General features: G+C 43.3%; 1 protein-coding gene across 1 annotated transcript; it reads left to right on the top strand.

Annotated features, from left to right (window-relative positions):
• The first annotated feature begins 28,601 nt into the window (after positions 1 to 28,601).
• On the top strand, positions 28,602 to 71,214 carry LOC126195638 (uncharacterized). Its single transcript, XM_049934263.1, has 6 exons — positions 28,602 to 28,928; positions 32,891 to 33,486; positions 43,404 to 43,503; positions 46,816 to 46,920; positions 54,023 to 54,184; positions 71,077 to 71,214. The coding sequence occupies exons 1-6, from the start codon at positions 28,602 to 28,604 to the stop codon at positions 71,212 to 71,214; spliced, it is 1,428 nt and encodes a 475-aa protein (XP_049790220.1).
• Positions 71,215 to 72,089: the final 875 nt, after the last annotated feature.

The following is a 72,089-nucleotide window of genomic DNA, read 5'->3' as shown; positions in this document are numbered from 1 at the left end:
GACATTCTGCGCAACAGATTAATCTGAGATGTACCCTTTACCCTGTGGCTCCTGCAAGATGCAATTTCCACCCCAACACTACTACAGAAGTCAGACAGACGCTCCTAACGTTCTAAAGAGAAATGCCTGAAAAACTTTCAGCAATAAATATCTTCTGGAGTCGTCCAGTGTAAGGGAATGACACAAAAATTCACAAAATTTCTTACGTAACTAGTTGGATACTTCGGTACTGGAGTAGTGCTAGTTAGTGTAAGAAAAACACGAAACTAATAAAAATTATTATTTATTTTGCAAAAATTCTGAGAAATCACAATGGCACTTTTAGTTATGAACTGAACAAGTTATTTCCAGGTTCTTTTCGGAATGTGAAGTTACCTCTTAAGGATAGGACTCGCTAATGAAATTTCTATACAAAGTTTAAGATTGTTATTGAGTTGGCAGAATGGCTGAGAGCCGCGCCTACTCAACTTGAATAACTATCCGTTAGAATGGTGCTATGTACGGTCGAGGCTGTCGCGTGTGAAATGCAGTGAAGTGTACTGTTGTGGTGGAAATATGGGGCTCGCAACAGCTGTAGCGCACAATACCGTAAATTGTGATGACTGCTGTCTGCGCCGCTCGCTGCTGACAAATAAGATAACTCTAGTTCTATCTGGATTGACCTTTGCCAATGAAAGTCTCCTTATGCCTTGATGAGGTCAAGGACACCAATTCGCCCCTAGTCTAACTATTGGCGTGGTACAACGCTCAGATAACCAGTCGACCGCGATGCCACTCAAAAATTAGCTCACAGCCGTTTAACTATAACTCTGTCCGTTCACACCGAACAATAAGTGTGGCGGCCAACACAGTGAACAATTCTTAATCGCAAAGGCTCAATACAGAGTTGCACTCCGATTCGCTCTCGACAGAGGTGCTCTCCCAGTGAAGTACTGAGGAGATACTTATTCCTCGCTCTTTGAGTACACGTACGAGCGCACACGCTCTCGTTACGTGTTCTCGCTCCAAGAGCTACAACGGAACGGCCCCTCTCCACGCCAGACGTGAAGGGGTATATCTTTCGGTCTTTTTCATTACTCCTTCAGCTCAAGACGTCAGGAATATCGACTGCCAATCAGCATTGCTCTTCTGAAACGGGAGAATGACGTTTCGTTTAAGATGACCAATCCGGAAATCTGTAGCATCGGCGTTTGGTGTTTGCTGTCTCCCTGTGAAAACCTCTGAAACTGCATGCTGTGTTTGTAAAGAATGTGTAGGCTGAGCGCTCTCATACAATCTAGCGTAATTTGCTTTTAAGCTGAACACGGAGTCGTTCTCCCCTTTCACTCGGGCAAAAGCTCTCCGCTCCATGGGCAGTCACCATCCGACGTAGATAGGCTGAATCGTCCTGAGGGACTGTCCTCTCGGCATGTGGTCCGTCTCTCCCGAACTAAAAGCTCTTGTGACCGTCGTGTCTTGAATGTGTGTGTGTACGCCAGCCTCGAGTATCTCAACCCCAGTGCGCACTTGTTATTTGCGTATTGTTTACATGAATTCATGCAACATTGACTTTATCTTATTGAGTTTGGGTTCGAATGAAGCGTCTTGATGTGCGGAATATGATTGTGAGGGCGGAATATGTAAGCAATGAAGGTCAGGAGACCACAACGTCTTGCAACAATGAACCTCAGACATAAGATATACACTTTCTACATAGAAAGCACGTAAAATCTAAAGCTGCAGAAAGATTATAATTCTAAGTACATTATAAGGCTACTCAGGCCCATTAGTGCTGCTGTGTTGTGATGAAGCTGTATAGAGTCCATGTTCCCTTAGCCAGGTGGCAGGGCCATTCGGAGATGCACACCTCGAGAAACCGAGTGCGTAAACGTCTGGCTGCATGCTTCCCAACCTGTGCGAGAAGAACAATTAGCAGTGATCACTTCTCACTCGGTTACACCACTGCCACCAATGAAAAATTAAAACTGTTGCACAGAGCTCCCTCTTACGCCTCTTGTGCTTGATAATGACGAGGAGTTCACCTGCCAAAATCCTTGAAGGCGTCACCCGCCAGCATTCCCCTACGTTGTCTGAAGAATTTTGTTAATAGGAAGCCCTCAATTGTCTAAAGAATCGAAATGCCATGTATAAAACAGTTTTAAATCTTCTGATTACTCTACAAACGAGCTAATGGATTAATATTTGACACTCAGTATGTAGTTGAGAAAATGTAATGATATTTTGCTGAAGGTCCACTCAGTGCTATATGTGGTTACTGTCTGCAGAATGTATAGCGGTAAAGAAGAAATAACTTAAAAATGTCATGCCTGATGCGCTAATTTTACTGAATGAACATCGAAAATATAGTGATTGATGAACTTTCTTCCTTTCGTCATTTTGAGAGTGGTGTTTGCAGCAAAAAGTTTCATGAAAGTTTGAAAATGTGTTATGTTTGTTGGAAGTGTTCTCATTCTCAAATACTGCATGAATGTAGTCTAGGTTTGCCTCAAACACCAACAAAAGCAAAACGAGGATAATGGTATGTAGTCTAATTAAATCAGGTGATGCTGAGGGAATTAGATTAGGAAACAAGACACTTAAAGTAGATGAGTTTTGTTATTTTGAGAGCAAAGTAACTGATGATGTTTGAAGTAGAGCGGATATAAAATGCAGATTGGCAATGACAGGAAACGCGTTTCTGGAAAAGAGGAATTTGTCAACATCGGGTATACATTTAAGTGCCAGAAAGACTTTTCTGAAAGTATTTGTGTCGAGTGTTGCGAAGTATGGATATGAAACATGGGCGATAAATAGCTTAGACAAGAAGAGCGTAGAAGATTCCGAAATGTGGTGCTACAGAAGAATGCTGAAGATTAGATATGGAGATCATATAACTAATGAGGAGGTACTGAATAGGATTGGGGAGAAGAGGAATTTGTGGCACAACTTGACTAAAAGAAGGGATCGGTTGGTAGGACGTGTTCTGAGGCACCAAGGGATCACCAATTTAGTATTGGAAGGCAGCGTGGAAGGTGAAAATAGTAGAGCTTGACCAAGAGATGAATACCCTAAGCAGATTCAGAAGGATTTAGAGTGCAATAGTTACTTGGAGATGAAGAAGCTTGCAGAGGATAGAGTTGCATTGCGAGCTGCATCAAACCAGTCTCAGAACTGAAGAGCACAACAACAACAACAACAACAACAACAACATTTGCCTCAAGACACATACACCGATTCCAATTGGAAAATCTAGTTATCTCGGTTTTGATGACGTCAGTCTGGTAAAGCAGATATACTAGTAAATGTTGAGAGTGTCTGAAAAATGTGTTGCGAATACACTTAGCAGTAAATAAGAAATAAATAAAAATCATCGTGCCCCATGTGGTCGTTTTGCTGTAGAAATACTGAAAATGTAATGCCAAATTCCATTTTATCATATGAGAAGTAGGGAACGTGTCTAGACCTGAATTTCGTGTACTAGGCACTGAAAATTTTTAAAAAAGTGTTTTTTACGTTCGTGAGATGACCACTATGAGGAAATGAGAGAAATCGCGAATGGAAGAGAGAGAGAGAGAGAGAGAGAGAGAGAGAGAGAGACAGGGATGGAGGGAGGGATTGAGTGAGGGAAGAGGGTGGGTTAGGTTGGGTTTTGCCAAATGGTTGTGGTACCAGAAATACTCTCTGCTGATCAGCGTAAGGTGACATATAGAGGACATGTTCAAAAATTCATTTAACTTCTTTATTAAAATATTCTACAATTAAAACCTTCCGTGAACCGCATTAGCTACTGATATTCCTTTATTCCGGAAAGATACACGAGCGGTTTCGCGATACTGCAATCGCACCTTCAGATAAAAACCAGCTACACAACATTTTTTAAAGAAATTTGCTTACTTGTGTGAACTAAAATGTGGATGTTCGCACAGTAACCCTATGTTCTACAGATTTTAGAATAAATATGGACGTTGATATTAGAATTACATTGCTGTATTATTTGAAAACGTAAATTTATTATCGACACAAAACCTTTTCTGCAAAAAGAATGTTACGGAATTGTAAGAAAAATGAGCTGTGGGGTATAATTAACAGTTAGAAATATTTTTTGCTTTGTTGAATATTTACCTGTCAGTCGATACGATGTTTTAAAATGAGGTCGTCGGAATACATATTGGATAGCAGAGCAGTTACGAAAGTCAGTCGATTGTTCACAGCTGCAGATAATAACGGGTCAATACTTTCATTAGCTTATCCATCGTCAAGAAAGCAGCTGAAGACGTTAAACATTTGTGAGAACTTTAATTGCAGCTTAAGTATCAGCCATGTGCAAAGATAAGTTGTGGCGTGCGTATGACTAAGAAGAAACCGACAAAGAAGTGAAAGGTGCAATTGAAAAGTAATTACTGCTCAGGCAGCAATTCGGTAATGATTAAACACTGTCCTATGATGAAATTAAATGAAAACATTCTGACGTAAGAGTGGTTTCAAATAGCTCTGAGCGACGGAGAGGCGCCCTGTTAAATAGGGGCTGTCGTCCAGGGCGGAAGCTCTCCAGTGCCACAATTCCGGTAAGCTCCTGCCACGTTTACTGTACGCACTGCACACTCTGGACAAGTTGTCACGCCGTATCACATTAGAAGGAAAGACTTAGTATCAAATACTCTAAATCGCTCTCCCTAGGTCTAACGCATTTACGCAAACATGGTTAAAGAGTGTATTTCCTTATTAACTCCGATAATTATCTTTGAGTTTTCGCAGTACTCAGAATTGTTGTAGCATAAACGTTTAGCTTATGTGACTTAGGGCAATACATCTACATACAAACTCCGAAAGCCACCGTACGGTGCATAGCGGAGTGTACGTTGCATCGCATAGTCATTTCCTTTCCTGTTACACTTGCAGATAGAGCGTGGGAAAAAACGGCTATCTATATGAATCCGTATTCTCTCCTCCTCCTGCCGCACAGGCCATGAAGGCCCAAATTCACCGACTGGCCGCCACGTCATCCTCAGCCCAGAGCCGTCACTGGATGCGGATATGAAGGGGCATGTGGTCAGTACACCGCTCTCCCGGACGTTTGTCAGTTTCCCAGACCGGAGCCGCTACTTTTCAATCAAGTAGCTCCTCAGTTTGCCTCACAAGGGCTGAGTGCACCCCGCTTGCCAACAGCGCTCGGCAGACCGGATGGTCACCTATCCAAGTGCTAGCCCAGCCCGACAGCGCTTAACTTCGGTGATATGACGGGTACCGATATTACCACTTCGGCAAGGCCATTGGCATATGAATCCGTATAAAACCTAATTTCTCGTATCTTACCTTCGTGGCCCCTATGAGAAACGTATGTTGGCAGCAGTAGAATTGTTCTGCAGTCAGTTTCAAAAGCCTTTTCTCTAAAGTTTCTCACTAGTATTGTTCGAAATAAATGTCTTCTTCCCTCCATCAACGACACATTATCCCGCAATTAATGCACCAGCGCATCGAAGTTGGTTCACTACACACCGTGTATATAATACCAAGTACATAAGTAAGGCGAGGGTAGCACATGTTCCCTTCAGTGTGGGTGCACACCGAACTCTAACTCTTACGGGAATCGAGGAATAGCCGTAATTAATGAGTCTAACGGGCAAGGAACACTAAATCAGTAGTTTGTGAATAAGTTTGGATTTTGGGACAGACGGGAGGCGTTGTGGCATAATCCAGGCAGTTGCGATGATTACATTGTGCGGATAGCGTAGTGGTCAGGGTATCAGTCTAGTAAGCAGGAGATATATGTTCGAATCCGAGTCCAGCACAAATTTTCAACTTTTTACATTGATTTAAATCAACGTCCACTGACAGATGATGTCTGTAAGTCCTTCGTGTGTCGAAATTACATTATGCCAGACTTTCTCTCGGGAATGGAGTGTGCACTGGTTTGAAACTTCATGACACATTAAAACGACGTGTCGTCCCGGGATTCGAACAGTGATGTTTCCATTTCGTGGGCAACGCAATTGCCCTCTGACTCATCTACCGTCTCTTTAAGAAAGTGTATTTCACAATAAAGAACGTAACGTCAGTTTAATAAGAAGAGTAAGTCATAACACACTTGTTAGTATTGGCCCCACTTGTATCACAGCAAAAATATTTTATTCTTCAGCGACAATATATGTGCAATTCAGATTTATCATCCTAGGAGGTCATCATGCAATTCCTTCAAGTCTATGGCGCAACACTGCATTTTTCCTTCACTGCCTCTCTGACCACATTTCCTACAACACGGATAAATTCATCAGCTGGTGAACATGTTTCTAAATCTGTACTTCCAGCTGCCATTAATCCTAAATTTCGTTACCCATTCTTGACTATCAGTTTCATTATCACTTGTCCCTTCACTTCTTAAAATATATTCTTTTTAACCAAACCTGTCATAATTAGCACTGAAAAAATTTTTTATTCTGTCTGGTGTACAACACCTAATGAGGAAAGTAAGTTTTGCATTATGCATCACTGCCAAGAGACATAGCTTGGTGAAACTTGGACCATACGTAACAAGCACTATTACACTACAATGCAGAAGTACCTAAAAGAAAAAGAAAAGAAGAAACGCGCAATGAGACGAACAAAATTGACACTTTTATTCAAGTACACTGAAGCCACCGCGATCTATAATGGTCGCCTGGGACATTGCAGAAGGTGGGACATGGTTCTTAATAGGGTGTGCGAGCACCACGGACGACACTGCGTGTTCATCAATACATCGCGACGCTGCCCGCAAGATTCATAAGGAGACCTTGAGATACTGTGTTTCTTTCTCTAGCAACGCAGGGGACAGCCACTGCATGGTCGCTGGTGCGTGTGGAGGTGCCGAAACTGCCGAGTGGTTCTAGGCGATTTAATGCGGAGCCGCGCTGCTGCTACGGTCGCAGGTTCGACTCCTGCCGCGGGCATGGATGTGTATGATGCCCTTAGGTTAGTTACGTTAAAGTAGTTCTAAGTCTAGGGGACTGTTGACCTCAGATGTTAAGTCCAACCGTGCTTCGAGCCATTTGAACCATTTTGTGCCGCAACACGTCTCTCCAACGCATCCTATACGTGATCTATCTGATTTAAGTCGTTGGAACAAGAAGACCATTCCATTGGTCCAATGTCCACCCTTTCAAAGAGGCCCTCCACTTGCCGATGTAGAAGCTCACTGGCATCCTTAAAAGTTAGCGCCGAATATATGCTGCAGAATATGCAGACGAAAAGAGTGCAGAGTCGCAATAACGTTCACTGTCGAGTTTAGAGTGTTGTAAGATCTGGTGTTCAATTAGCCCACACAACTTTAAGTCCCCCCCACACCATAACACCCGGAAGGTAAAACGATATTGTTCGACATTGTTCCTGGGCGCATTACGTGTTCCATCACTCGCCATACGAGAGCTGGTCCAAAAGCACTTCTCACACCGAATCCGCTCTAATTAGAGAAGAGCACGTGACCAAACTCCGCTGTGGACCAGGTCCTACGCTCTTAGTGCCATTGCTAACTACGCGGCCGACGTGCGGGTGTCTACGGAACTCTACTTTACTAACGGAAGACAATGGATTTGTCGAAGAGCACAGCGGCCTCAGATATGCAGTCACTGTGCCACTGTAGAGCGTGATAACTGCGTGTTTTGCGGTCTTGTTAAATTTGGTTCCCATTCCACTTGGTGTCTGACGTGACTCCCTTCTCGCTTGCTGCATAATGCAGCGATCATTTGCTGCTGTACTTGACCGTGCTCGGTCATCTCCTCTTCTCCGGACAGCAGTGTCTGTGATTTAGAACGCTCCCAATGCACGTGAAACATTGCTGTGAGCAGCAAAAAGCCCTGTGGTACACTCGTCAAAATTCGTCCTTCTTTCAGTTCACCGATGGATTACTTAACTGTGTAAAGTCTTCCAAATGTTGTCCCTGGACCGCGTAATATTGAACCACACCATCGCACGGTGCTACGTAACTATTCACTGGCAAAAACACACGCACGCACACACCCACCCACCCACCCACTCACCCACCCACCCACCCACCCACACACACACACACCCCTCCCTTCCACTGTCTCGTGTTTCGGGGCCCGCCCCATTTGGCTCTATAATCACGCTGAGCTCACACCAAATGTTTTCCAACTCTCTGTGCGTGAGCGGTAGGGCTCTGGCAACATGCTCCAGCACTTTCATTCATTTCCACCGAGCAGTTAACTCGATATGCTATCTACTCTCTCCACTTTATGTACTGTAGAGCAGAGTGTTTGCAAATACATTGTGCGGTGACTTATTTCCTTCCGGCGTGACAGGAGTGACCAAGTCTCTTATTCGTCCAGAGACTAGACAAGCCGGTGTGCTTCCCTGCTGCAGAGCTTCATTTAACTCTTTTATACCTGGTGTCAACGTATGAAGGCCAAGAACTATAAAATCTCTTAACCGGGATATGTGACACCTTATAATGTCAAGAGACCGAGCAAAAGCACCTCGGAAATTCATGTTTCATTTCGTTGCTTCCTCTGTCAATTTTGCTACTTCTTCACCTCGGCTACAGAATGCAGATAGCTCATCTATCGTACCTACCTGTCTCCACCCTACTCACGGAAGACAAGAGCGAGTATATTCTGGGAAACTGGGAAACTGTCAGTCGCAGATCATGGACCAATGAGCCGTTGTTTTCCTATCTCCAGTACTACGATTTCTTCAAGATCCAATTTTTACTACGCTAGTATGAACACAGCGGCTGTAGAAATTCAAATACGAAAAAGCAACAGGATAAAGCAGAACGGAAATTAGAGAAGTTGTGGACCTATGTACTAAATAAAGGAAGCAGCTCTAAGGCCGTGTCCTACGTGAGCGACAGAAGCGAGCGGCAGCGTGCGACAGCTTCAGACGACAAAACACAGCCGCAGGTGTAGTTATGGAACTGTCCTACGTGAGCAACATCTGTGTCGCTGCCTGTCTACCGCTGCAACTGGCGACGTCTGAATTCAAACGTGTTTGAATCTTGTCGCTGCAGCAATCACGACACAGAGCGACAGCCACGTGTCTTCATGTCAAAGCAGTGGAGCGGACGCGACGGCAACTATGAATTACTTAACATCCGATTTTAAGAAAACTATTTGGTGAAAAAATTTGATTCTTCCGCAACCTATAGTTTGATATCCTTAAATGATAAAGGTCAGAATTTATTTTCGTTATTCGTCATAATTACTGTGCTGCACGAAATTGAGTACATGGCTGCACGAAATTTTTAAGAATTGGCAGAGGTAAAATCACATTTTGTAGACTTTCCGTATAGTTCATTTAAGGCCATACATTATTGCATATGAAATGTAACCTATATATCTAAATTGTAAATTATTATATATCTAAATTGTAAATTATATTCATTTTTGAGACATTGATTGTTTTATCCGCGGACGGGTCGCACGCGGCACGTCCGAACCTTTCCTGCGCTTCAGGAATCAAGTGGTCGTAAAAATCGTCGTATCTAATAAAAGGTTCAAGCTATCGAAACTACGAATTTTGGAAATGACAGCACGCAGAAAGGACTATTTTATCATATGATTAACACTCGATACGTTTTTGCAAACGCGTGAGCAGAGCGAAAACAAGACACCCTTTAACTTACACCATGAAGTTTTGTTCAAATTTTCATAGCCAAGCATAGGGAGAGAAACAGGTAAACGGGGTATCAAAGTGAGCAGCATGAGGTCTAGTTTGGCAAGGAAATATTTGACTGCTTGAAAGTAATAAGGGTAATGAACGAAAACATAATTAACAAGGTAAGGAAAAACCGAATATTTCACGAAAAGCTGCTCCAAATGAAGTGTCAAAAATTTCATCTGTTCAAGACATAGCTATTTTGCACATAAAAAGATGCATTGGTGCGGTATTTAAATGTCAAAAAGGCTTCATTCGAATCAAGTACGTTAGGAAGGCAAATGAGAAGTTAGGAAGATCATTCTTTCTGAATAAAACTTAAATTTCAAGAATGGAAGAAATCAGTCAAGTATTTTATTAAATGGTTTGTGTAAGAGAAACAACTACATCAGAGAAACGTTCTACGTGCCTTTGAATGATGCTCGAAATCATGAATAGAAAATAAGGTCCACCAAACGTTTCCCTCATATTTTTTATGTCATACTTTTAGACAAATCATTACACAAAACGTTGGACTTTCTTTTAAAAAATTTTGTAAGCATTACTTTTACAGACTATTTAGAGTAATTGAAACGCTTGGCCTTAAAACTGACTGCTGATGAATTACGTTCGCAACATCAAATATTTGTTAAATCTCATGGTTCATTGTAATTTATTAGGAATTAAATGTGTGTGATATACTGGGATAGGTGTGAAAGTCAAGTTCTTTGGCGACAACTTAAAAATATCTCCATGGAGATTCCTCCCTTTGTAGATATCGTGCACAGCATTCTTTTTAGCTTTATTTTCTTAAGTAAACCTAATTCTGTAGCCTTACTCTCCAACTACAGTATTATACACGTTAAAGGCGCCGTTTTATAGAAACAGCTGGTTGGCTTTAAGCAGCCGTCTTGTAGCGCGATATGGTAGCTCGCACGCAGGACACCCAAGGTTGTCGCCCCATGCTGCTGCTTGTCGCTGGAGCGTCGCGTATCCAGAAGTCGCTTGCTTCTGTCGTTCACGTAGGACATGGCCTAACCCTACCCCCTCTACAACCTCCATACTCACGTCGGTGTGACACGGATAAAGTGATCTCCTTTCTGAGCTCGTTTATTCTCTAGGATGCTGTCTAATAAGGGACTGTGCCAACTTGTCATTAACGATTTCGTCCAAAGTTATGTTATATTCAGGCTCCGGCCATAAATAAAAGTGGCAGCAGTGAGAGTTCCAGATTTCCTAGCTTTTCTTCTTCTTTTTTTTTTTTTTTTTTTTTTTTTTTTTAGAAAAGGCACTTTTTGAGGGGGTTGGATGAGGCATGGCCATATTTGCTGTCCGTTGTTGCTAGGCAGAAATCGGCGCACAGAACACTAATCTGAGGGTGAGCGGATCGAATCTTTACGTGGAGATACTTCTTTATTTTGAATTTTTGGGTCACTGACACTGCAAATGAACCGAAATAACGCTCAGTATACTGTAATTTCATAAAAAGCATCAAAACGAAAGGAAAACGAAAATTTCGGATTTCAAATAAATTTCCAATACATACAGGCCACGACGAATCTGCAATTAACATTCCAAGAAGGGATTGTGATTAAGGCGTGTAGCACTTTGTATTCCATCAGTTTCTTATCGACCTTCGAGCAGCCCTTGGTAGCTGCACATGAACAATAGAATCGCGGTGCAGGTGGAACTGGCTGTTCGAGAGAGAAAAGGAAACCATATCCCGGGACATCTGCATCAAAATACATTCTATTTTACATAATCAACTGTCGATGCTAAAATTTGGGAAAATTGTACGTTACGTGTAGTTTGCTGCCATAGTGTGCAACGAGAAAGAATGTTTGATGAATGTAAATCATGTTTGTTTTTCTACGGAAATTTTAAATCAAGCATATAACTGTAAAACTACGGCGCTCATTGCTTGTGGAAGATGCTGAGACATTCACAGTTACCCTGGTTGTACGATGAATATCCCCAGCACGAGTAGACTGACACCTGTAAAATAAAAAGAAAAAAAATCTAATTTTATCAGAATGAGATTTTCACTCTGCAGCGTAGAGCACTTGCCCGCGAAAGGCAAAGGTCCCGAGTTCGAGTCTCGGTCCGGTACACAGTTTTAATCTGCCAGGAAGTTTCAATCTAATTTTATGTATAGAAACTTCTCGTTGCGCTTTACAATCTCTTCCAGGAAATTAGTGTGCAATTTCAATTTTCCCCAGGGCGATTCCTTTTCATGCTTATAATGAGCGTCGGTCGTCCTCGTGGCGAGGCATGTCCCGCAGCCGTTTTGACAGCCTTCTGTAGGCGCCTGCCTCTTCACCCGCAGCGGCCGGCCGGAGTAGCCTACCGGTTCTAGGCGCTACAGTCTGGAACCGCGAGACCGCTACGGTCGCAGGTTCGAATCCTGCCTCGGGCGTGGATGTGTGTGATGTATTTAGGTTAGTTAGGTTTAAGCAGTTCTAAGTTCTAGGGGACTGATGACCTCAGAAGTTAAGTCCCATAGTGCTCAGAGCCATTTGAAACATTTTTTCACCCGCAGCCGGTGGCTCCCACCGCGCCGCTACCAGTACGCCGGTCCCACAAGACCTCTCGAACGCTACGTCTCGGATGCCAGCCGCAACTCCACTTTCGTTTTAACCCGAGTCCACCTGCCAGCTCGTCTTCCTATCTGGGACGGGACGCCATCGGTCCACGCCGTTCCTTCTCCCCCAAGTCTTCCGTTTGGCAAACCCTTCGTTGCTCTGTTGTGCTATGCCGGCGCTAAGCGCCCACGCGACTGTTATCAGCACAAACTTTACATCGAGTCTTTATCTACTGTTTACGGCTAATGTTACACCACCTTCTTTACATTTACATACAAGACATTTACAAATAAAAAATAAATTATAATTCTGAATTGAAGGTAAAATTCGCTGCACAGAGGAGAAACGGCGTGGATTTTGACGTTAATATTGTTTCTGTTTTATCAATTAGAATTAAAAATCCTCTGTAATAATAGACTTTGACGATAAATATTGTTTCTGGCTTGTCGTTGTTGTGGTCTGCAGTCCAGAGACTGTTTTGATGCAGCTCACGATGCTACTATATCCTGTGCAAGCTTCTTCGTCTCCCAGTACCTACTGCAACTTACATCCATCTGAATCTGTTTAGTGTATTCATCTTTGGTCTCCATTTACGATTTTTTCCCTCCATGCTGCCCTCCAATACTAAATTGGTGATCCCTTGATGCCTACCAACCGGTCCCTTCTTCTCGTCAAGTTGTGCCACAAACTCCTCGTCTCCCCAATTCTATTCAATATCTCCTCATTAGTTATGTGATCTACGCATCTAATCTTCAGCATTCTTCTGTAGCACCACATTTCGCAAGCTTCTATTCTCTTCTTGTTAAACTGTTCATCGCCCACCTTTCACTTCCATACACGGCTACACGCCATACAAATACATTCTGAAACGACTTCCTGAGACTTAAATCTATAATCGATGTTAACATAAGCTCTCCTTGCCATTGCCAGTCTACATTTAATATCCTATCTACTTCGACCATCATCATTTATTTTGCTCCCCAAGTAGCAAAACCCATTTACTTCTTTAAGTGTCTCATTTCTTAATCTAATTCCCGCAGCATCACCCGGTTTAATTCGACTACATTCCATTATCTTCGTTTTGCTTTTGTTGATGTTCATCTTATATTCTCCTTTCAAGACACTGTCCATTCCGTTCAGCTGCTCTTCCAGGTCCGTTGCTGTCTCTGTCAGAATTACAATATCATAGGCGAACCCGAAAGTTTTTGTTTCTACTCCATGGATTTTAAATCCTACTCCGAATTTTTCTTTTGTTTCCTTTACTGCTTGCTCAATATGCAGATTGAATAACATCGGGGATAGGCTATATGTTTCTGGCTTATAGATCTGAATTAAAAATACTTTTCAACAATAAATTTGGCCATTAAATAATGTTTCTCATGTGGCGTCAGTTCGTGTTTGATACTCTCACGCATCGTTCGTGAACATTAACGCCTACGGTAAGCGTTTTTGAACCCTTCATACGTCCTGCAAGATGGTGGTGTCTCTCTCATCGTCTCTGAGAACACACCTTCAAAAGATTTATTAAGAATTACTTTGACACTAACCTTTCCTTTTCTTGTTTCTTTGTAATGCTACGCCGGCCTCTTTGGCCTAGCGGTTATAGGCGCTTCAGTCCGTAACCGCGCGAGCGCTACGGTCGCAGGTTCGAATCCTGCCTCGGGGATTGTGTGTGATGTCTTTAGGTTAGTTAGATTTAAGTAGTTATAAGTTCTAGCGGACTGGTGACCTCAGATGTTAAGTCCCATAGTGGTGAGAGCCATTTGAACCATTTTGTAATGCTGCAAATTACTTCTTTCTTATGAACCTATTTTCTTTTCCTGTGGCTAATACGGACGATATTGCCTTGGTAAACTGTTCACTAAGGTTCAGGGATGCCGTGTGTTCCCATCCTCTTCACAACGTTAAAATGTTTTTCATGGTTGAATGCCATTTCCGATTCTCTCCTGTTTTGCTCTACTATTATATTTCTCTCACACGAACGTGTATTTTCTGCTCTTTCCATTTCTGCTGTCTGTTGTGACGCGTTCACTTTAGTGATATGCGATATGCAGTTTGATATTTGTCGCGATACTGCCTGCTGGTATGCTCATGCATTGGTTCTGTTTCTTGTCTGCAGATTCCAATTGGATCTGAGCTCTGCATATTACTCTCTGGCCACTGCTGCACCGCCAACGGCTGCACCGTCCGCGTTTGATGCACACCTCGTATGTTGTTTTCAACATTTCTTGTGTCAATGCTCAGTCGCGATGTGACACTCGTTGTCTCGGTTACCTAACATAGTGCCTCCGTGTGTCCGAACCTGCGTTAGCACACCTGAACCGACAGAATTATTTTCTATAAGTTGGAGTAGCCTCTGCTCTAATACCTTCTCAATGTCCTGGTGCTTTGTTTCATGATCTTCATCCATTAGCGGGTCTCATGATTGCGCTCTTTTCTGTTCCGGTTTCTTTATCTGCTGTGGATCTTGGTGAGAACAGTTTATCTGCCTTCGCTGTCGGCCTGGTTTCTGCTCGAGTATCTTTCATGATACCCTTTGCGTCTCGTGCTGTGATTCTCGCTTCCTTTGCTTGATTTTGTGAGTCTGAAACATCTTGTTTAAATTCTGTTCGTAAAAACAGGATCTGGTTTTCTAGCTGATCTGTTTTTCTTCCTGCCTCCTCTACTGCTTTCTTAATCTTCTCTCGCATTTCTGTGCTGTTTTAAACATTTTTTCATCTAGTTTTTTCCCAAAAATCGTATATATTTGACATATTTGACATATTGTTACCTTGCTTTCTCCCTGGCGTGTCTCTCACCACCCCCCTCCCCCCACCCCGCCGTCCAAACTGATTGGTGTCAGTCTGCCTTCTCATTATGATGATCTTTCTCTGGTAAATGTTTGCCGTCCATATCTGCCCATCGGTCTACTTTGTTCGGATGCACTTGTCGGAGGGCCGCTGTATCACCTTCTCTCCCTATTCGGACTATTCAACTCACTTTCTGAATAGATGTGCAAGATAACTACTGCTTTTGCGCGATTTTGCGTTTCCCTAACTATCCGATGGATAATCCGTTATCTGATAACAATCAAGGTTGTCAAGATCATGCAGATCTCTGTCTGTATCCTCAACTATATCTTTCATTTGCACTCGGTTTCCTATTATTTCTACTCTGTGTCCTGTGCTGCTTTGTTGCCTCTCTTTACGAACTGTACCACGAGTTAACACGAAGACAGTAGTCTATTATTTACACGTACATATGTGAAATTAATTTTTTTTAAAATAAAGAATTTCTGTATGCTAATAGAATCTACTAAATGATCAGACTGTGTCTATGGATCCTATATACATTACACTACATTCACACTGAACAGGGTCCTATCTGAACAGTCATAGTCATACAACACTACGAGAAAACAACGATGAGGAAAAAAAATAAATAAAGTGAAGGCTGAACACACGAAAAATATCTGAAAATGAGGTATTGGTTATGGCAGAGCAGATTACATGTATATTACTTGTTTCACAATTTGAAGTTAAGAATCTACTGCAAAAATGCGCAGAACTAGTGACTGTTTATTAAATTTAATTTTTGTAAGGCTATGCGCGTTGTTTACAAAAACAGTCTCTCCAAACTGGGTTGACAGAATGAAGATCTGAACTTGATCAGAAGATTCCTATTCTTGCGAAATCTTGGCACAGGTTCGCCATTATGTAACACTGGATGGCTCGTAATTTTGTTATGTTGATGTTGCGATCTCACTAGTACTCCTATAGTTGACCCACCACAGACGTTAAAAAATCATTTAACTGATTTTTACTGATTAATGCTTTTAAAAACCTATTCAGGATCAGTGGAGTAAAGACTAATCCTAGTTAACTAAGAACAGCATGACGGTTTCAAGATACTCACTACAAAAAATCAAGTAAATTCCAAAATATATTCTGTACAATTACAACAATCAGTTAATCCTACTCGTTAGCCTGCGTTTAAGATTGGCACGATACCTGACTTCTATGGAAAAATTGCACCCTGACCCCTCCATCCCGCTTACACGACAGTAAGTGTGAATTGATTAGCATTTCAACCATGTCGACCCGTGGGTTCAAAGTCAACATCGATATCGCGGCACAACACCACTCACCGGTAAAATGTACTTGCGGTTCTCATTGTCGCTACAAACCTAAGATCACGGATCAGTGTCGCTTGAGCAGACGTGCACGATACCTCGCAGACGCATGCGCGTACCGTACTGCCAAATCAGTGAGTTTGAAAGAGGGCACATTATTAGCATGAGAGAATCCGATGCATCCATCGGGGAAACTGCCGCTTGTGAGAACCAATTGTTTCGGCAGTGAAAGGGGTGTGTGCAGAATGGCCCACGAAAGGCCGTAGAACACGACGAGATGGGTCTGAAGATCGACGCCTCATTCGAATGGCGTTGCAGGACAGATCTACGTCGTCCTCGGCTATGGCGCAACAGTCAGAGTAACACATCTTACACTATCAAGGGTGACAGTCCGTCGTCGTTTACTACGGCATGGGTTACGTGCGCATCTACCAATTCTCCGTCTACTTTTGCCTAATGTGCAGAATGGTGCTTTGGTGTGTGGAACGACGAGATGAATGGCATCGAGTAAGTTTTCGGACTAATTCAGGTTCTGTTTGCTTGAAACTGATGGCCGCATTTTGGTTCGCCATAGGCAGAGGAAGCGGCGTCATAATGACTGCATTCACGCGATACATACAGCGCCAGCTCAAGACCTTATGGTGTGGGGTGCTACTGGGTACGACCACAAATAACAGTTGGTATGTGACCAGTGTGACCTACGTGAATGCGATTCTGTGATCCGTAGCTGTATCCTTTCCACACGACAGCTTTGACGCAATTTTTAGCAAGACAATGCGCGACACATGTTGATGCGTGAACACATGCCTTCTTGGTGTCAAGAGATGTCAGCCTTTTGCCCTGATCTGCAGGTCACCAGGTTTGCCACCAATCGAAAACGTGTGGGATATAGTGAGACGACGGCTGCGCACTGTCACCCAGTGCTAACCATTGGATGCCAACCACCACAGATGAACTTTGGAACCAGGTAAATGCAGCATGGATGGTTGCACCACACGACGCCATTCGCGCCTTATGAGCGTCGATGCCACCACTCACTCAACAAGTCATCAGGGCACACGGCGGAGCTTGTGCGTGCTACACATCCCTAACCGAGGTGACTGAAATGCTAATCATTTCTGCGGAACATACAGATGCACATGTCCTGTGGGTACGAACGTCCTACCTCGTTCTAAGTGCTGTGTTCTTTTACTGTTTTTTTCTCTGAATACGAGTGTACTTTTTAAAAGGCTTCCTAACTTTTAAATTTATAATCGTAGTAACTACGCTCATGATAATAAATTAAGGATAATGCTGATACATAGTGAAACAACGCTCTGGTGGGCGGTTTGCAGGTTTAAATCACCTTGGGGTATGACCATGCGGTTCATTTGACCTGCGGTCGTCGCAAGGTGGTTCTGGCAGCAGTCCACGTTCGCAGAGGTGTGTTGGTGCATGTCAGTGTACTGCGCAGCGAGTAAGTGTTCAGACGTTTCCAGACGTGCTAATGGTGACTGTGAGTCGAAAATGGCTCAAAGAACACATATTAATGACGTTAGGAGAGGTAGAATACTAGAGCGACTGGAGACTGGTCAAACACAGCAGTTCGTACACGGACCCTCTGTGTGCCACAAAGTGTGATCTCAAGATTATGGCAACGATTCCAGCAGACAGAAAAGGTGTCCAGGGGCTACAGTACGGGACGTTCACAATGTACAACACAACAAGAAGACCGATATCTCACCATCAGTGCCCGCATACGGATACGGAGTAGACTTGCTCAGGACCTTAGGGCAGCCACTGGAACAGTTGTCTCCAGACTCCAGACACACAGTCTACAGACGACTGAACAGACATGGTGTATTCGCCCGGAGACCTGCAAGATGCATTTCACTGACCCCTGCTCACAGGAGGGCTCGTAAAGCCTGGTGTCAAGAACACAGTACATGGTCATTGGAACAGTGGTCCGGTTATGTTCACGGACGAGTCCAGGTATAGTCTGAACAGTGATTCTCGCCGGGATTTTATCTGGCATTAACCAGGAACCAGATACCAACCCCTTAATGTCCTTAAAAGGGACCTGTATGGACGTCGTGGCTCTATGGTGAGATGTGGGATTACGATTGGTGCACGTAAACCCCGGCACGTCTTTGACAAAGGAACTGTGACAGGTCAGGTGTATCGGGACGTCATTTTGCACCAGTATGTCCGTCTTTTCAGGGGTGCAGTGGGTCCCACCTTCCTCCTGATGGATGATAACGCACGGCCCCACCGAACTGCCATCGTGAAGGAGTACCTTGAAACAGAAGATATGAGGCGAATGGAGTGGCATGCCTGTTCTCCAGACCTAAACCCCATCGAGCACGTCTGGGATGCTCTCGGTCGACGTATCGCTGCACGTCTTCTAACCCCTACGCCACTTCAGGAGCTCCGACAGGCACTGGTACAAGAATGGGAGGCTATTACCCAGCCGCTGCTCGACCACCTGATCCAGAGTATGCCAACCCGTTGTGCGGTGTGTGTACGTGTGCATGGTGATCATATCCCATATTGATGTCGGGGAACAGGCGCAGGAAACAGAGGCGTTTTGTAGCTCACGTGTTTCGGGATGGTTTTCTCAGATTATAGCCAATACCGTGGACTTACATATCTGTGTCGTGTGTGTTCCCTATGTGCCTATGCTATTAGCGCCAGTTTTGTGTAGTGCCACGTTGTGTGGCACCACATTCTGCAATTATCCTTAATTTATGAGCATGAGTGTAATTGCCCTTTACCAGGAACGCTTATCTTGTTATTACCAGTTGGCATTTCATATCCTGCCGAATTCGCGTCATCGTCAGTTGCTTTGCTGCGCAAACACACCAGGTCAATTTTAACGTTTCATTCCCTAATCTAATTATATCGGCATCATCTGATTTAATTCGGCTACATTCCATTAAGCTTGTTTCACATTTGTCGATCTTCATGTTACAACCTTTTTTCATGGCAGTATTAACTCCGTTCAATTCCTCTTACCGTCTCTGACACAATTACAATGTAATTAGAAAAGTGGACGGTAGAAGGGGCAGTCAAATGGAAACGAGACAGATGGACGAAATTTTTTTCTTTATTACAGTTCCAGTCTTCTATCACATTGTTTATTTGCACCCAGGTTATTAGTTTCGGTCGGTAACGGCCATCTTCAGACCTGGTTGCAAACAATACGTGTTGTGTGACACGTATCAAGCTTTTACATGTGATTGTGCAGTACAGGTGATGTTGTGGTATGTGTCACGCAACGCGATTTTACTCAGGCCAGAAATCGTCATCACTGACCGAAGTTAATAACATGGTTACAAATAAACATTGTAGTCCTAGAGTGGAATTATAATAAAAGAAAAATTCCCTAGATTCGTGGAAATATTTTCGCGACTATGTCACAACTTGTAGAGATGGAAGAATGATGAGTACACCACTTATTGTTTCAAAAGTGATCCCTATAACTGTCAATACATTTATTCCATTGTGAGACATGACTGACCATGAGTGTACCCAGGTGAGCACTTCTATGCCCGAAGCGGCCTACGGGTTGCCAATGTCGTTTCGACTACACTGCAGAAGTTTCGCTGAGAGGGGCTGAAACATCCTCCATTGACTTCCGATGTCTCCGCACGCGATTTCCATATTATTGTAGTTCTGAAGAAATACGTTCGAGACCAATGATTTGGTTCTGACGAAGAGGTGCACACCTGAGTATAGTCATTGATCCGTAGGCAACAACAAACGTTTTTCCTTGAAGGCAGTGATCTTGTCTCACTGTGAGATAAAGGTAATAGATATGGCGATTACTTTTGAAATAGCAAGTAGTTTTCTTCCTTTTTTGTTGTCTGTCTCGTTTGACTGCCCCTTATATTTATTTCATTTCACTGAACTTTAATTCAATTTCCATATTTCTCCCTGTTTTCATTTCTCACTTGATAACTTAATAACGTCACGGGAGGCTACAGGTCTGTGTCACTCGCATTTCCATTCTTATAACTGCAGTCTGGTTTCTGTACCGATAGCATATAACTTCTTGCTTCGTGTGTTTCATCCCTAGTCCGTCACTCTAAGAATATATTCCAATCATCGTTGCACAAGCTTCCTCAGAATCTACAAAAGCTTTTCTTACATCTGTTTTATAAGTTGCAGGTTCAGTATGGCCTCGTGTGTTTCTGCATTTCTCCGGAACGTAGCGGATCTCTCAGGTCGGCTGCTACTATTTGTTCTGTTCTTCTCTATATAAATCATGAAATTATTTTGCAGCTATGACGAATTAAACTGATCATCCGGTAACATTCAGACACGTCATCACCAGCTTTCAACGGAATACAAATGGAAATGAATTAAAGAGCTCAGTACTTGTCTAACAATGTGCTATCGAATATTATTAATGGAAGTGCGTAGGACTGATGACCATAGATGTTAAGTCCCGTAGTGCTCAGAGCCAATGGAAGTGCATATAAGCCGATTTGTGTTGAAAAAAGTTACCACAATACATAAAAATTATGAATGTTAATGAGACATAAAAATACTTATCTCTTTACAGAGGGCCGGCCGGTGTGGCCGTGCGGTTCTAAGCGCTTCAGTCTGGAACCGCGTGACCGCTACGGTCGCAGGTTCGAATCCTGCCTCGGGCATGGATGTGTGTGATGTCCTTAGGTTAGTTAGGTTTAAGTTGTTCTGTGTTCTAGGGGACTGATGACCACAAATGTTAAGTCCCATATTGCTCAGAGCCATTTGGACCATTTTTCTTTACAGAGGAGATTTGCGAGAATATATTTCAGACGCCACTGAAACATTATGTTGATGTAGTGCACAACCTGCACATTAAAACATTGGTTTTCGGGTGAACAGACGTACTAAAACCAAGTCTTTCGTTGATATTCCGACCTTTAGAGCACCACCAACGATTTCAAGATATTTGATGTAAATACTTTAGAATCATGGTACTGAGTGAAAGTGGCTGCGAGACAGTGCTACGATTTGTCCTTATCAGGCTACACTGTCTGCTAGTCGTATTGTGGGTGTAGAATCTACGTTCTGAATGGCCTTTTACACTTACATTTTACTGTAGATTAAAAAAAAAATTCTTGTATTATTTAGAGAAACAAACATTTTCACGCTGACTTTGTATATATCTATGTCCCCGAATATTTACGACACTAAGATTTCAATTGCTGTAAAAACTCATATAAAAGTCTCTCCCGATAACGTGCAGCAGATTCAAACGTCGCCTTTCTGTCCCAGAGTACCAAAAACGCTCTGGCGTTGATCACTTATAGTTTTTGGAGTTAGACAAAATAGTTAGAACGCCGTTAGTGTTAGAGTGTGCTCCCTGCCGCCGTTGGATAAGCAGCTGCAGCAGCAAGTCGTATACTCCTAGCTCACTCATTTGTTACATAGTTTAATTCTTAATTTCTTTGCGTATTTTTGGTACTTGCATTGTTTAATTCATAAATTTCGGGCGTATTATAGTATTTGAGAGTTGTAACATCGCGTTTTAGTACCTGAATAGTGTAAATTCGCTTAGTCATTTGTCTTCTGTTTTTGTTTTGAACGGCCAGTGTCGGTTGGTCACAGTCAGTGTGCTCCCTGCCGCCGTTGGATAAGCAGCTGCAGCAGCAAGTCGTATACTCCTAGCTCACTCATTTGTTACATAGTTTAATTCTTATCTTTGCGTGTTTTTGGTACTGGCATTGTTTAATTCATAAATTTCGGGCGTATTATAGTATTTGAGAGTTGTAGCATCGCGTTTTAGTACCTGAATAGTGCAAAATCGCGTAGTCTCCTTCCGCCGCCGAGCAGTGTGTCAGCAGTGCGCAAGTAGCAGCATTACTGCATTTACTAGGCAATCTTGTATTTTAATAACGGTTTAAATTTTGTCGATTTGTTTGCGCTCTCTGTAGATTAGTTCAGACGTTCTTTGCAAAACAGTTTTTAGCATGGATAGGGACTGCAACTGCTGTGTTCGGATGCAGGCTGAGTTGGCATCTCTTCGCTCCCAGCTTCGGGCTGTGTTGGCTTCGGTCACACAGATTGAGCCTGTTGCCAATGGGCATCACTGTGGGGGTCCAGATGGGGGTTTGTCGGGGACGGCCAGCTCGTCCCACGCATCCCCCCATCGGACTACGACTGTGGTTGCCCGGGATACTACCCGCATTGAGGCTGATCCCTCACCTGTGGTAGAGTGGGAGGTCGTCTCAAGGTGTGGCAGGGGGCGAAAGACATTCCGGAGGGCTGAACGGAAGGCCTCTCCAGTTTGTCTGACGAACCGGTTTCAGGCTCTGTCTAAGGCTGATACTGATCTTCGGCCTGACATGGCTGCTTGTCCTGTTCCAGAGGTTGCCCCTCAGTCTGCAAGATCCGGGCGGTCGCAGAGGGTGGGCTTACTGGTAGTTGGGAGCTCCAACGTCAGGCGCGTAATGGGGCCCCTTAGGGATATGGCAGAAAGAGAGGGGAAGAAAACCAATGTGCACTCCGTGTGCATACCGGGGGGAGTCATTCCAGATGTGGAAAGGGTCTTCCGGATGCCATGAATGGTACAGGGTGCACCCATCTGCAGGTGGTCGCTCATGTCGGCACCAATGACGTGTGTCGCTATGGATCGGAGGAAATCCTCTCTGGCTTCCGGCGGCTATCTGATTTGGTGAAGACTGCCAGTCTCGCTAGCGGGATGAAAGCAGAGCTCACCATCTACAGCATCGTCGACAGGACTGACTGCGGACCTTTGGTACAGAGCCGAGTGAAGAGTCTGAATCAGAGGCTGAGACGGTTCTGCGACCATGTGGGCTGCAGATTCCTCGACTTGCGCCATAGGGTGGTGGGGTTTCGGGTTCCGCTGGATAGGTCAGGAGTCCACTACACGCAGCAAGCGGCTACACGGGTAGCAGGGGTTGTGTGGCGTGGGCTGGGCGGTTTTTTAGTTTAGATGTCCTTGGGCAAGTACAGAAGGGCAACAGCCTCAACGGGTGCGGGGCAAAGTCAGGACCAAGCAATCGGTATTGTAATTGTCAACTGTCGAAACTGCGTTGGTAAAGTACCGGAACTTCAAGCGCTGATAGAAAGCACCGAAGTTGAAATCGTTATAGGTACAGAAAGCTGGCTGAAGCCAGAGATAAATTCTGCCGAAATTTTTACAAAGGTACAGACGGTGTTTAGAAAGGATAGACTGCATGCAACCGGTGGTGGAGTGTTCGTCGCTGTTAGTAGTAGTTTATCCTGTAGTGAAGTAGAAGTGGATAGTTCCTGTGAATTATTATGGGTGGAGGTTACACTCAACAACCGAGCTAGGTTAATAATTTGCTCCTTTTACCGACCTCCCGACTCAGCAGCATTAGTGGCAGAACAACTGAGAGAAAATTTGGAATACATTTCACATAAATTTTCTCAGCATGTTATAGTCTTAGGTGGAGATTTCAATTTACCAGATATAGACTGGGACACTCAGATATTTAGGACGGGTGGCAGGGACAGAGCATCGAGTGACATTATACTGAGTGCACTATCCGAAAATAACCTCGAGCAATTAAACAGAGGACCGACTCGTGGAGATAACATCTTGGACCTACTGATAACAAACAGACCCGAACTTTTGGACTCTGTAAGCGCAGAACAGGGAATCAGTGATCATAAGGCCGTTGCAGCATCCCTGAATATGGAAGTTAATAGGAATATAAAAAAGGGAGGAAGGTTTATCTGTTTAGCAAGAGTAATAGAAGGCAGATTTCAGACTACCTAACACATCAAAACGAAAATTTCCGTTCCGACACTGACAATGTTGAGGGTTTATGGAAAAAGTTCAAGGGAATCGTAAAATGCGTTTTAGACAGGTATGTGTTGAGTAAAACTGTGAGGGACGGGAAAAACCCACCGTGGTACAGCAACAAAGTTAGGAAACTACTGCGAAAGCAAAGAGAGCTTCACTCCAAGTTTAAACGCAGCCAAAACCTCTCAGACAAACAGAAGCTAAACGATGTCAAAGTTAGCCTAAGGAGGGCTATGCATGAAGCGTTCAGTGAATTCGAAAGTAAAATTCTCTATACCGACTTGACAGAAAATGCTAGGAAGTTCTGGTCTTACGTTAAATCAGTAAGTGGCTCGAAACAGCATATCCAGACACTCCGGGATGATGATGGCATTGAAACAGAGGATGACACGCGTAAAGCTGAAATACTAAACATCTTTTTCCAAAGCTGTTTCACAGAGGAAGACCGCACTGCAGTTCCTTCTCTAAATCCTCGCACAAACGAAAAAATGGCTGACATCGAAATAAGTGTCCATGGTATAGAAAAGCAACTGGAATCACTCAAGAGAGGAAAGTCCACTGGACCTGACGGGATACCAATTCGATTCTACACAGAGTACGCGAAAGAACTTGCCCCCCTTCTAACAGTTGTGTACCGCAAGTCTCTAGAGGAACGGAGGGTTCCAAATGATTGGAAAAGAGGACAGGTAGTCCCAGTCTTTAAGAAGGGTCGTCGAGCAGATGCGCAAAACTATAGACCTATATCTCTGACGTCGATCTGTTGTAGAATTTTAGAACATGTTTTTTGCTCGAGTATCATGTCGTTTTTGGAAACCCAGAATCTACTATGTAGGAATCAACATGGATTCCGGAAACAGCGATCGTGTGAGACCCAACTCGCTTTATTTGTTCATGAGACCCAGAAAATATTAGATACAGGCTCCCAGGTAGATGCTATTTTTCTTGACTTCCGGAAGGCGTTCGATACAGTTCCGCACTGTCGCCTGATAAACAAAGTAAGAGCCTACGGAATATCAGACCAGCTGCGTGGCTGGATTGAAGAGTTTTTAGGAAAAAGAACACAGCCTGTTGTTATCAATGGAGAGACGTCTACAGACGTTAAAGTAACCTCTGGCGTGCCACAGGGGAGTGTTATGGGACCATTGCTTTTCACAATATATATAAATGACCTAGTAGATAGTGTCGGAGGTTCCATGCGTCTTTTCGCGGATGATGCTGTAGTATACAGAGAAGTTGCAGCATTAGAAAATTATAGCAAAATGCAGGAAGATCTGCAGCGGATAGGCACTTGATGCAGGAAGTGGCAACTGTCCTTTAAGATAGACAAATGTAATGTATTGCGAATACATAGAAAGAAGGATCCTTTATTGTACGATTATATGATAGCGGAACAAACACTGGTAGCAGTTACTTCTGTAAAATATCTGGGAGTATGCGTGCGGAACGATTTGAAGGGGAATGATCATATAAAATTAATTGTTGGTAAGGCGGGTACCAGGTTGAGATTCATTGGGAGAGTGCTTAGAAAATGTAGTCCATCAACAAAGGAGGTGGCTTACAAAACACTCGTTCGACCTATACTTGAGTATTGCTCAACAGTGTGGGATCCGTACCAGATCGGGTTGACGGAGGAGATAGAGAAGATCCAAAGAAGAGCGGCGCGTTTCGTCACAGGGTTATTTGGTAACCGTGATAGCGTTACGGAGATGTTTAATAAACTCAAGTGGCAGACTCTGCAAGGGAGGCGCTTTGCATCGCAGTGTAGCTTGCTCGCCAGGTTTAGAGAGGGTGCATTTCTGGATGAGGTATCGAATATATTGCTTCCCGCTACTTATACCTCCCGTGGAGATCACGAATGTAAAATTAGAGAGATTAGAGCGCGCACGGAGGCTTTCAGACAGTCGTTCTTCCCGCGAACCATTCGCGACTGGAACAGGAAAGGGAGGTAATGACAGTGGCACGTAAAGTGCCTTCCGCCACACACCGTTTGGTGGCTTGCGGAGTATAAATGTAGATGTAGATGTAGTTGCAGCGTTCATACACGACTGAGGACAATGCGTCACCAAGACTAATCGATCATCTTTCTTAATTGACAAATGTCAAATGACCAGTACTAAATAATCATTTATGATATCTAACAATGATATTTACTGATATTCTGAAAAGATTTCCCCTACACATTGTCGACACAGTATAGGAAGGAATCGATCTACATAATATTTGTGCGACTACAATAAGCAAGGTTTTCGGACAAAAACTTCCTAGTAACTACTATCCAGTTATCTACATTTGTCAGCATGTCAGGTTACTCTACCGGCCATGAGTGCAATTGTACCTATTACTCGTCTTCAATTAAGGCTTGTACTTGCCTTCCTACTTGCGATTGGGCACTTCCCTGTTTAAATACGCCATACGGAGTTGCTCGAACCAGGGTAGGACACTGAGCAAACAAAAAAAAAAAAAAAAAAATCTCTCTTAGTGTGATGTACTTAATATTACTCTCCACATTGTGTGTTACATCAAACTTCCATTCGAACCATCTCATTCGGTCAGCGGTTATGAGACGGCATCGAGCCCTCGATTAGTCTACAATGAATTGCATAGCTGGTGCTGCTCACAAGAGTCGAGCCAAATTGTGGAAGAAGCTGAACGACCTCTTGCAAACATTGGGATAAGTTGGTCATCTTAAGACCCGTTTGCATTCACTCACATGCTCGTAGGACATGTCTTAAGACACCAAGAAGTAAATGTCATTGAACTAAAGGGAGCTGTAGAGTGTAATATTTAGGGAAAGACGGAGACTGCAATACACCCAATAACTAACTGATGACGTTAGGTGCAAGTGCTACTCCGAGATGGTGCCGCAAGAGAGCTATCATGTTTCGACTTTGGTTGACCGCTCTTCACATGACACAAATGAGTGCACTGGTAGTCCCATATGAGCAACATATCTTTTCGGTTTTTATTAGCGCTTCGGTTTGTATTACATATTTCTGTCATATCATTCAAATTAGAATGGATTTTGGGCCATTCTCTCTTGGTGTTGTACTTTTCTCTAATGTTTGGTTGCATAGGATCACTCCTGAAAGTTGAATTACAGTTTTCAGATACTGAAATACAGGGTGGGGCAAATAAAAGTGGCCTGTAGAATAGAACTCCAGGGTACAAACTAGCACAGCATTGCAGATGTTGAGAAAATGACCACCATTCATCTTCTGGTATTTTTGGGCCATGGTCAGCAAGTTGTTGGAGGCGGATCGAATCTGGACTGCTCGAATTGATGCTCTTTCATCCGAAATGTTCTGCTGCAGTTTTAAAGACTATAAGGGTTGTTGCGATACATCTTAGACTTGAAGGTTCCCCACACAAGGTAATGGCACACTGACAGACCAGGTGACCTTAGTGGCCAGCTAGGGTCGTGACTGTACCGACCTCTGTTAACCACTCAGTCAGGCGTAAAGACTAGGGTCGTGACTATACTGACCTCTGTTAACCACTCTGCCAGGCGTAAAGCTCGTGTAAATGTGCTCCAAGGTTCGCCTGGCTGTATGGGCAGTCGGTAAATCCTGTTGGACGCAACTGTGCGTCTTTTCCTCCTGCGTTAATGCTGCCACAAATGGTTTCAAAATGTTGGGAATGCAACGTGCTGAAGTCAGCGTCTGATGAAATAAGGTGGGACCAATAATGCCGCGAACAGACCCCATCTTTCTGATCATGCAATGGTGTTTCGTTAGAAGTTAAGAGAGTTATGCACTGCCCAGAACTTGTGATCCTTTGAGTCAACGTAACCACTAAGGTGAAACCAGACTTCCTCAGACGTATAGAACAGATCCACGTAAAAGTCATTCATTGTTATCTCAGTGAAATAGCCACTCACAAAACAGGACGTGGTGAGGAGCATCTACTGGTTTTAATGCATGAACAACAGACCATAGGTCGGGATTCATGTGCAGGTCCAGGTGAAGTATTCGTCTGTATGATCGACGTGATCAATCTGTCTCTTGAGACTGGCGTCACTTTGATTGGATAGGACTCTGACGCATTTTCTGATGGAGTGCCCTCACTTTTTCTGGTGTGCGGGCATGTTTTCGAATGTTTTTTGACTTGTTCAGAACATATTTCCCGGCGCCAGTTTACACTAACTGCTGCACGACACTCTTTGCCGGCACTTTGAAACTATTAAGCTTCTCAGCCAACAACTGACTACACCGTTTCCACGACTTCGTGTCATGTAACTATCCACAACGAACAACCGCTGTTCCCCTGTGATTACTATCTACCCCTTTGTACTGCTCCGCTCACAGTGACACAGTGCGCACTACGCTCTGAAACGATATGGTTCGCATGGTGGCGTACATGTGATGTGAACGTCGCGGGGTTTGGTTACATGCACACGTTCACGTTCAGTCGTATCCACTTCCCAGGGCCACTTTTATTTGTCCAACCCTGTGCTATATCTTTTGGGCCAGATATTAGTGATGCAAATGACACTGCCCGTACCTCTTCTGCCTACAGGAGGTCCTGGGTTCCGAGCATCATGGAGCCTACAGAGTCGATAGCCACAGCTGCAGAGCAGGCAACCAGCCTGGACTACCTGCTCTGGCTGATGCACTGGACGGGTGCGATGCGTCATCCCCGGGCCGGGCCGTGGTCCTGCCGCATCTCCAGCCTGCTCAGATTTCTCGCAGTGGCTGCAGTTTCTTATGCCAACGGCTGCGACGTGGTTTCAGTCTGCCGCGAAGGAATAAGTGATTTCGATCGTTTCACTATAACACTGAGTGTGTTTGAAACCGGGAATACGTGGGTATACCGTCGCTGCCATGTCGCATGGCGTGAGCGTAGCTTCCAGAAACTTGCTCGACAGGTAAGTTGTAGCACTAAAGGTGGGGTGCGTTCTGTATGTTGTATTTGGGTGAACATTACTGTCACTAAATTCTGTGCTTGCGCATGTCGCATCACGAATAGTTTTTCCTGGTATTAAGTGCCGGCTCGCCAACGTTGGTGCGTAGACTGAGAATGGTACTTTTCGAACCGTTCGAAATGCCTTTGTGGCCAATCGAATTCTTTTGTTGTGCACTTTATCCAAGCGAATACCTTGTGATATGGAAGAATCGTGCGGAATGTATCCATAGTGACAACTGACAGGCACGAACTGCTTATATACACGGTGGGGAAATTAAAACAGGCTACCCTAAATATATTCAGAATGAGTAAATACATCGAAGGGTGGTTTACCCCATTTTATAGAGGATGATATGGCAAATGTCCCGACTTTCGCAAGTAATTTTTATCGCTTACAGTCGTCCGTCCCCGGTAGCTGAGTGGCGCCGGCACGGTAGGTTCAAATGGCTCTGAGCACTATGGGACTTAACATCTGTGGTCATCAGTCCCCTAGAACTTAGAACTACTTAAACCTAACTAACCTAAGGACATCACACACATCCATGCCCGAGGCAGGATTCGAACCTGCGACCGTAGCAGTCGCGCGGTTCCGAACTGCCGGCACGGTAGCTCAGCGCGTTCGGTCAGAGAGCTAGTTGGCCTCTGTAACGGAAAAAAGTGGTCAGCTCGACAGAATATCAATCTTCAGGGCCCAGGTTTGATTCCAAGCTGGGTCGGAGAATTTCTCCGCTCAGCGACTGGGTGTCGTGTTGTCCTCATCATCATCGTTTCATCCCCATCAACACACAAGTCGCCGAAGTGGCGTCAAATCGAAAGACTTGCACCCGGCCAACGGTCTACCCGACGGGAGGCCTTAGTCAGACGACACACACACACACGAACACACACACACACACACGAACACACACACACACACACACACACATCGTTTATAGTCGCCGAATTACGAAACCAACATTTTTTTCTAATAGAACTATATTTTTTCTGTGGCATCTAAGCCATCGTAAAAGACATAACATGTATGATGAGAAGCATCAAGATAACTGCGCCGCAAACCACTGTCCCATCGTCAGGAGAAGAGGTTCTGCAGCTACATGGCGATGACTTTCAAAACTGGTTACATTTCGCTGGACGTTATCTACGGAAAGCGTGATGTGATGCGACATAGCCATACAGAATTTTGTTTAAGGAAGAAGCATCGCTTACAAACCGCGACCATCTAAATCTTCGCGATTCTCATCTGCATCGTGGGTCCAAGTTTTATTCATGGGAATCTAAATACATATAAGTATCTGGGGGATCCTAAGTGACACTGCTGCAGCACTTACTGGAAGGCATCCAGTTATATATAAGCCAATCAATGTCATACTGACGGGTTTCCCCTCATTCTGCACATGTAATGACAAACCTCCTAAAGAAAACATTTGGAGATCACTGGAACGGTCGTTCAGGAAACGCAAAGTGGTCTGCACGCTTACCATACTTTCATCTTCGGCGAAAAGTAAAACATTAGATCAAATAGCAAAAAGACCGATGACTCCCGATGGCATGAAATGCCTAATAACACGGACCTGTACTGCCATTAAGTATAGATAGAATTCTGCGTGCAGTATTGTTTTCCAGGATCACTTTACGGACCGAGCGAGGTGGCGCAGTGGTCAGATACTGGACTCGCATTCGGGAGGAAGACGGTTCAATCCCGCGTCCGGCCATCCTGATTTAGGTTTTCCGTGATTTCCCTAAATCACTCCAGGCAAATGCCGGGTTGGTTCCTCTGAAAGGGCACGGCCGAATTCCTTCCCCATCCTTCCCTAATCCGATGAGACCGATGACCTCGCACTCTGGTCTCCTTCCCCGAAACCAACCAACCAATCACTTTACGGCGTGTAGCAATCCACTTGATATGACATACGTGATAAACACACGAACCATACTTGAGTTACGTGTTTACTTACATTTGGTGTAATGCAATAGATATTTGTGGAAGCTCTTCTCCTGGTCGTGGTTCATTGTTTTACGGCGTGTTATCTTGATACTGTTTGGTCAAGTCCCATACACGTTATTTCGGTGAAGATCTCTTAGATTCTTCTTTCATATGCCACAAAAAGAGTATTCAGCGTGTTCGGAAAATCCCTTTAGAAACTTCTAGGTTTTTTAGATGGGTGCGTTACATAATAATTTAAGTAGGAAACGGTGTTCGGAAACGTACCGTTTCCCTTCTACGACGGTTTCAATTTAGATGTTTAACTCATCCTCATACGCTTGAGGAATTGAATTAGGCTTTATTGAAGAAAAACCCTGAATTCACTTCCATAATTTTTTATAATGACACTTATTTTTTTAGCCCACAATTTATGACAGCACCATCTTTTCAAAAGTCTGCTTTAAAGATAACAGTGTAAAGAACTTACAGGTAAAAATAAGCCTTCTAATTTGTTCGTATTTTGAGTAATCTGCACCTGTGATGTACATAAATAATTAGCATGGTTTATTTCACTTGCAACAAAAAATAAAATGAAAAAAGTGTGATTGCTAAAGCTGTGGTTCATACATAATACTGTTCCCAAAAGACATCTTAGAAGATAGTAAGCATTATACGAGCTAAAAAATTTTATTCTTTGAGCTACACTGTTTAGAAGAAAATTTTTTTTCAAGATTTCCTCTGGTAGTCATGGACGAGTCCCCTTAAGCACATTTGTTTGCATTGAAACTTGAACATTACCTATTTACATTACTCCAAAGCGAAAAAGAACCCATCATACGGTACGTATAGAACAGTAGTGATGCATTACATCAGTGGCGACCACCTACGGTGCTACAGACATGGTACCTACGAAGCATATTCCGGCACATACATTCCACTTGCTGTTTCTTCAGTTTCTAGTGCAGCGGCCAGAACTAGTACCAGCAGATTTTCCTGTCTCTACAGGAGTCTCGTAAATTAAACTTAAGTGACATCATGTGACCCTCTGACGTGGTACACGTCATCCTGTCTACCCTACTGCACACCAGAGCAAGCAAGCAACTCTGAGATTTTTCTCTTTACCTCAGCAGGCGTTGACGAAGTGACTCTGGTGCAGAACGAAAAAAGTACTTTTCCGGTCATCGGATCCTAATCAAAATGTTATGTACTCATTCCCCTCTAAAGGTTCTAGAAATATGTAACGGGAATTTCCGAACACCCTCAATTGTTACATTAAAATAAAAGGAACACAAAGCCAGTGTCGCAATTAGGTGACTATGAACGATAAAAATTACTTCCGAATTTAAGGAAATTCTCCATTTTATCCACGAAAACTTGAAAAAATTCGCACTGCGATATATTTATTCATTCTGGATGTATTTAGAGTGCACTGCCTTAGCTTCCTCACCATGTGTATATAGCATGTCAAGTAAAAAGTGCCGCGCGGGATTAGCCGAGCGGTCTGTGGCGCTGCAGTCATGGACTGTGCGGCTGGTCCCGGCGGAGGTTCGAGTCCTCCCTCGGGCATGGGTGTGTGTTTGTCCTTAGGTTAATTTAGGTTAAGTAGTGTGTAAGCTTAGGGACTCATAACCTTAGCAGTTAAGTCCCATAAGATGTCACACACATTTGAACATTTTGAAAGTAAAACGTAACACCTATCTTACTACCTGAACGATTCCAGATACCTAAAAGAGATTTTCTGCAATTGATGAACTGTCCTTAATTCTGGTATCAACCGAGGTATTGAAACAAGTAAAGTATATATTGCTCACTTTTTCTCACTTATATCCAGATTTTCTTTTCTTGTTTTTTTTCCCTTGAAATTGAAAGTGAATCTCTTTTTCATAGATTTTGAACATAATAACAAGACGCTTTCTCACTATCTGACTTTTTAGCGCTAAATCCATAGTGTTCCGTTATACAGTACGCAGCGCATGTAAGAGACACTCTTTTGCCTGCAGGTGCGCGAGGACTTTGGAGAGTTCATGACTCCCGACGACATCCCTGTTCTGCAAGCCCTCGCTGGTTCACTGCGGCGCTTCGTGACAGCCTACGTGCTGCTGGGCGCGTTTGACACGATGGTGTGGCTCACGTACCCTACGAGGGGCGAGGGCCTCCCACTGCTGATCATACTGCCCTTCCAGACGGACCGCTCCTTTGGCTGGTTCACTGGTTGGCTGCTCTGCGCTTACATCACAGCGGACTGCCTGACAGTCAACTTCATGGTCGACTCTTTCAATATCTGTCTAATGGAGCAGCTGCGAATGCAACTTATTATTCTAAGAAAACACATTGACGAATTGGGCGACAAAGGCGAGAGCACAAAACACTCGCTAGTACAAAAGAATTCCGAGAGGAGTCTGCCACTTGGGAATTATTTAGATGAATATTATGAGAGTTATAAGCTACAGAAGACCATTTACGAGCAACAATGTACGAAGGCTGCATTGGGGAAGGAAGGAACCAAAGGAAGTCAGCTATCAACTGAACGTGCTGATATTTGCGATATTCGTATTCGGTTACGCGGTATTATACTTCACCATCAAGCTATCATCAGGTAAGATCAGATGACGGTAATGAGTAGAATGAGTATATTTGACGTACATTGTCGAGTTACAACATTCCTCCGTTTATGATGGTTAGAAAATTCTTGGATGTGTTTAATCATAAGTACCGTTATCTTAAATACGCTCTATGTAAAAAAAAAATCCGCAATGGTAACCGCAGACAACATCACTGAGAAACAGTACAATTTGGAATTAGACAACTGACAATTAATGTCATAGGCATGTCACTGGAAATAAGACGATGCATTTTTCTTGAAATATAAACTGTAAGAAAAGTGTGTGTAAGATATGTGCTAAATTTGTTAAATTTTAACCGAAAGCAAATATGGAAAATAGATGCTCATCAAAGTTACGACAATTTTAAAGCAGACCTACTAATTTAGTATGCCATATAGTTATTGCAGGCCGTTCTGAACTGCACCACACGTGAATGGAGCAGGAGAAATTTTAGCGTATGGTAGAATGCTATGTACCTTCTGTTGTGCATTTCACAGTGGTTATGAGAGTATGAATGTACGAGGGCCGTTCAGAAAGTAACCTCCGGTTGATTTAAAAAAATACACCAAGTTAAATAAAAATATTTTAATATATACATCATACAACTACATCTTTGCACTATTTTTCTACATAGTCTCCATAGCGATTGAGGCACTTATCGTATCTCTTCACAAGCTTTGAAATTCCTTCTGCATAAAAATCACCCGCTTGTGCCTGGAGCCAGCCTGTGACCGCATCTTTGAGCTCTTCGTCGTCATCAAACCGCTGTGACCCGAGCCATTTCTTCAAATGCATGAAGAGGTGATAATCACTTGGCGCCAGGTCTGGGCTGTAAGGTGGATGGTTGATAACGTCCCACTTGAAGGACTCAAGAAGGGCCGTTGTTCTGCGAGCAGAGTGAGGACGGGCGTTATCGTGCAAAAAAACGATACCGGAAGTCAGCATACCACGGCGTTTGTTCTGTATAGCCCGTCGTAACTTTTTTATTGTTTCACAGTACACGTCTTGATTAATGGTCGTACCACGTTCCATGAATTCAACCAACAACACCCCTTTGGCATCCCAAAACACCGTTGCCATCAGTTTTCTGGCAGAAAAATCTTGCGAGGCTTTTCTTGGTTTGGTAGGCGAATTTGAATGTGCCCACATCTTTGATTGTTCTTGTGTCTCAGGGTTCACGTACTTAATCCAGGTTTCGTCACCGGTCACGATTCTGTTTAACAATGGTTCTCCTTCGTCCTCATAACGTGACAGAAAGTCTAATGCAGAGGCCATTCTTTGAGTTTTGTGGTGGTCGGTAAGAATTTTGGGCACCCATCGTGCACAGAACTTACGGTAACCCAATCTTGCTGTCACTATCTCGTACAAGAGAGTCTTAGAAATCTGTGGAAAACCAGTAGACAACTCCGACATTGAGAAACGTCGATTTTCACAAACTTTTGCATCAACTGTCTGAACGAGTTCGTCAGTCACCAATAATGGTCTTCCACCCCTCTCTTCATCATGAACGTTTTCTCATCCACTTTTAAATAAACGTACCCATTCACGGACAACTCCTTCACTCATAACTCTTGGTCCGTACACGGCACAAAGCTCACGATGAATAGCTGCTGCAGAATATCCTTTGGCTGTAAAAAACCTTATGACAGCACGCACTTCACATTTGGCGGGATTTTCTATTGCAGCACACATTTCAAACTGCCACAAAAACTAAACTAGCGCAGGTACGACGTTCACTCGACCACGGCTTGATGCCGACTGACCTGTTGAGTGCGTGAACGCACAGATGGCGTCGCTACTCCCCCCACAACCCGCACTGTGACCAATCGGAGTTTACTTTCTGAACCGCCCTCTTAGATGCAGATGTAGCGTGTAGCTCGTGGTGTATCCCTCGTGATGCATGCTGGTTGAGGAAGAGGAACGGCAGAGTCTTCATGCATCTGTACTTGAGCCACTATCGTAAGGGAAACTGCAAAGAGGTACGATAATTGACCCAACGTTACTATATTCTGTCCACGTCCATGCTAATGACAATCCGTGGACAACGAAACCTTAAACTCGGTCGAAAGTGTCTAAACTGCTGATATCTGACTCTTACTACACAGTTAGAATCACTCATGTTTTCGGCTTTTTCAGACAGATGAACTCAGTCGGAAAATTACGTTGTGGCCATTGCTGGAAAAAACCGAGAGGCCGGAGATACCGAGAGAATTTTCGTCTGGAATATGATATCACTGAATTTCATATGACCGTCAAATCTCATTTATCTGTAGCGAGCTACCGAGTCTTGCATTGAAACACAGGGTTTTAACACGCACAAAATAATTTAAGCATTTATATGGACACCAGCAGGTTGTCATAAAAACGTATCTCGAAAGTGTAGAATCAGGGAGAAATGCATTAAGATGTGCCTGTCACTTTTCATTGTGTGTTCATTAATTCTTAGGTAAAGGAATTCATAATTGGTGTCTGTTACATTACTAAATTACAAAACGTTTTGCTACAAGTTCATCCCTTTTCATCTTTATGTTTACAATTTTCTATAAATAGTACAGCTGGTTTCGTAACTAAAAATGATAGCACTCAAACTTCTGTCCAACGGCTAGGTGTGTTATTGACAAGTTTTACTTTCGTGTTGTGGCAGCTCTGAACGAACACCTCAAGAGTATTCTGATCTGCAGAGGTCTGCAGAGGTATCCATGAGACTTACCAACAACCCATGTATCCTTTGATTTTTGTCACTGAAATCTCCAGCTTCTGCCAGCATGTACCGCACTTGTTTTCGAGGGAAAGTTTTGCTTCTAATTACTCATATGCTTCTTCTATCACGAAAAACTGCGTTGGATAAACATGAACTCCTACATGTCACTCTGTGTTAAATTCTCTTCTAGCGTTTGAACATAAATAGCTATGTTATTAATCTCATTCTGTACCTTTCCTATCTTTTGGTTGTACTAAGATCCCAATTCCTTTGTAATTCTAACATTTCTTGCCTAAACTTTCTATTTTCCTCGCTTTCTAATTCTCTCCGTTTTATATCTTCCTCCATCTTCGACATGAAAATAAATAATACGAGTATATTCATATCGAAGTGCTGCGCGGTAGAAGCATCGGCCACCCCAGAAGCTTCTCTTGGTTCGTTTGTTACTGTTACCTGCGCTTCAACAACGTCCGGAATTCTTTCAATTTCATCATCGAAAGTTGTGGGCATGTTCAGTTCATTCATTCGTTCTATTGACTCAATTTCAGGGTCAACAGAAGGAATGTTTTGCACATTTTGATTTACCTCTTCCACTGGGTTTTCTCTAATATCAAATTCCTCTTTGACAGGTTCTAATCTACTTTCGTTGGTTCTCTTAGACATCTTGAATAATACTTGACAAATACCAGTTTACAAAACCTATTTATCTAGTAATACTTATACAGTTGTCTATGTAGGTGCACACAATATCCTACTAATACTCAGTGGTACAAAGATTCCAATGCTACACCACACACAAAACAAGAGTTCATCTACTACTAACTAACCTGAGTTGTACAGTACTTTACTGTTTGTTGCTGGGTTGAGTCGAGACGACGGACGCGCAGTCAGCTTTAGGCAGCCTCAACGCCCCCCGATCTTCACGGCGTCGCACGTCGTCGCTCTCGTAGTCGGCGAGTCGCTGTAGGTTGGTGCGGGCTGCGTTCTGCGACGTCGACCCGAAGTTCTGCGTCGGTGGAGAATGCGGCTCAAAATAAGCGCCTACGCCTGTCTTGCGTTATAGTTTAATCTGCTTCAGCCGTCAGGTTTTTTATAACCTAACGCTTGTAGGTGTCTTCTTGATCTAGCCTCACGTTTAGTGCGTCAATTGTAACGGTTTCTTCGTGATCGAGCCTCACGTTATGGGCGGCATTTTTTGTAACGTCCTTCGGATCTTCGGTCTTGGCTAATACTTAGCGGTAGAGCAATGGAATTGTTATTTCTTATGTGTCAGTATCGACGTTACAAACAGAACACTGATGTTGATGAGCTGAACTCGCGACTTGTGCGAGATATTTACTTCGCCAAATGTCGTAAATAAATCATTTATAATCGAGGGTTTATCAGTTGCTATTTAAATATTAATGATAAGTTCAAATTAGTTCCAGCGACACCAAATTCTCTATAGACTGGTTGTAATCTCAAATCTATAATCGGCCGTAACAGTGTTATTAATTCCTAACGTCAAAGAGTTTCTATATAAGCGCCGAGCGCTTTAGTCAAATAATATCGCAGCATGTTATCTCTACAAATAATATTGAAAAACTTGAATGATAAATGCGTGAATTGACACGATATGCTGGTTTATTACACAATATTAATCACTTCCCAACAGAGCCGTGACGAAGAAGCTTTCCCAGGTGTTGGGGGGAATTATAAATTACATGCTTCGTAACTATCGCCAAGTTCCATAGTCCATTAGTTATTACGAATGAAATTGTCTATCTGTGTTCAATTCTTAAATACTGTTAACTTCAGGTTATCTGATTAAAAGTCACTTCTGTCTAATATATACAGGTCCTCTATCTGAATTCTAAATAACGTAATATTTGAAGTCAAAGTATCGTTTCACTGCGTCATAGTAGATCGCAATCATTTACTCTCAATCAGTGTTCTGTTCTCATTAGATTATTCATTCCATTCGGCAGATATTGTAATTCTTCTTCACTTTCACTCAGAATTGCAACATCATCTGGGAATCGTATCATTAATATCCATTCACCTTTAATTTTTATTCCACTTCTGAACCCATTTTTATTTCCATCATTGCTTCTTTGATGTACAGATTGAAACAGTAGGAGGGACAGACTACATCCCTGCCTTACACCCTTTCTAATCGAGCTCTTCGTTCTTGGTCGTCAACTTTTATTATTCCTTCTTGGCTCTTTGTACTTACTGTAAATTATCCACCTCTCCCTACAGTTTACCCCTATTTTTCTCAGAATTTAGAACATCTTACACCATTTTACGTTGCTGAATGCTTTTCCCAGGTCGACAAATCCGATGTATGTCTTTTGATTTTTCTTTACTCTGGCTTTCAATATCGACCAAAACGTCAGAACTACTTCTCTGTTGCCTTTACCTTTTCTAAAGCCAAACTAATCGTCATTTAGCACATCCTCAACTTTCTTTTCCATTCTTCTGTTTATTATCCTTGCCGGGAACTTGGACGTATGAGCTGTTAATCTGACTGTACTATAATTGTTGCATCTGTCAGCTATTGCAATCTTTCAAAATGAGCGGATGTTCTTCCGAAAGTCTGATGGTACATCCCCAATCTCACACCTTCTATACATCACTTCCGCCACTGATTTTAGAGATTCCGATGGAGTGTTGGCTATCCCTTATGGCGTGTTTGATCACAAGTCCTCCAAAGCCCCCTTAAATTCTGATTCTAATACTGGATTCCCTATCTGTTCTAAATCGAATCCTACTTCTTCTTCCATCACATCAGACAAATCTTCCCCCTCATAGACGCCTTCAATATACTCTTTCCACGTTTGCGCACTCTCCTTTGCATTTAACAGTGGAATTCCCGATGTGCTCTTAATCTTACCACGTTACCACCCTTGCTTTTAATATCACTGAAGGCTGTTTTGACTTTATTGTATACTGAGTCAGTCCTTCCAACAATCATTTCTTTTTCGATTTCTTCACATTTTTCATGCAGCCATTTCGTCTTATCTCCCCTGTACTTCCTATTTATTTCATTCCTCAGCGATATGTATTCCTGCATTCCAGCATTTCCCTAAACCATTTTGTACTTCCTTCTTTCGTCGATCAAGTGAAGTATTTCTTCTGTTACCCATGGTGTTTTCGCAGTTACCTTCTTTGTACCTATGTATTTATTTACAACTTCTGTGACTGCTCTTTTTAAAGATATCCATCCTCTTCAAGTGTACTGCCTATTGATCTATTCAACATTCCTGTGTCTATAGCCTCAGAGAACTTCCAGCCTATCTCGGCATTCCTGAGCACTTCCGTACAACACTTCCTTGCATATTGATTCTTCCTGACTAATCTCTTGAATTTCAGCCTACTCTTCATCACTACTGATTTGTGACCTGAGTCCATATCTCCTCCTAAGTACGCTGTTACAATTCAATGTCCGATTTCGAAATCTCTGTCTGCCCATGATGTAATCTAACAGAAATCTTCCCGTATCACCCAGTCTTCTCAATGTATACCTCCTTCTCCTGTGATTCTTGAACAGAGTATTCGCTATTACTACCTGAAATTTATTACTGAATTAAATTAGTCTTTTTCCTCTCTCGCTACTTGTCCCAAGCCCACATTTCCTCTAACCTTTGCTTCGACTCCTTCCTCTACAACTACATTCCAGCCTCCCATGACTATTAGATTTTCATCTCCCTTTATGTACTGTATTACTCTTTCAATATCTCCATATACTTTCTCTAGCTCTTCATCATCAGCATGTGACGTCAGCATGTATACCTGAAGTATCGTTGTTGGTGTTGGTTTGCTGTCGATTCTGACGAGAACAATTCTATCACTGAACTGTTCACTGTAACACACTATGTGACCTACCTTTCTATTTATAATGTATAGTACTCCCGTTATACCATTTTCTGATGCTGTTGATATTGCCCTATACTCATCTAACCCCATTTCACTTCACTGAATCCTACTATATCTAGATTAAGCCTTTGCATTTCCCCTTTTTCGATTTTCTAGCGTCCCTACCATATTCAAGCTTATGACATTTCATGTCCCGATTCTTAGAACGGTATCCTTTCATTGATTACCCAGTCTTTTTCTCATGGCTACCTCCCCCTTGGCAGTCCTCTCCCGTATATCGAATGGATGTCTATTCCGGAATCTTCTGCCAGTGGAGAGATCATCATGACACTTCTTCAATTGCAGTTCACATGTCATGTGGATACACGTCATGTGTCTTTATTTTAGTGGTTTCCATTGCCTTCTGCATCCTCAGGCTTCTGATTATTGCTGATTTTCCGCCTTTAGGGGCAGTTTCCCAATCAAAGGACAAGTGAGTGTCCTGAATCTGTGTCCGCTCCTACCTCCTCCTTGAGAAGGCCGTTGCAAGATTGGGGGTGATGTCTTATGCCGGCAGTCTTCGGCCGCCGATAATGGTTATTAATTAGAATTTAAGTGGGGAAGTTTTTCTAACCCGGGACCGAGGAAGTTTTTGATTATTAATCAAAGACACTACCCCTAGACCACGAGTGCACCCATGACACGGTATCACCAATACCCTAATCTCTAGTTTTCGGATTAGGTGTAGACAACATGTTATCATTGGTTGTAAACCTGTTAACAGCGAGATGTTGGTCAGAGAATTAGCTTTTATATATGGCCAAATATCAGTGAATTAAATACCTTCCGTAATCTTGTTGCTCCTCTGTCAGTCCTAGATACCTCCAGTTTACACTGCACCAATGTCGTTTTGGGCATTGCAGATACTGATGCAAGTGCCTTTCCACCCTGCACAAATGCTATTTCGTACGATTACCCTTATCTGAGTTGTACATATTGAGCCGTGGTCGGCTCGCACTGATGCCGTTTTCCTTTTTTGGCATTTTGTCACCATCGAGTGGCGTCTTATTGATCCTCAAATTACTACCTGAACGAGTTGCTCACTTGCCTCCGTCAGTGGCAGCAGCAGCATTTATCGATACTAGTACTGCTGTACCTTCTTCGGTGTGTCCGCTATATTTCGGTGTTCTGGTGGGTGTGTGGCAGTTGGTCTTTTGCGACGGAGCAGCGAAGAAGTTTCCATGGCGTGAGGTCAGGCCAGGACCGCTGGCGGCGTCCACACATGGTCGGAGTTGTGTGGCACTAGCTGTGAGAACTGCGAAGTTCATCGCCCACTGAACTTGCATGCTGGAATTGAGTAATCAGTGAACCTATTATGAAACCTCAACTGCGCCGACATTTCTTCATTGATTGCTGGTTGTCGCTTCCTGGGCTGTTCCCGCAAGTAGCAATGTGATGGTGTGCTGGAGTCGGCAAAATTTTGCAGCTGTCTTCCTGTTTGGTGTTTAACTTTTGAAATGATTATAATTTATTAGTGAAGTGCAACAGTGGTATCTTATACCTTTTGGCCGTTAATGTTCCGGTTACGTACCCTGTTCGTTAGCGTAGTTTACCAGCAGTGTGCTTTCCTCGCCATGTTGATGCTGTCCACAGTGGCGTGTAGTTCAACAGCTTGATGTTGTTCTCCCTTTTCCTTTGAGTGTTTACTGTGCCTTGAGTGTGTTTGGATGTCAATTAATAAGACATAGTCCTGCTGCGATCCTCGACCTTGCTGATATTTTTGGTTGTCGTCCTGTTGGTTGGGTGTAAGAAAAATTGATGTGGTTGTTGGTTGGTTCTTCAGCCGTCCCTAGGTCGTGCTGCCACCCGATTGTTTAGTGTTATGCTTGGCTGCCTGTCTCACCTGAACTGTTGTTAGAGTTTCCTCCCCAGGCCAACCCTTGGAACACTTCTGAGAACCACTGTTCTTTTCTTTGTGATTGTGATTTTCATTGTCACAAGTACTGTACCGACCGTTAGCCATGTATTAATTTTGTCTGTTCTGTGTTAAGTATAAGGCCTTCGGCCAAATGAGGAGTATTTTAAGATCAGGCCTTCAGTCATGTTTTATTTTAAAATTTTGTTTCTTCTGTATTTAGGCCTTCAGCTGTGTTTGTTTTAAAATCTGTCGTTTTCAGCCGTAATGTGTAAATCCTTCTCTGTAAGGTTTCTCTTTAATTATCTTGAATTCTTAAAATGGCCTTCAGCCATACTGTGTAAGTGCGTATCCTAAGGTTTGTCTTTAATTATTTTGAATAATTGTATGAGCCTTCAGCCATCAAGATATTTCAAGTTTTCTCAAGAGAGTTTCCTGTTGCAGTGTGTAAATGCTTGTCTCTAAAGGTTGCATTTTATTATGTTGAAAAATTATTGGGCTTGCAGCCAAGGTATTAATTTAAATTTTCCTTAATATGGCTTTTAGCCGATATTTGTAAATGCTTGCTTGTTAAAGAATTTCCTTTGCTCATCTGAAATATTATGTGGGCCTTTAGCTGAGAAGATATTTTAATTTTACTTAAGTAAGGCCTTTAGCCATGTGTCTAAATTCTTGAGCCTTAAAAGGAATTATTTAAGGATATTTTAATTTTACTTAAGTAAGGCCTTCAGCCGTTTCTCTAAATTCTTGTGTTTTAAAAGGAATTATTTTATTATTATTTTATTATTGAGAAGTTACTTGGGCTCACAGCCGTGAATTAATCGTTGTTGTTTTAAAGAGAGCCGAGCGGTTCTAGGAGCTTCAGTCTGGAACCGCGTGACCGCTGTGGTCGCAGGTTCGAATCCTGCCTCGGGCATGGATGTGTGTGATGTCCTTAGGTTAGGTAGGTTTAATTAGTTCTAAGTTCTAGGCGACTGATGACCTCAGAAGTTAAGTCGCATAGTGCTCAGAGCCAATTGAACCATTTTTTTAAAGAGGAAACAGTGCATTGGTTTTGGAGGAATAAAGTCGTGTGTTCTTGTGAAATTAACAGTAACTGATCTTGGCCCCTTTCCACAACCTGGTCCGCTACGTCTTGCGAAACTAGATTTGAGATATTGCATGTAGTTGTTGCTAGTAATAATATCCTATGCTGTTTTTCACTAATTACGATACATTCCTCTGCAAACATTTCTTGTCTACATCGTCCTTAAGGAATAGCGCACTGTTTAAAATATGTCATCTCAAATGACTCTCCTTTGTGTCTGAAGGTAATGTATATTACATACTATGGCCCTGATTCAGATATCAACTTTATGGTTAAATAATCCTATATTTATCCTGTCCTCAGTTATAATTTAACCAGATACATGCCTTATGAGATACTGAGGTGTTTTCCCTCTGTTTCTTGTTAACAGGAACGCTGAGTCGCTGCAGGACTGCCTGAGTAACATGCTACTGGTTCAAAGCGCCTCACTGGGTTCCGTTATCTGCATTCTGTTGGTCCAGATAGCCCTGGTAAGTGCTCATTTGAAAAATGTAGTCAAACTAGCTGGACTCAAGTGAGAAACATTATTCTCCATCAGCAGGTGCGCCTAGTGCAGACACTCTACATTGCAAGAATGTGTTGAGAAACTGGTGTAGCCCCTTTCGGCGCCTCACTTGGTTCAGTTATCTGCATTCTGTTGGTCCAGATAGCCCTGGTAAGTGCTCATTTGAAAAATGTAGTCAAACTAGCTGGACTCAAGTGAGAAACATTATTCTCCATCAGCAGGTGCGCCTAGTGCAGACATTCTACATTGCAAGAATGTGTTGAGAAACTGGTGTAGCCCCTTTCGGCACTCGGCACTATAAAACATGTTTACAAAGTTATTACTTATTCTTTCGAATTTACAGTTCTGTGTCTCCTCGTCAGTCTCAGCACTCGCTTCGAGACAGTGAAAGTGACGCGGAGGAATTCCGCTGACTCCTGTTGTCACCTCGGCGTTCTGGTCAAGAAGGTCAATGCCAAATCTTGCGGGCTGCCATCTGCCGCATGAAGCCGTCGTGTAAGTGTGTGGCTTCACTGTGGATTAGAGCATCCTCGATCCCGCTGCAAAAGATGACGATGACCCACATTGCCACATTGGGATGCACCGCACTGTTTAAAGTCGTGTAATCGCATCATCCTCGTCTCACAAGACAGGTAGGCTCTTGGCATCCAGAAGTGCCTGAAGTTTCCATAAGGTATAGAGGCACCAACGCTTCTCTCATCCAGCAGTGACGATGACGTCAGTACAACAAGTATCGCCAGATGTGCTGTTGGACGAAGCGTGTTAACAGGAACTGCTGGACATACAATACACGGATGTCGCTGCAGTCTGATAATCACTGAATCGAGCACTTCGGTATGGACCCCATCAGTTCTCATGGCCAGAGATGGAGAACTGGAGTACTGATGAGGACTGGCAGGAGGATATGATGTGGGGCTCTGTTCGTTGTAACCGAATGTGGCCCGCTTCTCTACTAGCTGCCAGCGGTCCTCACTCTGTTGTGTTTCCGTAACAACTTTTACAACAACTTAACTGCACTGTTAAGTCTCTGTTAAGTGTTGTTGTGTCCTGCATATTGCTTGTCGGTTAACGTAACCAGAGCTAACAAATGTATCTCTGTCTCAATTCTTACAGTGGACGTTCTGCTGAATGTGTAACTTGTGCCTGGCGGTTGACGCAGAAGCAGTAACTCGTATCCGTTTATGCGACCGACTTACATTTTTGTTTGTTCCTTTCTGCCACACAGCTATGACACCATCTCTTCCTGGCATCTAGAGTGAATTTAAGAAAATTTTTACTCTTTTTTCCTTTTCTGATCTGTGGCGTAACACATCGCTGAGGATAAGATTTGCTATCCTTGATTATATTTAAAATTTGCTTTCTGCCTGTGATCTATATTTAATCGAAATGCATGTGTGAATCCGGAAGAAACATCTAATAAGAAAAGGGGTCAGTTACATAACGTAAATGTATAGTTGTACAATGGATAACAAAGAATTCTTACTGAAATAAACTGATCTCAATCAGGGAATTATGCAGGGTGAACATTTAATAACCTACAAACTGTAAGGACGGATTCCTGAAGGGGAATGGAGGAAGAAAATGTCCGGAAATGCGTTGTTGCCCCGAAAGGTGTCGCTGACAAATGAATGTTTATCTGACCACATTTTGTGTGTTCCTAACGTGTTGTAGGCTGTGTGAGCGATGCAGGTACTGTAATCAGCAACATTTTCCGGTATTCATGTCGGGAGCAATCCGAGATGCTGTTTGTGAATGGCCGAGCAGATGGAAACACTCGAGAGCAGCACGGCAGAACCATTAAATATCCTCACGGTCACTAATCACGTCACACAACATTTCAACCCCCTTCTTGCCGTCTGTGAGATAATGGGTCCTTTCAGACAAACTAACGTGCAGGGGATCGGTGTGCTGTTGGCACATCACACTTGGAGGACAGAGTTCTACAGGATTTTGTGACGAGCCCCAGTGCAAGGCCCAGGCAAGTGGCCCGCCAACATATTATGAGCCAAAGTACAATTATGTGTACCCTGAACAACAATCGCTACTATCCTTACGACCTGCATCACATAGAGGCCGTTGTGAACATCTGTTGTGGCATAGATGACATGCACCTCTGTACAGCGTTTCAGGACTATTTGTTGTCGTCGCACACACACACAACTTCCAGACACATGTTCGTAGGAGCTTTTTTCCTATATTTCCAATCAGGAATCTGTCCCTGCAGTTTATCAGTTTTATTAAGGTTCATCCTGTGATCCTGTGGAACTATTGCTTTGTTATGCTGGTACAACGATGATATTAATTCATCAAAGGATAAATACACAAAATAATTTTACTCAATTAATTTGAGTGTGAAAGATGAGCAATATAAAATTTCTGAACCAAAAACTAACCGCATTTCATATATACGGTAGATTATTGTGAAACTGTACACGATATGTTACGGAACACTGAGTAACCAAGAATAAACAGACAACTTCTGCCGTTCATAGGCCCTACACTGTGGTGTGAAGCCTGCCTCGTGAACACCTGCTTTAAGCAGAGTGATCATAAATCATAATGTTTTCCTTACTCAACAAAAAGTTGCCCGTTATGTAGTATTATTTCTACTAGAAAACCAATTATCTACCAAAAAAAATGGAAATGGTTCAAATGGCTCTGAGCACTATCGGACTTAACTTCTAAGGTCATCAGTCCCCTAGAACTTAGAACTACTCAAACCTAACTAACCTAAGGACGTCACACACATCCATGCCCGAGGCAGGATTCGAACCTGCGACCGTAGCGGTCGCGCGGTTCCAGACTGTAGCGCCTTTAACTGCTTGGCCACCACGGCCGGCGAATTATCTACCACAACAGTAAATTGAAATATAAATAACTATTAGGACTACAGCTATAAAATGTCAGTATAATGTTGCTGCTTCAAATTAACATTTATCAGTGTCAGCTTCTGAACTCCGGATAAGAGAATACTTTTGATGGTAACGAGTAACAAAACCACTATAACTGTAACCATCCAGTCCGCTCGTAGAATGGTTGTGTGCTATATTCACTTCCACATGAGGACGTGGTGAAGTCGGGAATAAAACTTCTTCGAAAATAGAATATAGATGCATTTTGTCATATGATGACATGGTTGGAGATGTATTTACATATTTCCGGTTTCCTCTGTTCATTACTGGAGACAGCTCTCTGGAAGAGGAAAATTCAGCTGTTGCCCGAACGGTTCCACATTCTTCCTGTAATTATTCAGTTTTGATGTTTACGTATGTTGCAGAGCGCTCAAGGAGCACGAGAAACTGGGAAGATCTGCGGCTACATGTTTGCAATTTTTGGTGAGCTCTGGCTCTACTGCTGGTTCGGAGACAAACTGATGTCGGAGGTGAGTTGCATTCTGCCTGTCACCTACTTTACAACAGCACTATAATACATTTGGATCTGCTGTCTTTCATCAGATTTTAGTAAAAGATTTATGTGTGCAATTTGATTTGCAGAAATATGTAGTTCACCTTGTACGATGTGAATTTTTTATACACTACTGGCCATTTAAGGCAACTCCAAGAATAAATGCAGATGATAAACGGGTATTAATTGGACAAATATATTATACTAGAACTGACATGTGATTACATTTTCACGCAATTTGGGTGCATGGATCGTGAGAAGTCAGTACCCAGAACAACCACCTCTGGCCGTGATAACGGCCTTGATACGCCTGGGCATTTAATCAAACAGAGCTTGGATATCGTGTACAGGTACAGCTGCCCATGCAGCTTCAACACGATGCCGCAGTTCACCAAGAGTAGTGACTGGCGTACTGCGACGAGCCAGTTGCTCGGCCACCATTGACCAGACGCTTGCAATTCGTGAGAGATCTGGATAATGTGCTGGCCAGGGCAGCAGTCGAACATTTTCTGTATCCAGAAAGGCCCGTACAGAACCTGCAACATCCGATCGTGCATTATCCTGCTGAAATGTAGGGTTTCGCAGAGATCGAATGAAGGATAGAGCCACGGGTCGTAACACATCTGAATTGTAACGTCCACTGTTCAAAGTGCCGTCACTGCGAACAAGAGGTGACCGAGACGTGTAACCGATGGCACCCCATACTATGACGCCGGGTGATACGCCAGTATGGCGATGAGGAATACATGCTTCCAATGTGCGTTCACAGCAATGTCGCCAAACACGGATGCGACCATCATGATGCTGTAAATAAAACCTGGATTCATCCGAAAAAAAATGATGTTTTGTCATTCGTGCACCCAGGTTTGTCGTTGAGTACACCATCGCAGGCGCTCCTGTCTGTGATGCAGCGTCAAGGGTAGCCGCAGCCATGGTCTCCGAGCTGATAGGCCATGCTGCTGCAAACGTCGTCGAACTATTCGTGCAGATGGTTGTTGTCTTGCAAACGTCCCCATCTGTCGACGCGGGGATCGAGACGTGGCTGCAAGATCCGTTACATCCATGCGGATAAGATGCCTGTCATCTCGACTGCTAGTGATACGAGGCTGTTGGGATCCAGCACGGCGTTCCGTATTACCCTCCTGAACCCACCGATTCCATATTTTGCTCAGAGTCATTGGATCTCTACCAACGCGAGCAGCAATGTTGTGATACGATAAACCGCAATCGTGATAGGCTACAATCCGACTTTTATCAATACGGAAACGTGATGGTACGCATTTCTCCTCCTTACACGAGGCATCTCAACGTTTCACCAGGCAACGCTGGTCAACTGCTGTTTTTGTATGAGAAATCGGTTGGAAACTTTCCTCATGTCAGCACGTTGTAGGTGTCGCCACCAGCGCCAACCTTGTGTGAATGGTCCGAAAAGCTAATCATTTGCATATCACAGCATCTTCTTCCTGTCGGTTAAATTTCGAGTCTGTAGCACGTCATCTTCGTGGTGTAGCAATTTTAATGGCCAGTAGTGTAGTTATATGCAACTCATTTTTCGCACATTTTTCCGCTAATGGTGAACTCATTTTTAAAATGTTCCAGGAAAATACTGAAGTTCTAAATTCTTAAACTACATTCCTCAAGTAATATAACAGTAATAAGGGTATTCATATTAATAACAGTCATTTATTCCATTAACCCTTTTGGAGGGTGCAGTAAATCAATTTGGCCATGCCCCTATCTGTTCAATTTTCTGTGCTCTAAGACTTACTTTATTCTTCAAGGGTATGATTCCTTTTGTTCCTGGGTACACTTCCTTCCATTTCCTGATTTCTCTCTTTTCTGAAATCTCATCTTTTGTGTTGCTTATATAAAAAGTGTTTGGTACTGTATTATACCCTTACTAACTCCAGTCCTTTTTCGTATTTTTCGCGGTTTCAGTGACGCATGTGGGTTTGGTTTTGCGGCTACTTAAAAAGTACATGAGCTCTTTGAGTATCATATTACGTAATATTACATTATATATATATATATATATATATATATATATATATATATATATATATATATATATATATATATATATATATATATATATATATATATATATATTGGAAACGGAAAGCTAATTGAAATAGTAGGACGAATGCAGTATGGTATGGCAGTAGTTTCTACAGCCACAGGGTAAGAGGAAGATAAAATCTTTGTCTGTAGACAGTTACTTCACCAAACAGACCGGCAGAAAAATTACAACCGAAGTAGAACACGAATAAACTGGAATAAAAACTAATAAAGTCAAATGTTAAGAATGAACGAGAATAAATAAGGAAGTGAAACAAAAGGAATAAATTAAAGACTAATGTGGAAAGAAATAAATGTTTTTAGGGCATGGTACCGGTAGAGAGCACCCCATTTATTCCTGTTACAGCGATGTCTGTTATTGAGTGACTGCGTTGTTCTTTCGGGTTCCAAACAGGCAACTACTAACAAGCGGGTGTGCTCAGCTATGCGCCATATTTTTAATTTAAATGAAACACCTTCAGTGGAAGTAATAATGGTTTTCCAGATCGTATGGAATTGTTTGTACTTTTATAAATGATATAAATCTGCTGCCATTCATGAGGAATTATTTAATGAGCTTGAATATATTTTTCATTTCTATCGTTTTTCTAATCTTCAAGTAGTCGTAGCTTCTAGGAGGCTCGGAGAAATGTCTCGTTTCCAATATGAGATGTCTAGAACTGACACTAAAATGAGTAACTGAACGTAATTACCGCCTGTGAATATGCTACTCTGATCAGCTACAAAATACGCATGATCTGCGAGCTTATCATATGGAAATCCAGTGGCTATGTGGCAATTCAAGTTGGTGCTAGTGGTATAAACCTGAGAACAACAGGGTGCCTGAGAATGAGTCAGCTCCGTATTTAATCAAAGAGACGGCTGTCACTGTAGCTTAAGTATAAAGAAGGCTCAGAACGGTTATTTAGATTAGATGAGTTCGTGAGTCACAGTAAATGTAACAAACAACTATGTGCTCCGGGCATGTCTCTCACTGCTTACACTGGTGTATTTAGCGGGGAGGAAGAAGAGCCGCACTTAGTATGGAATCACTGACTATGCCTGCCCGCCCGTTGACGGATAGTGTAGATGGCTCTTCAGGGCTGTAACGCGGGGATTCTCATAGGTCCGGTCATGACCGCTGTGATTATTTAGCATCCTGTCTTTGATGGAACAGGCTTCATACGTGAAAAGTAATCAGTACTCTGCGAAGTATTCATTCCCCGCGCAACTGATCGAGTGCTGATTGTAGGCGCCTCATTCAATACAGCAAGTATTGTATCTTCTTCGCCAAGAGTCCATATTGTTCATCTTGGTACCAATTGCCCTCTTTCACTTAATCGTTGGAACAGTATTCGAATCATGGTGTGAGCATGGTCTTTCGTCCTGTACAAACTTTCCGCTTTTCTGCTGTTCCATCTACTTGCCCATACACGAAAATCATATATGCACGTTCCGTCACCCAATACAACTTCATTTGCTTTTGGCCGATGGACGTTAGTAATTTAATTTCTCAACACAGACTGGCGTCTCCTGACATTGTACCAGGATTTCTTCTGTCAGTACACAGAACGCCATCAGTATTGGATTAGTTATTGTCCCAACCTCTACACCAACTCTATTGTAGTTGGAAATTGTCACAGCCGTGTTGGGAAAGAACAAGAGCTCCAAGCCCTAATAGAAAGCACAGAAGCTCAAATAGTTGTAGGTACAGAAAGCTGGCTAAAGCCGGCAATAAGTTGGGCCGAAACAGTGTTTAGAAAGGATAGATTAAATACAGTTGGTGGTGAAGTATTTATTACTGTCAGAAGTAATTGCAGTAGATAGTTCCTGCGAAATAATATGGACAGAGGTTATACCTGACAAACGGACTAAACTATTAATTCGATCGTTTTACCGACCGCCCCCCTCCCCCCACCGACTCAGAATATATATTTGCTGAACAGTTCAAAGAAAACTTGAGGCTCATTTCCACTCATACAATTATAGTCAGTGGTGATTTCAATCTACCCTCGATATGCTGGAAAAATTATACGTTTAAAGCCCGCGGCAAGCATAAAACGTCATCTGAAATTGTACTGAATGATCTCTCGGAAAATTATTTTTATTTTGAGCCCACTCGAAACGCAAATGGTTACGAAAGCATACCTGATCTCTTACCAACAAATAATCCTGGACAACAAGTGAGTATCGTGACGAATACAGGAATTAGCGACCACAAGGCAGTTGCTGCTAGGCTGAATACCGTAACACCTACAACCATCAAAAAGAAACGCAAACTACATCTTGATCTTAATGCCTTTTTAAGAGACAGTTTTCACTCCTTGTGATCTGATCACAAGGTTGCAGAACAATCGCTAGAAACTGTCACATCCACGAACCATGTACGAGTATGCGTACGGAGCGATTTAAAGTGGAACAAAGACGTAAAATTAATCTCAGGTTAGGCAGATGCCAGACAGATTGACTGTGCAATAGGACTATTTACATTTTCTCAATCCTGAACGAGAGCGAACAACTGCAACTTCCCTAGTCTATTGGTAACAAATCGTGCAAAATAGATAGTTAAGATCAATTTGTTGCTATCTGAGCACCAGAGGGCTATTACACAACCTTAAATTAGTATACGACTTGGGGTTCGGTTGTACACTGTTGGTTGAACCATCGATTATTATTAAATAAAGTAATAAAATAGGTAAGAAAGAAATGACTCATCTGGATAATGGTATATCTAACAACAGGGTTAAGACTGAATATCAATTTATTCAGATCAAACACAAATTTCTTCAAATTTAGCACTTATGTAGACTATTAATTAAGTACTTAAAGCTACAGGACATCAGTTAAGTCACCTAGTAAATTAAGCAAAATATTCGCAGACACCAATGAAAGTAAGGCCATGGCATTGTGCACTGTACCAATATTAGTCAAACTGAATAAATTATTACGGTTATATAAGTGCATTTAGGACTATGTATGTATAATAAACAATTTACCTAGGAAAACTTCAGTTACAGCTATTATAGCGCTCTCTCTTCAAATACCTATGAACAATCACTTTTACCTGTACGTAACACAAGTCACTCACACCTTACCAATGACCTTAACAAACCAGACATGAACACCAAAGAACAAAAAAGCGTGCTCTAGTCGCCTGTGTCGTGACCAAGTAATACAGTCAAGTGAACAACTAGGAGTTCTACCACAATTGCCGGCCGAAGTGGCCGTGCGGTTAAAGGCGCTGCAGTCTGGAACCGCAAGACCGCTACGGTCGCAGGTTCGAATCCTGCCTCGGGCATGGATGTTTGTGATGTCCTTAGGTTAGTTAGGTTTAACTAGTTCTAAGTTCTAGGGGACTAATGACCTCAGCAGTTGAGTCCCATAGTGCTCAGAGCCATTTGAACCATTTTTTTTCTACCACAGTTCTAATGAGTCCACACTTTCCAGTCGTTCTATATTTCAAGTATATATTATACTCTTGTTCAGACAATTTACAGGTGGAAGTTGCTGAAACTTAAACAGTGTGGAAAAATCATCTATGGTTTATATGTTACTCATCACGAAACAGAACGACAAGAGCTAGTCTCACTCACGACTTTATTCAGTTTGCCACTGCCACACTGTGCTACTGAAAAGTCTGTTTTATAGACCTGAATTATAGGAATTATTGCTAAACGAATGTAAAAAAATTGGAATAATAGAACTAATAATTCATGTTCAAACTGACCTATGGTGTATGTGTGGAGAACTATTTGTCTTGGCACGACAGTAATAAATATTAAATAAATCGTTTACAACAGGTCGTGTTCAATACTAAGACAAGCAATGTTGTTTTACATCTGACTTCAATATCAATCCACTAGTTTGTCGTACAACAATTTTATACGCAACTGGTAATAATTGTCATTATTTGGCATTTAAATGTGGTAATATTTTTACTGAATTTTTCCCTTTATTGTGATTTAACTGTTCATCTAGTTTCAGCATTGTCAGACTGTGATCATATATCTCGGCGTCTGCAAGCTTGCAGCAGTACAATTGTATCTAACCGCCTCGGGAACTCCAAACTTCAGCGGCTCGCTGGACAGCGTTACCCCACTCTTCTCGTGCCTCACAGCTGCGACTCAGTGCACCTTTAAGTGCTCGCTCACGCACCTAACACATACGCCTTAATGAAACGTGAGAGGTACACGTTGCCCAATAAAACCAATCGTTTACCCGTACTTCGTACAGCGGGCGTATCGCACGTGATGTTACAAATGAAAGAACCGTCAGGGAATAGGGAATACCCCACTCACAAAGGAGACAGCATGCAATACCGTCGTTCTACAAATACTTAAATATTCGTAGCTACTCTGGGATCCATGCCAAATAAGATCGGTAGAGAAAATAAGAAAAATTTCTGGTTCGCTTTGTAGGCGCGAAAGTGTCAGAGCGATGCTCAGGGAATTCCATATGATATGGGAAACAAGACAGACTTTTTGCATCACAAAGTGATCTTCTGTTAAAATTATGAGAGTGTTCTTACCTAGCTTGAAAATAGACCATGAATATCAACGTAGGGATATTCGAACTCAGGCTATCCAACAATCGTTCTTGTCACGGACCATTCGCATCTAGAATACGAAATTTGAGAAGTGACAATGGTACACAAATAACCGTTCACCGCACTCCGTATGTCGTCTTTGGTATAATACATGAAGACTAGTACACTTAAAATATTTGTGTAGATTTGTAATATGGAGATACTGTCGTAGCCGGCCGAAGCGTCCGAGCGGTTCTAGGCGCTACAGTTTGGAACCGCGAGACCGTTACGGTCGCAGGTTCGAATCCTGCCTCGGGCATGGATGTGTGTGGTGTCCTTAGGTTAGTTAGGTTTAAGTAGTTCTAAGTTCTATGGGACTGATGACCGCAGCAGTTAAGTCCCATAGTGCTCAGAGCCATTTGAACCAAGTTACTGTCGTGTTTGATCCTTCTTTCTCTGCAAAAGGTATATTAGCGTGTCTCTTGTGGTGTTTCAGGGCGAGAATTTGACGCTGGCGATATATGATGCAGTGACGTCACTACACGAATGCTCCACGTCCATCAAACGATCGCTGCTGCTGCTCATGCTGAGGTCTCAGCGGCCGCTTTGCATCACTGCCGCCGGATTCTTCCCTCTCTCCAGGGAGTCCTTCGTGTCGGTGAGTAAGTTTCCCTCGTGTATACAACCACAAATATCCCCCTATTCTCGTTATTGTTATTGAACGAATTGCTTGTTAGACAAGGGAGAAAATAAAATGCTACTCTCAGGGATGCCTTTGTGTGGTTGTAGTGTGGCATCAGGTAGAAATCCCTTGCAGTGACTATGATTCTTGCACAGTCTCTCAGTTAAGCAGATCTGTTCACAAGGTACAGAAATTGAACTATTTGAATAATAACGTACAGATTTCGTGATCTAAAATGGCATTTTAGACTCATCTTTCAATGTAAACATCTCCTTTGTGCAAATGAGACGGGTGTAATTCTATGACAATTTCACGTAATGGATTCCTGTGCTAGAATACTGACAATACGTTGCAATTGGAAACGTATCCTTGGTTCTCAGATTGGCTAACAGTAGGCTAAGTGCAAATATCAGTTTACACTCTATCTTTCTTTCCTTTACTTCCTGAACCATTCTTTTAGAAGAAGCACAGGTACCTCACGCTACACTTCACTGCTGAGAAAATAAAATTGACACCGCTTGAGCATTACCATTTATCCAACCAAAAATATAAGAATGAGTCGTACGTGCGTGGTAGAATTAATGAATAAAGATGATTTTTGTGCTCGGAGAGAGGTGACCATTATATGAAGAACTCGCTCTGATTGATGAGCGAGTGTGAGCCCACTTCATATCCTGCCATTTACCATGATGCGAGCCGTAAGATATTCAACTACCATGTTTGAAGAAAATCGGTTCATGAAATAGTACTTCAAAGAAGCTATGAGCACACCCGTGTGATTCTTCTCGTATGCCACTGTAAGCGGTAGCTCAGAGGTGATCAACCGGGAGCCCGTTTAACATAGCCCGGTGAAGCCGGGCACGGGACCCATGAGAAAGACGGGCCATGGAACGAACGTCACAGCACGTGACACAGCAGGCCTTACGAGTGCCAGCAGCGTCTCGGGCGGGGGCCGACTATCTGTCTTAGACGAATTTCATAACCCTTGACTGTGCAAATGTATGCAAGCTTCGATAGCACCCGAGAAAATTAAATCTTTTGTCGGTATCTTTTCAATAAAATATTGATTTCCTGTATGCTCTGCACGGAGCTGAGCGGTCGCAAAATATGGTGGACAGCCCGATTTGTGTGACGTCACAAGTCGTTGGTGGACCCGTATATCTTGCTGGCCCCGAGCTGTGCAGACGTGACGGAGCATCCCGCAGTTAAATGTGTGTGTATGTGTGAGTGTGTGTGTGTGTGTGATTCATTGGCAGCTGGTTAAATGTACCGTAATACTCTTATTACTTACGTTATACACTGAAGCTCCAAAGAAACTGGTATAGGCATGAGTATTCAAATACATAGATATGTAAACATGCAGAATACGCCGATGCGAGCGGCAACGCCTACAAAATGAAATGAAATCATCGTATGGCATTGTTGGCCGGGAGGCCCCATGCGGGGAAGTTCGGCAGCCGTATTGCAAGTCCTTTTTAGTTGACGTCACTTCGGCGACATGCGAGTCAATGATGATGAAGAACACACAACCCGAAGTCATCACGAAGCAGAGAAAAGCCCTGACCACGCCGGGAATCGAACCCGGGACCCCGTGCACGCGTAGCGAGAACGCTACCGCAAGACCACCAGCTGCGGACGGCAACGCCTACAAAAGACAACAAGTGTCTGGCGCAACTGTCACATCGGTTAATGCTGCTACAGCGACTGGTTATCAAGATTTAAGTAATTCTGAACGTGGCGTTTAGTCGGCGCACGAGCGAAAGGACACAGCGTCTCCGAGGCAGCGGTGAAGTGTGGATTTTCCCGAACGACCATTTCACGAGTGTACAGTGAATATCACGAATCCGGTAAAACATCAAATCACCAAAATGGCTGCGGACGGAAGAAGATTAAGCAAGAATGGGACTAACGTCGACTGAAGAGAATTGTTCAGCGTGACAGAAATGCAACCCTTCCACAAATGCTGTAGATTTCAATAATGGGCTATCAAAAAGTATCATTCACCGAAACATCATCGATATGGGCTTTCGGAGCCGAAGGTCCACACGTATACCCTAGACAACTGCACGACACATAGCTTTACGCCTCGCCTGGGCCCGTCAACATCGACATTGGACTGTTGATGACTGGAAACGTGTTGCCTGGTTGGACGAGTAATATTGTATCATATTGTATCGACCTGATGTACGTGAACGGGTAAGGAGACAACCTCATGAAATCATGGACCCTACATGTCAGCAGCGGAACTGTTCAAGCTGTCGGAGGCTCTGTAATGGTGTGGGGCGTGAGCAGTTGGAGTGATATGGGTCCCCTGATACGTTAAGGTAGTAGTCTGACTTGTGACATATACGTAAGCATCCTGTCGGATCATATGCATCCATTCATGTCAATTGTGCATTCCGACGGACTTGGTGAATTCCAGCAGGATAATGCGATACCCCCACACGTCCAGAACTGGTGCAGAGTGGCTCCAGGAACACTCTTCTGAGTTTAAGAACTTCTGCTGGCTACCAAACTATCCACACGTGAACGTCTCGGATGCCATGCAACATACTCATCAGTAGGGATCTCCACTGTCTCATATTCTTACTGATTCATGGAAAACCCTGAACGATTTATGGTGTCAGTTCCCTCCAGCACTACCTCAGACGTTAGTAGAGGTGCGGCACTTCTGCGTGCTCACGGGTGCCTACATGATATTAGGCAGGTGTACCAGTTTCTTTGGCTCTTCAGTGCTGTAATAGGATGCCCAGAGTAGGTGACGGGGTCATGGTTGTAGGTCATGGCTGTAGCTGTTTTTAGCAATCTTCCTCTTTATTGTTGGTTCTTCCAATACATTTTCCGAAAGCTCAGCCCCACTGCTGATTTCTTGGTGGAGACGTGCTGATGCATGCAGCCCGGGGAACATGACGCCGTGCTTGGTCAGCGACTGCGCAGGCGGTAGGTCGTCAGCAGCACGAGGCCCGGCCCAGCCCGCTTCCTGCAGACGCGGTGGCTCATGACAACGCCGGGAATCGCCTGTGCAGCAGCGAGCAACGCCCTCCGCTGGCCAGTCCTCAGGGACAGCGTCACTGATTACGACGACGTAACAGCGACCGAACGCCCAGTCGGTCGAACCGAATGCTGACGCCTACCTCTGATGCCCTTAAATAGTGAAGACCACTGCTGTTTCCGCCGGTTACGTGGTGCCGTGTTTATCAGAAGGTTCTCGATGAGTTGGCTAACGCAACCGCGCTACACGCGTCCCGCGCCTGCGTAATTCTGCTAATGCTGCGTTCTGGCTGTTGATGGCTGCCGCGCACGTACCACATACCGACGCTCGTTGCAGAACTGTGTCACCTGCATAATGCGTTGGCCACCCTTCGTCCGCCATCTGCCGCGAGGCTGGCGCATCATGCACTGAAACACACGAAATCACAATTTCGCAATATATTTACTAAAAATAAACCCATAAGTGAACGCTGGAATCAGAATTTATCTTACAACGTCTACGACAAGACAAAGACAAACTCCCGTGCGGAAATAGGTAGGAACCCTCTATAGCAATAATAATCTCAGAAACAGGTATAGTACGGTAAGCTAAGATTTTCCTAGTTTGAAAGGATTCCAAACCGGCTCTTCTTGCATTGTTACAAGAAACGAAAGCTACAGTTAGCCATCCGTTACCCAAACTGGAGGAAGAAGAAACTTTCATTAAAGAAAAATTTAATCTCGCACCACAAAATAAAGTAGGTCCATTAATAAGAACAAATTGAGTAGTTTTACCGACTCCTCTTATTTCGTTCTTTTTACCCTTCGCAGAAGATGTCGAAGCACCAAGAGTGCCGTCCACATTGACAAGTGATTCCTTGTACGGAAAGAATTCCTCCCTGAATTCAACCAAAAAGTCAGAACAACTACAGTTCACTTCACAAACACCACAAAATGCGATTGATTCACTATTTACACTGTGTTCATTCACTTCTATCCTCAGTCTAATCTTTGTTCAAAAACATTACTCAGTGTTCTGTTGCAGTGCCTCACAACTGTTCAGTGATTTAGTCAGGACCCTTAGGTTAAAGGTTGGACGGGGCGGGATTAGGGCTACCTTAATCTTGAGCCAATAGTACCCTAATACTACGACAAAGATAAAAGTACAGGTGGAAGTGGTTGATGATCCAACTACTAATAAGCGTTGCTTATGCTCATTACGGTACTCAACCATTCGTTGGAAAAGATGTTCCATAGTTATACGTCTACCCTGAGCTGTTAGCATCCGGCCCAAAGAGGGGAGCAAAGTCGGGTCTAATGTGCTATTCAAAAGAGTGAGATTTTCTTTCATGACGAATTGCACTGGTTGGTCGGGTATACAGATCAATGTGCGTGTTATGTTCATGATTGTAGCTCCAGTAATGACGACTACTAAACGGAAAGTTTGCCCTGAAATGTCACACTGTGTGCCATTAATTAACAGTCCCTGTCCCTGCAATTGTATTCTTTGCGTACTCCCTTCTTACCCTGCTCGTAACAAACGCAAATAACGACTGTGTTTTCCATTACTGAAAATACCCAATGTGGACCCACTTGCTGAAACAACTGTACAGTGCCTGCTATAATTTCAGTAGGGCATTCCGCAACTGGTGCCGGCCGCGGTGGCCGTGCGGTTCTGGCGCTGCAGTCCGGAACCACAGGACTGCTACAGTCGCAGGTTCGAATCCTGCCTCGGGCATGGGTGTGTGTGATGTCCTTAGGTTGGTTAGGTTTAAGTAGTTCTGAGTTCTAGGGGACTTATGACCTAAGATGTTGAGTCCCATAGTGCTCAGAGCCATTTGAACCATTTTGAACCGCAACTGGTTCTTGAGAGCGGAATAGAGAATACCGACAAGTTTTGGGAACAGTGTGTAACAACTTCGCGGGTCAGATGGTAACAGGACTTGTACGACAAAGCAGCAAGTCTTGTGCATGAGCTTGTCTGCTACGTGCCACTAACAGTATTCACCATCCGGTTAATTGTACGAATTTCTGCTAAATTTCCCACTTCACTGGATATGTATGCAAGGCATAACATTCAAATTTACAATCCTTATATGTTAATGGTATTCTGATATGAATTCTCAGCAGGATACCCGTCTACGTACTGGTAACAGTTGCAATTTTGTAGTACAGAGATAAGTGTTCGTCTGTCAATGTCGTCAGAGGATCTAGGGATGCGGGCAATTCCGATTGAACTTTCCATAATCCTTCCCAAAGTTGTTCCGAAGGTAACAGTACCGGGGTTAAGTGCCCGTGCATTGCGTGCAACAAAGCCTCCTCTAGTTCCATGGCTTCTATGCGTGCTTCTGTAATACTATCAGCAAGAAAACGGAGCAGCTTAGCGATTATCAGCTGTGAGTCGATGTTATCCAACCGGTACTTGATTATACGCAAGAAGTGATTGGTTGTGTCGGCTGTGGCCTTAATGTGAGACATCAAGGTCGGGGCCAAAACTCGCAATTGGGGCGTATTATTAACTACATCTTTCTGCAAACTCTCTAATTGGGTTGTGTTAAGATCTAGCATTCCCTGGTTGCTATTCACATTATTCTGTACTTGCTGTAGCGTTTAATTAATACTTTTAATATCTTCCGCATCTGCAGTCCCAAAAACAGTTTTTAGGATACGGCCACCAGCGTCTAACCATCCTCTTTTCATACGGACGTGCGGGATTAACCCTGCAGTTTGCCGCAACTGAGGTTGTAAGCGTGCGAAAGCTGATCGTAGTAGCTGATATTCCTCTGTGTGTCATTAAACCTTGACTGATTAGCCACCATGGAATGAAGTTGACTAAATGTATCCTCTAATTTACGGATTTCGTCTTGAACCGCCCAAATATTACAGTCCACCCTTAAGATTGATGTCCGGACATAATTACGTCCGCTTGTCGCGAGAACAAAGCACCACTTGATATAGGGCGTACCTTCAAGGCTTCAGCTAAGTTGCAACAGCAAAACAGAATACCTATGCTGAGAAATAGTGCACACCTTCCCTCTTACCTCTTCAGCGAAGCCCATGACGCTGGAACTGCTGGTGTTACCAGAACGTCACGCCTTCTGAGAAACAAAAGAAAAACAACTCACATTAGCTCTCCCTTTTTACACGTGGCCTAAGAGCATGGTAGCATGTCTGATCGGTTCCACAATTAACTTGGTTCTCTTGTTTATCTACTCCTTTCTTATTCTTTCTCTTAGATTCATCTTTCTCTCCACTAGAAGTTACTGCAGACAATGAAGGAAGTTCCTCAAAATTCCCCTTGAAGGGCCTAATTCGGCTCACATGCACAATAGTAGGGCGAGTTGGAAGCTGTAATTTTACATTCACTGGCGATGTCATCTCGATCACCTGGGAGGGATCTTGATAATAGGATACAAATTTTTTCGTTTTGCCTTTTGGCACATATGGGTTAGTCATTATCACCCATTGTCCTACATGATATTTGGGTAAAGCCGCCTTTCTATAGTGAACTTTGTCCTGACACTCTAACGCATTCGTGTTCATTTTTTTCACCTGCCGCCAGATTGTTTTCAACTTTGTGGATAAGTCCTTAACAGCCGAAATATCGGTTCCTGGTGGGGTCTTGAGCAATTCAAGCGGAGATGGCATCTTCCGACCGAACAGCACTTCATACGGAGACAATCCTGTACTTTGATGCACTGTTGAGTTATACGCCGTAGTTACAAACGCCAATAGGGTAACCAAATTGTTGTGTTGCGAATTTACAAAATAACTTAACATTTTAGTTATGGTACAATGAACTCTCTCAGTCCGACCATTAGCCTGTAGGTGTAACACGCTCGTTCTCAATTTCTTTACATGCAACAACTTGCATAACTGTTTCATCAAATCGGACATAAAGTTTGTCCCTTGATCTGTAATTATAGTTTCAGGTGTTCCGAATTTCAATATCCATTGATGTACCATGGCGTGAGCCACTGTTTCAGCTCGCTGGTACGGAATAGCTGTCATGGACACATAGCGAGAAAAATGATCTATTATTGTTAAAACATAGCGGTTACCCGCTGGTGTTTGCACAAACGGTCCCAAGACGTCTACGCCAAGTAATTTGAGAGGTCTATCCGCTTATAATAGTCATTACAACACAATTTTCTGATGACTCAATTCCGCCCGTTGAGCACACGGAATGCAATTCTTTACATACTGATCGACATCTTGCCTATGCGTTGACCACCAAAACTCTCCCTGTGCTACACTGCTTTCCGTTGCTCTTCGACCCGAATGACCAGAAAACGTTGAATCATGGGCTTGCCTTAAAATTTCCCTTCGCAATTTTTCTGGAACGACTATGCGTGGACCGTTCCTAGTTTTACGGTACAATATCCCGTCTTCCACGACGAACTGTCGCTGCGAGGTAAATCGTTCACAATCTGCTTCCATTTGTTCTCATTTATTCCTGTGCATTCCATGGCGCATACTTTACGACTCAGACCATCCGCGTGTCTGTGCGATTCACCCGGTCGATGAATCATTTCAAAATTGTACTCACTAAGATGCAAAGCCCACTTAGTTAATCTACTCGTTGGGTCTTTAAGCCCTAACAACCGCTTAAGTGCTACATGGCCAGTAATCACCTTGAAACGTCGTCCATTCAAATAACACTGGAAATAGGTTATTCCGAAAATTAATGCCAGTAACTCCTTCTCGGCTGTTGAATAATTTTTTTCTGCATTGTTTAGCTGTCTGGAAGCATATGCTATTGGGTGTTCCTACCCATCTATTTCCTGATATAATACTATACCCAAAGCGAAATTGCTAGAGTCACAAGATAATATAATCTGTTTACTAAAATCTGGAAAAGCCAAATCCGGACTAGATGTTAACAAATTTTTTAACTTTTGAAAAGCTTCTTCGCATTCTTCTGACCAGTGAAAATTTGCTCCCTTCTTCAACAACTGCATGAGGGGCCTTGCAATTCCCGCAAATTTTGGAATATACCTCCTGTAAAAATTGGCGAGATCTAAATAAGACTGCTACTCTTTTACATTTCTAGGTGTCTGAAAATTCATTACCGCCTCTACAAGTTTTGGATCCGTGCAGACACCCTCCTGTCCTATAATATGACCTAAATAACAACCTCCTTGCAACAAAAAATGAGATTCTTCCATATGAAGAGTTAACCGTGCTGCTTTTGGACGATCGAAAACTTTGGGCTAATGGCGCACATATTCTTGCACGTCCTTTGAGAAAACAATTATGTCGTCCAAATATGTCATACACTGATTAGGTTTCAGCCCTCGTAACACGCTATCTAGGAACCACTGGAAGGTTGGTGGAGCATTTTTGAGTCCGAAAGGCATTCACCGATACTGAAAATAACTTGTAGGTTTTGAAAACGCTGTCTTCAGTCGGTCTTCCGGGGCGACCTCCAACTAGTGGTACCCGCTTCGAATATCCAACGTCGTTAAATACCGACACTGACCCAAATTATCCAGAGTTTCAGTGATATTAGGCATTGGGTATACATCCAATACAGTTTTTTGATTCAGGAAACTATAATCACAACAAAAACGCTACGCCTTGCCCACATCAGGTGATTTTTTACCCACAATTACGACAGGAGCGGACCAGGGACTACTACTGGTTTCTATTATCCCATCCCTAAGCTGTAGATTAATAAACTATTCCATGACAGGCTGTAAACTTTTTGGAACACGATATGGACGTTTATAAACCGGTGCTTCATTCCCAGTGGGGATGTAATGCTGAACTAACGGTGTGGCAGGCAGTGGACCATGAAAATTAAATATCTCTTTATATTCCGTCAAAAGGTTCTCCATGTCTTCTCTGTCCTGTCCTTCTAAATGTGCTACTTTACCCCTCAGTGTGGACCAGTTGACAGACTCTCCCGGTATTGTGTAATCTGCTGCAAAATCCTTATCCAGTTCATCTTCCCCTATTATCTCTTGATTCGCTATTACGGTACCCCGTGCTAACTGCCAAAATTATCAATACTGACAGGCACAACCTTTTATACTTCTATCTCCCGCACATAGGACACGCTACGGCGCATAAAACACTTCATTTTATCCAGCGGCTCATTTTCAGACAAAGGTTCAACGACACACAACGAATTTACTGGCATGCTAGCTCCAACATTGACCCAGATTACTTTCCCTGTACCCTTCAGTATAGTATCCCGCGAGTTAACCCTAAGGGACCTTGTACACAGTTAAGGCGGCCCACCCGACGTCTGGGCGGTTCGTTGTGACAGTAATGGTTTTTTGGGTGCAGAACCAAGGCGAAATTGTATTCTGTCCAGTTCTACTGTACGCCATTCCAGGTTAACTTTTCCGTGATGCACAACCAGGAAATTCAATCCGAGTATGACATCATAGCTGCTGCCAACAACTGGAAGAACTTCTACCTTCACCTGGAAGTTCCTCATTTCCACTCGGTAGTTTGACACCGCTGATCCGAGTGACTTCCCCTGTCCCCGACCCACGCCACTTAACGCCCAGCGTGGTGGTTTTAATTCTACTTTACCGGGTATATTTCGACTCGCCACAGATACCTGAGACCCGGTATCCAATAAGAATTTGCACGGTATGCCCCTCACCAAGCCGGTCAGAAAAAAGACTGCCACTGACTCTGCACTAGCATTAATCCTTACCGGTGGTTTTGCACAGTGCACATACCACTCCTTGCCCCGTTTAACTGAGGGGGGTGAGGGCTACCTTGCGGTTTCCTATCATGTTTTTGCCAGGACCCATTGCAATTACGCTCCCCATGACCCCAACGTCCGCATTTCCTGCACTGCACTTCTTTGCAATCGAGTCTAATGTGACCCATCCGACCACATCTGAAACATTTTATTTCTGCATTAAACACTCCTTTCCTGTCCCGCATCTTTGTCACTGCTTCAACTTCCTCTAACGCCACAGCGATTCCGACAGCCTCATTGAGAGTCTTAGGGAATTCCATCCTAATTTTGCGGGAGGTTTCGGGTTGTATTCCCCACAAATATGCGTTTAGTGCCCTCTGCTCAGCTTCCTGCAGAATGTCTTCATTAACCCTATTGGAATCCGTTAGCTCATAGGTATTAACATTAATTTTTCGGATTCGATCTACAAAAGCTTCTATTGATTCCCCATTCCTTTGATACATTCTATTCCATTGTTTCTGATAATATCTAGACGTATTTTTCCTCCGATAACTTTGAATACTTCAAATGTCTGAGCATCCCTTAATTCTTCATGGAATATAACGTAGGCTCTGACATCGCCAGTTACTTTCAACTTCGCCACATGCAAAAGTGTTTCTGCACCCCAATTTCCCAATTTAGCTGCTGTGCTAAGGTTCTAAAAAAAAGCAAAATATCCTCCCCAGCTTTTCCCGTGAAAGGGGTTATTGTCATTAGATCTAGATTGCAAATGTGAAATGCTGACGTGTAACGTCATAAGCGCGTGACTGCGTGTGAGATCGCTCTCTAAGTTTTCATCTATTATTAGGTTTCAGATATATATTTAACTGTTTTTGTGGTAATATTTACTATATAAGTGACTTATTAGTGGTTTCTTCATTCACCTCTGCATTTCTTGTGTTGTGGCCTGATATTTGTGAGTGTTTCGTATCGAGCAACTTAACCTCTTACCCGTGTTTACATTCCGCGCTGACCAGTTGCAGCTGTAGCGGCGCATCGAAAGCTAAGTTCTAATTAATTGTTTGTGTATAGTAGTTTATTTAGGAACTTTAGTAGTCTTCAACCGGTGTTCTTGGTGTTTTCCGGTGAAATAACTTCAGAAGAAATTTTTGCGAACTGCTTTCAGTTTCGTTACTGTCATTAGACGTTTGATTTTCTTTCTGTGTTAGTATTTTGTTATATTCTCATTTGTTGTTGATTAATACTGTCAATAATAGTAGTTACTTCCCTTGTAGAGCAAGTTTGTGAGTATTGTAGTCAGTTTTTAACATCTTCTTATTGTAGTAGCGGAACTTAGATAAAGTTGTTTTCTTGTTTCAATAATTGTAAAATTTTACCATGAGTGAGAAGTGTGGGCTTTGCCGTAGGTTCGTGAGTAGTGGATTGCGGTGTGAGACTTGTTCGAAGTATTTTCACTGGGGGGAATGCAGTGGGGAAGCCAGTGGGCATTCTGGTGAGATCCTCTCCTGGAACTGCAGGTTATGTAGCAAGAGTAAGTTAATAGAGGAGCAGGAGCGTAAGATCTGTGCCCTTCAGGTACAGTTGAAAAACGCACAGGAGGAGCTAGATAGGATGAGGAGGGAGAAGGGGGATGGGGAATGGGAGCTGGCTGTTGGCAAGGGATCTGCTAGGAGGAGATTATTTTCAGATAGTTTTACTATTGGTGTTTGTAATAGATATGACCAACTGTCAGAGTCTAGTGGAGAGGAATCTCTAGTAGCTGTAGATGTGGGAAGTATGCAGCAGACCTCAGCAGTTACGGTGGCTAGGACAGTTGCAAAGTCTAAGAGAAAGAAGAAGGTTCTGCTGTTAGGTAGTTCTCATGGTAGAGGTGTAGGCCAGCAGTTGCAGGAAGTTTTGGGGAGTGAGTACCAGGTCACCAGCATTGTGAAGCCTAATGCAGGATTGGCTCAGGTGACTTTTAACATAGGGGGGTTATGTAGGGATTTTACTAAAGAGGGTGAGGCTGGTAATAATATTGATAGGGATAGGGAGTATGACATACACTCCTGGAAATGGAAAAAAGAACACATTGACACCGGTGTGTCAGACCCACCATACTTGCTCCGGACACTGCGAGAGGGCTGTACAAGCAATGATCACACGCACGGCACAGCGGACACACCAGGAACCGCGGTGTTGGCCGTCGAATGGCGCTAGCTGCGCAGCATTTGTGCACCGCCGCCGTCAGTGTCAGCCAGTTTGCCGTGGCATACGGAGCTCCATCGCAGTCTTTAACACTGGTAGCATGCCGCGACAGCGTGGACGTGAACCGTATGTGCAGTTGACGGACTTTGAGCGAGGGCGTATAGTGGGCATGCGGGAGGCCGGGTGGACGTACCGCCGAATTGCTCAACACGTGGGGCGTGAGGTCTCCACAGTACATCGATGTTGTCGCCAGTGGTCGGCGGAAGGTGCACGTGCCCGTCGACCTGGGACCGGACCGCAGCGACGCACGGATGCACGCCAAGACCGTAGGATCCTACGCAGTGCCGTAGGGAACCGCACCGCCACTTCCCAGCAAATTAGGGACACTGTTGCCCCTGGGGTATCGGCGAGGACCATTCGCAACCGTCTCCATGAAGCTGGGCTACGGTCCCGCACACCGTTAGGCCGTCTTCCGCTCACGCCCCAACATCGTGCAGCCCGCCTCCAGTGGTGTCGCGACAGGCGTGAATGGAAGGACGAATGGAGACGTGTCGTCTTCAGCGATGAGAGTCGCTTCTGCCTTGGTGCCAATGATGGTCGTATGCGTGTTTGGCGCCGTGCAGGTGAGCGCCACAATCAGGACTGCATACGACCGAGGCACACAGGGCCAACACCCGGCATCATGGTGTGGGGAGCGATCTCCTACACTGGCCGTACACCACTGGTGATCGTCGAGGGGACACTGAATAGTGCACGGTACATCCAAACCGTCATCGAACCCATCATTCTACCATTCCTAGACCGGCAAGGGAACTTGCTGTTCCAACAGGACAATGCACGTCCGCATGTATCCCGTGCCACCCAACGTGCTGTAGAAGGTGTAAGTCAACTACCCTGGCCAGCAAGATCTCCGGATCTGTCCCCCATTGAGCATGTTTGGGACTGGATGAAGCGTCGTCTCACGCGGTCTGCACGTCCAGCACGAACGCTGGTCCAACTGAGGCGCCAGGTGGAAATGGCATGGCAAGCCGTTCCACAGGACTACATCCAGCATCTCTACGATCGTCTCCATGGGAGAATAGCAGCCTGCATTGCTGCGAAAGGTGGATATTCACTGTACTAGTGCCGACATTGTGCATGCTCTGTTGCCTGTGTCTATGTGCCTGTGGTTCTGTCAGTGTGATCATGTGATGTATCTGACCCCAGGAATGTGTCAATAAAGTTTCCCCTTCCTGGGACAATGAATTCACGGTGTTCTTATTTCAATTTCCAGGAGTGTAGATGGTGACCTGGAAAAGATAGCCACTCAGACTGGCAACACGAATGTGCATTTCGTGGAACTGTTTCAGCGTCACGATCGGCCTCATCTTAATACAGCCGTCAGGCGTATTAACATGAGACTTGGGGGTGCGCTGATGACAGAAGGCATGAGTCACATTTCAGTGGTGTCGGTGGAGTCTATCAGCAGGACGGGTTTCACTAGACATGGCCTGCACCTCAACGGGTATGGGAAGGGGAGGTTGGCAAAACTTATAGGTGACAGCATAGGTGGGGGTGGTGGGATCACTCATGGGAAAATTCCGGTAGTTGTGGGTGTTAGAGCTGTACCTTTTTTAGATTGAAGTCAGCTGATAGGTATTCCTGCTTAAGGGAAGTCTCTCTAACAAAGAAACCACTTTCTACAAATCTTGGGTATCCGATTAATGAGGGAATTAGTATATTTCATCAAAATATACAAGGTATTAGAGATAAAGTTAGTGAACTGCTTATAGATGTTGACTCTGAAATTATTGGTATATCTGAACACTTCTTAAATAAGGAGATAATTCAGAGGCTTCCTTTACCAGGATACAGGTTGGCTGGCAGCTTTTCTAGGAGCTCTTTGCGGTGTGGGGGAGTAGCCATGTATGTGATAAACGGTATCCCATTTGAGTCAATTGATGTTTCAAAGTACTGCACTGAAAAGGTGTTTGAATGTTGTGCAGGTGTGGTTAAATTTAGTGGAGCTAAACTTCTTACTGTTGTTATTTATAGATCCCCAGACTCCGATTTCTCAACATTTTTGCTAAAGCTAGAGGTGGTTCTTGGTTCACTTTATAGGAAATACAAAAAGTTAGTTATATGTGGTGATTTCAATATTAATTGTATAAGTGATTGTGCAAGGAAGAGGATGCTGGTAGACCTCCTTAATTCATATAATCTTATGCAAACCGTATTCTTTCCAACGAGAGTGCAAGGGAACAGTAGAACAACCATAGACAATATTTTTGTTCATTCGTCATTATTAGAAGGGCATTCTGTTAGCAAAAAGGTGAATGGCCTTTCAGATCATGATGCACAAATTTTAACTCTAAAAGATTTTTGTGCTGCAACACATATTAAATATAGTTACCAACTTTTTAGGAAAGCCGATCCAGTTGCTGTACAGACTTTTGTAAACCTTATCAAGGAACAAGAGTGGCAAGATGTTTATAGTGCTGATACAGTAGACGATAAATATAATGCTTTCCTCAAGACTTTTCTCGTGCTCTTTGAAAGTTGCTTTCCGTTAGAACGTTCAAAACAGGGTACTAGCACAAACAGGCAGCCTGGGTGGCTGACTAAAGGGATAAGAATATCTTGTAGAACAAAGTGGGAATTATATCAAAACGTTAGAAACAGTCACAATCTAAATGCAGCAGCCCATTACAAACAGTATTGTAAGGTGCTTAAAAAAGTTATTGGGAAGGCAAGAAGTATGTGGTATGCAGATAGAATAGCTAAGTCTCAGGATAAAATTAAAACCATATGGTCAGTCGTAAAGGAAGTGGCTGGTCTGCAGAGACAGGTCGAGAATATAGAATCAGTGCGTAGTGGGGATGTCCGTGTTACTGATAAGTCGCATATATGTACAGTACTTAATAATCACTTTCTGAATATAGCAGGTGAACTAAATAGAAACCTAGTCCCAACAGGGAATCATATAGCGCTCTTAGAAAAAAGTGTTCCGAGACTGTTACCTGAAATGCTCCTCCGTGATACTGACAAGAGGGAGATTGAGTTAATAATTAAATCACTAAAGACCAAGAACTGTCATGGATATGACGGGGTATCTAGCAGAATACTGATGTATTGTTCCACGTATGTTAGCTCAGTACTTAGCCATATCTGTAACTTTTCCTTTAGGAGTGATCGGTTTCCTGACCGATTAAAGTACTCGGTAGTGAAGCCACTTTATAAAAAGGGAGACAGGGATAATGTTGACAATTATAGACCTATTTCTATGCCATCGGTGTTTGCTAAAGTTATCGAGAGGGTTGTATATACAAGGCTACTGCAGCATTTAAATTCACATAATTTGCTGTCAAATGTACAGTTTGGTTTTAGAAATGGCTTAACAACTGAAAATGCTATAGTCTCTTTTCCCTGTGAGGTTTTGGACGGATTAAATAAAAGGTTGCGAACGTTAGGTGTTTTCTTTGATTTAACGAAGGCTTTTGACTGTGTTGACCACAAAATATTACTGCAGAAGTTGGAACATTATGGAGTAAGGGGAGTAGCTTACAACTGGTTCGCCTCCTACTTTAAGAACAGAAAGCAGAAGGTAATCCTCCGCAATATTGAGAGTGGTAATGATGTTCAGTCCCAATGGGGCACTGTTAAGTGGGGCGTTCCCCAAGGGTCGGTGCTGGGGCCACTGCTGTTTCTTATTTATATAATTGATATGCCTTCTAGTATTACAGGTGATTCAAAAATATTTCTGTTTGCTGATGACACCACTTTGGTAGTGAAGGATCTTGTGTGTATTATTGAAACATTATCAAATACTGTAGTTCATGATATAAGTTCGTAGCTTGTGGAAAATAAATTGATGCTAAATCACAGTAAGACTAAGTTTTTACAGTTTCTAACTAACAATTCAACAAGAACTGACATTTTAATCAGACAGAATGGGCATGTTATAAGCGAGACGGAACAGTTCAAGTTCCTAGGCGTATGGATAGATAGTTAGCTGTTGTGGAAAGCCCATGTTCAGGATCTTGTTCAGAAACTAAATGCCGCTTTATTTACCATTAGAACAGTATCTGAAATAAGTGACATTTCAACACGAAAAGTAGTATACTTCGCATATTTTCATACGCTTATGTCATATGGTATTATTTTTTGGGGTAATTCTTCTGATTCAAAAAGAGTATTTTTGGCTGAAAAACGGGCTGTTCGAGCAATGTATGGTGTAAGTTCGAAAACCTCTTGTCGACCCCTATTCAATAGTCTGGGAATTTTGACATTGCCCTCACAGTGTGTATTTTCTTTAATGTCTTTTGTTGTTAGCAATATTAGCTTATTCCCAAGAGTTAGCAGCTTTCACTCAGTTAATACTAGGCAGAAATCAAATCTGCATGTGGAATGCACTTCCTTCACTCTTGTGCAGAAAGGAGTGCAGTATTCTGCTGCATCCATTTTCAATAAGCTACCACAAGAACTCAAGAATCTTAGCAGTAGCCCAAACACTTTTAAGTCTAAACTGAAGAGTTTCCTCATGGCTCACTCCTTCTATTCTGTCGAGGAGCTCCTGGAAGAGCTAAAAAATTAAGCAAATTCCAGTGTTACATTCTTGATTTTCTTTATTTAAACTAACGACTTGTCGCCTGAATATGTTTCTTATATTTCATTTTATCTGTTTCTACAATCGTGTTATAACTGCATGTATTGACTCGTTCCATGACCATGGAGACTTCTCCTAAATGTGGTCCCACGGAACAATAAATAAATAAATAAATAAATAAATAAAACCAAAGACGCAGCGTTAGTGTCAAGACTTACTGAATTAACAGGAAACCGTTCCTTGCTCGCTTCTTTACACCGAGCAAGCTCTGTTTCTAATTCCGACACTCTCTCAAGTAGTTGCTGAATAGCCACCTCAGCAGACAGACTGCTCCATCAGTACTAGCTATCGAATCAAGACTACAGTAAGCCCAGAAAGAAGAACAGGAAGGGAAGATGGACTATGCTACAGGTTCAGACAAACCGCCAAACGAAAAATTGGCACTTACTTGTCATGTTGCAGGAGTTGCTTATCCATTGTTGCACTTCTCAGGTGCCACATATCCTCGTCAATTACCAGCCACAAATTCCTCCAAATCCAGGGAGAAGACCACCACTGTCACCAATTGTAGCAGGAGTGTGTGATGTGCAGGTTGCCTGACTGACACCACTTGTAATAGGATGACCGGAGCGGGTGACGTGGTCGGGGTTGTAGGGCGTGGCTGTGGCTGTTTTTAGCAATCTTCCTCTTTATTGTTGGTTCTTGCAATACATTTTCCGGTAGCTCAGCCCCACCGCTTGTGTCATGGTGCAGACGTGCTGATGCACCCAGCCCGCGGATCGTGACGCTCTGCTCGGTCAGCGGCTGCACTCGTAGTAGGAGGTTAGCAGCAAGCGACCCGGCCTAGCCCGACTCCTGCAGACGCGGTGGCTCATGACGACGCCAGGTGTCGCCGGCACAGCAGCGAGCAACGCCCTCCGCTGGCCAGTCCTTAGGGACAGTGTCACTGATTACGATGACGTAACAGTGACCGAACGCCCAATCAGTCGAACCTAATACTGACGACCACCTCTGATGCCCTTAAATAGTGTAGACCACTGCTGAATACGCTGGTTACGCGGCGCCATGTTTATTAGAAGGTTCTCGATGAGTTGGCTAACGCAACAGCACCACAGGCGGCCCGCGCCTGCGTAATTCTGCTAATGCTGCGTTCTGGCTGTTGATGGCTGCCGCGCACGTACACACATACCGACGCTCGTTGCAAAACTGTGTCACCTGCAGAGCCCGCCAACGAGCCTTCGTCTGCCATCTGCCATGAGGCTGGTGCATCGCGCATTGAAATACACTAAATCACAATTTTGCACCATATTTCCTAAAAATAACCCCCTGTCCTCTACAATGCATAACCACATCACATACAAAAAAACAATCCTTGTTATATTACATTTATACATCTTATGATGTATGTTTCCCAATTTTAAGAGATAAGTCAGAAAGTATCAATATGAAATGAAGAGGGATACGGAAGTAATAAG

Source organism: Schistocerca nitens, chromosome 7 (genome assembly GCF_023898315.1).
Source record: "Schistocerca nitens isolate TAMUIC-IGC-003100 chromosome 7, iqSchNite1.1, whole genome shotgun sequence".
NCBI classification, from domain to species: Eukaryota; Metazoa; Arthropoda; class Insecta; order Orthoptera; family Acrididae; genus Schistocerca; species Schistocerca nitens.
Note: the sequence above shows the minus strand (reverse complement) of the source record. Positions and strands in the feature narration are given on the sequence as shown.

Coding starts and splice junctions, on each gene's coding strand:
- LOC126195638 (XM_049934263.1), top strand. CDS start 28,602: ATGGAGCCTACAGAGTCGATAGCCACAGCTGCAGAGCAGGCAACCAGC. Junction 28,929..32,890: donor TCCAGAAACTTGCTCGACAG/GTAAGTTGTAGC, acceptor TTTTGCCTGCAG/GTGCGCGAGGACTTTGGAGA. Junction 54,185..71,076: donor CCAGGGAGTCCTTCGTGTCG/GTGAGTAAGTTT, acceptor GTCATGTTGCAG/GAGTTGCTTATCCATTGTTG.